The following is a 72,089-nucleotide window of genomic DNA, read 5'->3' as shown; positions in this document are numbered from 1 at the left end:
CCAAATGCATGATGCCATGCAACCCAAATGGACCATGCCGGGTCGGGTCAAGTCTTACCAATTATAGTTATGGACTTAGACATTAATCCAACAGTCTCCCACTTGGATAAGTCTAAAACTATTATTGCGTATGACTTCAGGAACCGATCAGCAATCGTAGCTCTCAAAAGCTTCTGTCGAACTCTGACCTTGTCGATGAACTCTGACCTTTATCAATGACTTGTCCATTAGATAAGGGATCATATATTCCTCCATTCTAGATATCATATGGACTGAGACATGGATTATCAATCATTCTCTCTGTCCATTTGTTGTTTCCCGATTTCCGATTCATGATGACTGACTGATTGAACAAATCAAATCAGTCCTGGCTTGGCCAAGCACTCACATGTATCATCTTTAAATCATCGAGGGGCCCACAGATATCGCTTTTATCCCGAAGGTAAAAGGAATGGATAAACTTCGACTCATATGGCTTGTTCTACTACTTGTTGAATCATACACAAATGCACGTTTTATAACATCGAGTTACCAATGCGTTTTCGTGCAATCAATGTATAACCAACTCATAGTAACAACTCATATCTCTAGGTTTGAAGAATATAAGATATTATCGTCTCATGATCACTCGTGATAAAATCCATGAAGTGATTCAAATGAGCGCGGGTTGAATCCAATACTCAAAACTTATGAGCACTCATGAGTGTTGTAGCACCACTTTGTCCACCAACTTGGACCTCTACAAACCAACCCATGACAGTCTTGATTCATATCTACTTCCAACATATGACCGACTGTGGATGGTTTGAATAACTTAATCATTCAGGAAGAGCGACTTAGTTATTCTGGAAGTCAAAACATGCAAAGTGAAACACAAGAATAAATGAATCAAATATGGTATCAAACCCTATGAATATAAATAAACACTTTTATTTATCACCATACTGATTACTCATTATTCATTGTTTCGGTTTTATCAACTTTATACTTGAATTTAAAACAATAGTTGTCCCATGCTCCAAGCATGTACACTATGTTTTCTAAACACTAGTCATGCCATACAGCAAGTATGCATACTATGTTTGTCTATGATCTTTACTTTGTAAAATAGATCAATTAAACATCACTCCAATGATCCTCTTTTCACATTCCCAAATCCTTACTGCAAATGCAAGAATTCCAAATTCATGCCATTTACTGAAATCTGTTAGATTCTAAACTTATATGCATTGATCCTCTTAATGATTATGCACGAAGTCAGAAAGACTTGACAACAATCATTACAGAGCATTCCAAAGGAGATAAGCTCCTTGGAAACATCCTTCTTTCATTAAGTTTCCTAATCTTACACAGATTGAATAATTTCTAACTTTGAAACATTTCCATATTCCATTTTGACTATCACTTCTGAACAAGAGTTGCCTCCTTACATATTATGTCAATATGGTCCTTCCAGAATTAACATTATACTTCCAACTGTCCTTGAGCAACCAATCTTTGGTAAACCTTAGATTGTCCTCGACAATTGCTTAATCATTTTAGTCATATCCAATTCTAGACCTTTTCCCTTCATAATGTCCCAGGCATTTGGAAAATTTTAGAAAGGATGAATATAGCACATGTAATCGATCCTATATCCGAAGCATATGGGACACGATTCATGATGTCTCACATAAAGACTAAACCAGTCTTTTGCTATAATATTTCCATTTCAATTTGCCAAGTTCTCAAAATTCAGATTATGAAAAGGGATGCCGTAATCATAATCGAATTTTAGAACGCAAATAATGGACCCATATATAAAATTTCCTTATGTTGAGCCATTCCAACATGAAATTCATATATATATCCTTGATTAAATACGATTAAAATCTCAATCTAAGCTTTTAGAATTGAAATGAAGTATAATTTCCTCTCCCTTAATTATAGCAAAACAACTTTTTCAACCCCTGCAACCTCACAAATTGAAACTTTTGTTTCCTATAATTAACATTGCTAACTTGCAACCTTTGTCATAATTATCATGCTCCCACTAACATGATGATTATTAGCATAACACTTATGCTCCCACTAGCTTTGACATGTACTCAGAAATCAGTTGACTTTCTCACCAAAGTTCAGATTTCTGATACTAGATTGTTTTGATAAAACTTTATCAAAATCATACACCTCTCTTAGATAGCTCACATGTGTGTCTAAACAATTTTAGAACTATGAAAAGGGATGTCGTAATCATAGTCTCAATTGTTTAGACCTTTGCCACTTCTCACAAGTCCATGTTAGTGTGCCGGTAAACCACACACGCTCCACTAACGACTTTGAGAATGCAAATATCACAATTGCTATCTAGCTAAAATCTACTTAGTGAAAGTGTTTCCTCACCATCATTTTCATGAATCGGAGAGAAACCTTATGACACTTAGATTTAATAGTGTATGTGTTCTTATCCATGTGATTTTGTCAAAACCATAATCACAAGACAAGGTTAGTGACAAATCTAAACTCATATTGATTAAACTTGTGCAATCTTAAATTCTTGCCATTTGGCAGCTCAGGTGCCTGCCATTGCTTCCAAGTAGTTGTGCAACCAATTGAGAACTCTCAGAACTCCTATGCAAAGCCAACTTGAATAGGCACAAAAATTTCAACACGATAGGTTATAAACCTCAAGTCGTGTGCTAGTGAAAGACTTTAGGTTTTATTCTTGATTAAGTCTTGAAACTTTCAAGAGCTTTAAGACTCCCACTGTCCTCTTGACATATAAGACTCCCTTGTCAAATATTCAAGAGATAGTGCGGATTCTTTATCAAGACTAACACTTTACACAATTGGCCTAAGTTGGTCTCTGTTTTATCCAAAACATCACAACTTACCAATTTCAAATGTACAAGAGTAGATAACCTTTTACTCTTACATTTGACTAGTGTTAACAAACCCTCTTTAAGATATGTCACTCAAGTTACAATCTTGGAGTATGACTCTAAGAATTGTTTTGGAACGAAGTATGACTCGTCTTTTTGATTTAACCATTTCAATAATTCATGACTCCTCTTCTTAGTCATAAGAATGCACTAAGATGACTTTAGAGGACCAATTGTGATATGGTATCTTAATCATTAAGATGATCATAAACATGATACTAAAGTACTCTCCCATCTTTTCAGATTTGAGAAACTTTTATCTTTCTGCCATACTTTGATTCTTCTTATTCGTTCTGTCTCACATTGAAACTTCTCCAATGCTACAGACTTATACTTAAACTTATAAGTATAACCATATTTACTGAACTTAAGTAAATCATGACGAATAGTCTTCTTGATCTTTTGTGGTGGACTTGACCAGTGCACAAGAATGTGTACTCGATCCCTTAGTCCTTTTCTTATTCACATAAGGAATTAGTCTTAATTTTCCAAGCTGAAAGTTCTCATTCATCATACTATACAACTTGCATGATTCCAAGTTTCGGTCCAATTGAACCTTGGGTGATGAGAATCTTTCCTTATTTGGTAATATTAGACACTACCACAACCGAAAGAATCAAATCCATTTTTCCAATATTGCTATCAATGGAATCTTATAAGCAACAACTTTTCACAAATGCCATTGTAAGGATACTTAAAATAAATAAAATCAAAACCTTTTTCTTTTATTTTAAAACTTTGCGGAAAAACTTATCCTTACAATCCATATGAAAACCTTGTTGTTATCTATTCCTAAGCAATATAAATATCATAACTCTTAAGTAATAGCCCAAAATTCTGATCACCGAACCATGCGATTGAAATCCATCTTCGCGATCAGAATCAACATGTACTTAATAGAGTTAGACAATGGACTTTACCTGAAGTAGAGCCAAACTTATTGACTTTAACATCCTTAGGTAAATTTGGCAGCTTCGTAACCAATGCCCCTTCCTTTGGTAATAGTTACCTATGGACCCTTGATAATGGGACTATCTCAGACTTCGCCTCTCTCTTTACCATTGGGTCAACCGAGTTGACTATGGTCGATCCCTTTCCATTGGGAAGAGAGAGCTTTACTGGATATCCAATGTCATCATTGTCAATGTCCATAGCGTTTTAGGAAGTTGATCTTAGCAAATAGATAAGATCATTAAGGGTCTTGTCTTAGTCTGTTTCATAGGATTCACAAAAGAACTCACTATGTGACTTAGAAAGTAGTTGAGCCACCAACTTTCTCAAGACTTTGACACCCAACTCTCCCGGCTTGTCAATATGTGACTACATCTCCAAGATGTGATCACACCTAGACCTTGCCTTGCCAATAGGGCTTGAGTGACCTTAAACTTTTAGGAACTTGTGGGTTAGGGAGAATAATTGGAGGAGGTGAAAGAAGTATGATATCCATGGGACATCATCTTCTTTTAGGAAAGCTTGTTTCAAGAGATTTGGGAAGATCATAAATGTCTAGACCAGACATCTTTTTGGGAGATATTCAAGATAATTGATTTAAAGTCCTTAATATGACACCCAATATGAAATATTAAGGCTAGGACCCAACAAACTATTTTATAACTTAGAAGAGGGATGCCGTAATCCAAGCTATAAAATATTTGAAGGTAGGTGAATGACGATTCACCAATTTCCACCATGAAAAATGAAATAATTTATTAGGTTTTAATTGGATTTGAAAGTCCTAGATCTTTGAGATTCATTGAACTGTTCAAAGGCATGTTTCAATCTCGAGTGTGCCCTTCAGGTTTTGTGACTGGGATGCCGAGGATCACAAAACAAGGTGTGAATAACCATGCAAATATACTTGGTACCCTTAATATTTACCCCTTAATCAGTGTGCCGGTTAACCACACACGCTCCACCGATACTATGATAAATATTAAGTTACCCTTTGCCTACCTTGTTAAGTCCAGGTTAGTGTGCCGGTTAACCACACACGCTCCACTAACGACTTAAGCAAAGTGCAAAGTGTAATTTCATGGGTTAGCACCAAATTCACATTTTCCTAAGTAACTAAGATTGGGTATTAATAAGAGTTTAGTTACTTAGTATTTATCATTAATACTTTTAATGAAAGGAGAATTATTGTCCTTGTCCTACCCGTTCGGCTAACGACCCTCCACCAGTCAAGGAAGCGGTGGGTGAGAGTGGACACCCATTAAACTGTCATTTTATAGGCAGTAACCTTATACCCCCCTTATAGACCGGCTTCGTGAATGAGGCCTACTAACGGTAAGACTGACTTTACTCTTATATATATATATATAAATATTATTAACTTATAATATTATAAAGTATAAGGGTTGAATTTTAACTTTTAAAATTCTAAGGGCTAACTTGGAATTAAAGTATTCATAAGTGAAAACTTTTCAAATTCCAAAACTTGAGGGCAAGTTTTGAAACTATTCAAAACTAATTAATTCCATAACTTATGAGTTTAAAGTAGTTTTAATTAAAAAAAAAAAACTCTTCAAGTTCCATAACTTGAAGACAATTTATGGAAGACTTTAAACTAATTAATAAAAAAAATAACTTTTTTTTATTGTAACTTATGGAACTAATTAAGGTTACACTTTTTTTTTTAATTTAATGAAGAGACTCTTGAACCTCCATAACTTGAGGACAAGTTATGGAGTCATAAAACCATTTAATTAGAACTAGACTCTTCATTTTGTAACCTTTGCCAACTTTTATGAGTTTTATGATTCTTAAATGTGACTTTTCATATAACTTGAGGACAAGTTACAAAAACACACTTTGGAATCAACTCTTAGATTAAAATGGATTGAAAACAACTATTTCACACAACTTTTCTATTAATCTAAGAACCTCATAAGAACAAGATAATTCAAATCATCAATCTTCAAGAAATTAGCATGAACATACAAACTAATACAAATCTTGAAATTATGACAATTATCTTAGAAATTGGATTAGCATGAACATTACCACATCAAAAACAAGTTTATAAGTCCAAAAACATCTTAGGGTAATGTTCCTAGTCCAATTCCAGCCAAAACAATCGAATATACGCATCCAACTCGATTTTTCAGCTACTTTTGCAAGTATAACAAGAAAACAAGCCTAGGCTCTGATACCACTGTTGGGTTATGAGAATTCTAACACTCCTAAGTGTACATGCAACCCTAAATACCTTGGATCTATGTTTTCTCTATTATACATACAATTATGAACATCCAAGGTATTATCCTAATCTAGCATACAAAATAATAAATATAACAAGATAGAATACATACCTCTTTGATGTAGAATGTCTTCATGAAGCTTGAGTGCCTAGTGCCCCAAGTGTGACACCTCAAATGGTTCACACAACACCAAATACACTTGGAATAACTTGTGAGAAACTTGAACACTCCTTGAAATCGTCTAGCCCTCACACTCACACATTAGTGCACGATTTCTTGAGCCATGGGATTCTTTTATATGGTGGCTATTAGGGTTACACCATGTAACTCATAACTTTACCCATTCCTTATGCTCCATGGATTTTAACCTCCATGGAGTATCCATGGGTCACCCCATGGACTTAGTCCAACATAAGGAATCTTGGATCACAAGCCCACATATATAAGAATGAATGATTTACACAATCAACCCATATATTTAATTAGTCTCCTTTTGATCACTTAATTAATTCCAAATTAATTCTTGATCAATACTAATTAAATAACCTTATTAATATATTAGAACTTATAATATATTAACCAACCTTAAGTGTTATTTCTCTCATTATAGTCTATCCAAATGCATGATGCCATGCAACCCAAATGGACCATGCCGGGTCGGGTCAAGTCTTACCAATTATAGTTATGGACTTAGACATTAATCCAACAATAGCATCATGTATGAATGTAAAGATCGAAGCTTTACGTAATTATTGAGCCTTGGGATGATAGATCTATAGTTTAGAGTGATAGATCTGGTTGAAATCGTCTGAATGAGAAATCATATCAAAGGGACTCACCGAGTCCATGACCTGACTCGACGAGTCGGCAGGGTTTGTCCCGATGGATTGATTGTGCGATAACTCGGCGAGTTGGGGGTCAAATCGACGAGTTGAGCTGGACTTTTGAGACTTCTGAGGATACGAGGGGACTCGACGAGTCGCAGGAGTGCACTCGACGAGTCGGGTCAAACTTGGACTGTTGACTCGAGTTTGACTTCTGTTGACCATGGGGTTTTGGTCAACATTTGTGATGGAGACCTTGGAGGGGGTAAAATGGTCTTTTACCCACTTTAATGAGTTGGAAAGAGAAAGACCCGCCTTCGATTATCTGAGTTGTGAGAAGAGTAATAATAAGAGATATTCATCCTTTGTGTTAGGAGGAGACTAGTTCGAGATCCGAGCGCGAGGTTATTTGCTCACCTGCTAGCCGAGGTGAGTCTTCTCACTATACATTACCTAGAGTGGTATTTATGTGTAGACCGAAGGGTCTTGTGTGCTATGTGTATGTATGAGATTATGTGCATTGTGATATATGTATGCAATGTGTTGTATAGACCGGACCGGAGGGTCCAACGATATAGACCGGACCGAAGGGTCCAACGATACAGACCGGACCGAAGGGTCCAACGATACAGACCGGATCGAAGGGTCCAACAAGCTATGACCGGACCAGAGGGTCCAACGAGCTACGGGACTGGAGGTTCCCACTGAGACACATCGACCGGAGGGTCGTACTGTAGCCTCGAGTGGCGTATGTGTTGTATGTGGTATTTTGAGGAACTCACTAAGCATTTATGCTTACCGTGTTATGTGATATGTGTTTCAGGTATCAACGAGGGTCGCGGGAAGGCGCCGGCATGAATTGTACACACTGGTAGAAGATTCTGTGTTGAGATTCTGGGATATGTTTTATTGTGATGACATTGATACATGAGATTTTGAGAATATTATATGAGATTTATTATGTTTGAAAAATGAAAAATTGTTTTAAAATTTACGTCGTTACAAGTTGGTATCAGAGCCTTGGTTTGAGGGATTCAGATGCACCTTCGGGCGTATCTGAACTCAAACTGAGGATTTGAGGGAATTTTCATAAAAGAAACAATTTTTCTAAAAAGAGTAAAAGATTTTTGAGAAAATCAGAACGGAGCAGTGTGTACGATCAGCCAGCGCCCGAACGGTGATTTCCCAAAATACCCTTACATTATGTGTTATGAGATATTATGTGATATGCTATGCATGCTAGAGATAGGCTAGGTATTCATATTTTAGGACTAGAGTGGCCTGATTTGTGATGCCTTAGCCTAGGAGTTGCTGTTATATGTGATGTGCCTTCGAGTATGTGCTGAGTATGAGTATCCAGCAGGAATCCTTTTAGAGAGGGATCTGAGTAGAGGAGTAATCTAGGAGAGATACCTAGATGAGCATTTGAGGAGTCTACTGAGAGAGTAGTCAGATGCCCGCGTGGGGTAAAGTTGCTTGAGTTCGGTGATATCCTTTGAGTATAAGGAGAGTAAGTGGGTAATAACCTAGAGTGGTTTTACATGTTGGTAGAAATTATTCGATGCCTGAATGCTGCTTGCTTCGTGCTTTGTGGAACTCTTGATGATGGGAGTCACCTACTAAATGAATATGACGATATTCAGGAGGTAGATGGCTGGCATCATAAGGAGTTCTTCAGCAGCTGATGGCGGAGAAGTGTGAGAACCTAGGAAGAGCCTAGGAAAGGGTGACCCTAGTCAGATGAGTACGCTGACAAGAGTAGAGCATTTCGCAGAGGAGCGAACACACGTGACAGGATTGGTGATCGAGAAGGTTGAGCAGCTACTTAGGAACTCGGGGATGGTCCGTGCAGAAAGTATGGGTAGATGCGGCTGGTAGTATGGGCCCGTACTACTCAAAGCAGAGGACCCATACTCGATGCAGGGAACATTCCGGAGGATCTAAGTAGCAGATCGAGAGGTGAATTCATGGTTCGAGTACCATGATTTGTAGCAAAACGAGAGGTGATTTCGTGGTTCGAGTACCATGATTTGTAGCAGAACGAGAGGTGATTTCATGGTTCGAGTATCATGATTCGTAGCGGATTGAGAAGGGAGAACATGGTTCGAGTACCATGATTCGTAACGGGTTGAGAAGAGACAACGTGGTTCAGGTACCATGATTCATAGCAGATCAAGAGGTGGCCACATGGTTCGAGTACCCTGACTCGTGGCGGTTAGTGCTTCTGGTTTACCGGTTATTCTGTGGTGATTGTCTAGACTGAGATCAGATGTGAAATAGTATGGGGCCAGAGGGCCATGATGAACGAGTTTTAGTAGAGCATCCCTTGAAAGGGGAATCGAGTTAGCTCCGAGGGATTTTTGGTGAGATGCCAGTTGGAGTCGCAAGACTCAGGGATGAGTAGGGATGGTGCGTTATTGGAGAATACGGTATGGGCTGAGCGACCGGACGATAGTGGAGATGTCATTTTCTGTGACCTGAGCGCTGCTATTTCTGTTCCAGTGGGAAACAGGAGAGATATTGAGATTTTCGGTTTCCGAGGTTGGGGGTGAGCCCTGTGGGGTAGTTTTGGTTACGATCTTTCATCAGAGTATCTGGGCAGTATGTCTGCCGCGAGGTAACGATATAGCATGAGTAGGTTGTTAGTGGGGACTGAGATGGTCAAAGACCAGGATACACCCTATTTGAGCATACTAGGGCATGTGTTAGCTGCAGCAACGGACGGTCAAGAGGAGTATATCGGAGCGGTGGCTCTTATTGTCTATGATGGGTATCGAGTGTGGAAATGAGGTCTCTGCTCTTATGATAATTCACGTGACGTCAGTTGAGGAGTCGAGGATGAGGAGCATGTTAGTTCATTATTTTCAGACTGAGGGTCAGTATTACTACTGGACAGTTGAGATGTCCGGTAGTGGGATGGTACGAGATTCTGAATGACTAGAGGCAGTCATGATGAGAAGTTTCTGAGGATTTCATCTGAGATTCGGGGTAGTTGGAGTTGTTTGATCTCCATCGGGGAGATCATCAAGCATTGTGTATCACCTTCCAAGGGTAGGTGCGATGTTACTGGTAAAAACAGTCTGTGGGATAGATTGTTGGTGAACCATTTGGTGATGGTTCGAACCCTGAGTGGGGGAGAACCGGGTACCTTTGACGAGATTAGAGGTTGTTCGAGAGTGGTTGGAGAACTGGATATAGAGACCTGCGGTGCGGATTCCTGAGACTAGGGTGATTGGTGGTCAAGGCGAAGTGCAGAGCGAGATAGTGTATGTGGTATGTGTTAAGGAAAGGATGAGTGTCTCCACGGCAGGTGGCTGTCGATCGAAGACCGTGTGTGGCATGAAGATTAGTGGTGAATCCTGAAGGAACGCATTGTTGTATCTGTGTATGATGCGGTAAGTAGGAGATCAGTGGTTGAGACTGGACATCATGAGGTTCTGTGATGGTGTACCGAGGTATCCGAGTATGATGTTCTAAATTTCGGAGTATTTTGAGACTTGAGTTATGGGATGACGAGTGGTGTATCAGGTGTCTATGGTTCCAGTGGGAGCCCTTTCAGCTAGTTGACATCAAACGGGATTATTCGAGAATGTGGATTGCAGCAGGGAAAGGTGTTTTGTTATGGCAGATGTCGTCAGAAATAGCAATGCATAATTTGGGTAAGTATGTACACCTATGGTTGGTCCGCAGGGCATGAGTTAATGATCGCAGTGTGGCGTCGACCTGAGGATGAGATTGTGAAGTGGTAAGAGCAAGGGTGGTGATGCTACGGGGAGCCGTAGTACTCATTATTCAATGAGAGGTTGTGGTGATGCTACGGGGAGCCGTAGTACTCACTATTCAGTGAGAGGTTGTGGTGATGCTACGGGGAGCTGTAGTACTCATTATTCAGTGAGAGGTTGTGGTGATGCTGTGGGGAGCCGTAGTACTCACTATTCAGTGAGAGGTTGTGGTGATGCTGCGGGGAGCCGTAGTACTCACTATTCAGTGAGAGGTTGTGGTGATGCTGCGGGGAGCCGTAGTACTCACTATTCAGTGAGAGGTTGTGGTGATGCTGCGGGGAGCCGTAGTACTCACTATTCAGTGAGAGGTTGTTGTGATGTTGCGGGGAGCCGTAGTACTCACTATTCAGTGATAGGTTGTTGTGATACTGCGGGGAGCCGTAGTACCCACTAGTCAGCAAGAGAATGTTGCGACGAAGTACTCTCTGATTAGAGCGTGAGACAGAGGAGTTTTGGGCTTGGGTAGCCCTAATATTTGAGTTTTGTGGGAGCCTGGTGGTCGAATTAGGGGTGAGACTGGGATCTCCATAATTTTCAGGAGTTGTTATATTCTGAATTGAGTAATGGTTGTCGCAACCAAAGGGAAGTGGATAAGTGAAGAACGTATGAGTTGCGGGTCATGAGTCATGAGTTGAGTGGTTCGTTGGGACGAGTGGTTCCAATTCTGTGCCGGATCAGACTCTCGAGTTGAGTTCGATTCTAGTAGTGTATCGAGTAGACAGAATGAGATTCCAGATTCAGAGATGCATTTCATTTGGAAGGGGGTATTGTTCCATATGGTGTCTTGGACCGGAGTGGGTCAATTCGTTGGTATGAGAAAACCGTGAAACGCATGGAACTAATGAGTAGTGGACGACAGAGATCGAGAGTGAGTCGAATTCAGTATTCGCTTGAGGTACAGCGAACTCCGTGACTGGTGTGTGTCACACTGGGCCGAGATAGTTGTTGTGGAAAGGAATTAGACGAGACGTTTTGGGACATGAAAGGGGTAACCTTTAGAGGTTCAGCTGCTGGGTCGGGTGAGGACCCGGTGCTCAGTTTTGAGAGGGGAGCTGAGGTTTATGTTTGTTAGATGTCGGAGGACGCTTCAGAACAAGCATGATCATTATCTGTGTTTGAGGTCAGGGTGTTGAGGATTCGTTGTTCAGATGGATTTGATTGCAGTACAGTGGATGAGTCCCTGGTGTGATGTGATCCTTCCATTCCTTGGTATATGATCTGGGTTGTTTATCATGTCTGGGACGAGTGATCGATAGCCAGTTTTGGGCATGCACTTGTTTTTATTGGTCCCCACCAGAGAATCAGAGGTGCAGTGAGCTATCGAGGTTTATTATTCGAGGAGCGAATAACGAGGTGACACCTGAAGAGAGCGGTCTGGCTGTGTATCGAGATACTAGAGTTTCCAGACTCTTGAGAGTTAGGAGGAGTAGCGTAGTAGCAGTAAGTCTGTCCTTTTCCAGGGAGGAGTTCCTGTTGGATTCAGGTGCCCAGAGAGAAAGATAGCTGTGTGGTATGAGATCCTTTGGATGGTGCTGTTCGATTATTGGATTAGATCTATATGTTGTTGAGAAGCGATTTCGAGGGCGAAATCTAATTCAAGTGTGGGAGAATTGTAACATCCGGATTTTCAGGGACATTATTGTGTATGTTAATCTTGAGATTTAAGGAGGGACTCGACGAGTTGAGGGATCAACTCGCCGAGTCGAGTCGAGATTGCCGCGTGGATTTAATGAATGGACTCGACGAGTCAGAGGAGGGACTCGTCGAGTAGGTGTTGGGCAGAGAAACCCTAATTTCCCGGGTTTGGGACCTATTTAAAGGCATTTATAGCCTCAATTGCGGCTACCTTCCCCTGAGAGCAAACCCTATTTGCTATTGTAGCTAGAGAGTGAGAGAGAAGCTCATATTGTGGTTCTTGGTGCATTTCTATGGAGAAGGATGAAGAGCTTCTTGATGGGGAACAAAGGAAGGCAGTGGATCTGTGGTATTGAGTGTTTCAGCTGCTAAGAGAAGGTACAAAGTTCTCATCTTGTTCATTCCTTGTACTAGATCTCATTTTGGGAGTTTTAGGGCTTTGCTTCCATTCTTTTGAATCTATGAGTCGAATGAGACCTGGTTGTGGTTGGAAACCTCAGATCTGGACCTCCTAAGGTCCTTAGAGTCTAGATGTCTCAGCTTTAGTGGTTCAAATGAGGGTTGATGAGCAAAAACCTTCATGAAGAGCATGTATTGGCGTTTTGAAGCAATAGCATCATGTATGAACGTAAAGATCGAAGCTTTACGTAATTATTGAGCCTTGGGATGATAGATCTATAGTTTAGAGTGATAGATCTGGTTGAAATCGTCTCAATGAGAAATCAGATCAAAGGGACTCGCCGAGTCCATGACCTGACTCGATGAGTCGGCAGGGTTTGTCCCGATGGATTGATTGTGCGATAACTCGGCGAGTTGGGGGTCAACTCGACGAGTTGAGCTGGACTTTTGAGACTTCTGAGGATACGAGGGGACTCGACGAGTCGCAGGAGTGCACTCGACGAGTCGGGTCAAACTTGGACTGTTGACTCGAGTTTGACTTCTGTTGACCATGGGGTTTTGGTCAACATTTGTGATGGAGACCTTGGAGGGGGTAAAATGGTCTTTTACCTACTTTAATGAGTTAGAAAGAGAAAGACCCGCCTTCGATTATCTGAGTTGTGAGAAGAGTAATAATAAGAGATATTCATCCTTTGTGTTAGGAGGAGACTAGTTCGAGATCCGAGCGCGAGGTTATTTGCTCACCTGCTAGCCGAGGTGAGTCTTCTCACTATACATTACCTAGAGTGGTATCTATGTGTAGACCGAAGGGTCTTGTGTGCTATGTGTATGTATGAGATTATGTGCATTGTGATATATGTATGCAATGTGTTGTATAGACCGGACTGGAGGGTCCAACGATATAGATCGGACCGAAGGGTCCAACGATATAGACCGGACCGAAGGGTCCAACGATACAGACCGGACCGAAGGGTCCAACGATACAGACCGGACCGAAGGGTCCAACGAGCTATGACCGAACCAGAGGGTCCAACGAGCTACGGGACTGGAGGTTCCCGCTGAGACACATCGACCGGAGGGTCGTACTGTAGCCTCGAGTGGCGTATGTGTTGTATGTGGTATTTTGAGGAACTCACTGAGCATTTATGCTTACCGTGTTATGTGATATGTGTTTCAGGTATCAGCGAGGGTCGCGGGAAGGCGCCGGCATGAATTGTACACACTGGCAGAAGATTCTGTGTTGAGATTCTGGGATATGTTTTATTGTGATGACATTGATACATGAGATTTTGAGAATATTATATGAGATTTATTATGTTTGAAAAATGAAAAATTGTTTTAAAATTTACGTCGTTACAATTGGTTTGTGTTTGGGTACTCTTCTTTGGTTTGTTATTTGACTGGTTTTCTGTTGCATCCCTTTTCTTTTTAGTTGCGGGTCTCCCATGCATTTTTCTATGAATAGGAGGTAAGGTTGGTGTGTATAAAGATGTTGGCCACAACTTACTTCCATTCATAGGTGCTAACATATGCTTGTATGCTTTCATGTACTTAATGCTACTAAACATTTTATCAACATAAGACTACATATCCCTATTCATAAAACCAATTGTTGCAACATAACAAACACAACCAAGTCCATTGAGTTACCATAGCCTGCATGATCAAGTTTTCCTTTCAAGATCTACCACCTCTTACTTCAAACTGATTTAACCCACTAGGTAATACTTGGTAATATCTCTGGAATTTCTTAACCTCATTCATTAACTCTCTAATTGTTGGTAAGATTTGATTGCCCCATCCTTTGCCCTTGGCTTTCATGTTGAACACTTTATCCATAATATACAACCTCAAATCCTCCAACATGGTGATAATTGTCTTCTTCCTAGCATCAACAATCACAACATTGAAACTTTCATACATTCCATGCTCTACAGCATCACAACATCTTCCAGTTTCATAGTAGGCTCTTGACCATGTTTTGGGATCTTTGTCCATCAGATACTTATGAGCACTTGGGTCTAGATCTTCAAGTTCTTTCATAGCAATCTTAAAATCTACCTCAGTTGTTGCTTTACAAGCCTTCCAGAATATGGTTTCATATTGGGCACCACTATACCTTTTTCTCAAGTTTTGGCTAATATGCTTAGCACACTGCCTTTGCTCTACATATAGAAGGAATTTTTTGACAGCCTCGATCAGACCCTGTTAAAAATTGTAAATTATGTCAAAATAATTATGCAACTATAATGGGAAATGAAGGATAAAGAAGTAAATTACCTTGTGTTGATCAGATATGACACTGTATCCATATCCTAAATTAAGTTTTAAGTCATCAATGAGTAGATCCAAAAACCACTTCCAGTTTTCCTTATTCTCCACACACACTACTGCCTGTAACGACCCAAATTTTACAAAGAAAATTTTCATTTTTAATTATTCAACCATTTTTCATAAAACATAAAGATTCCAATAATTGTTTTCAAAACCACCAACATTACAACATTATTATTTTCAAAACATCAGAGTGTCCCCCAAACCAGATCGGAAAAGAGAGATAGAGTGCACGCCGCATCATCACGCCTTGCCTTTACCCTTGGGCTCCGATGTACCTGAAACAAATCCACAAACGGTAAGCTGAAAGCTTAGTGAGTCCCCCAGAGCATACCCCACACAAACCACATATCACATTAGCTATAAAGCTACCTCTACCACTTATCACATGTCAATTAGCCATGAAGCTATCTCTACCGTTAGCCACAAAGGCTATCTCTATCATCAGCCATAAAGGCTGTCTCTACCATTAGCCATAAGGCCATCTCTACCATTAGCCATAAGGCTATCTCTACCGTTAGCCACGAAGTCTATCTCTACCACATATCATGCACACATACATATCATACCTCTACATAACAAGTAAACCAACTATCACAAAATGGGCCGGCCTTGGTGCTTTAGACCCATTAGTATGGTGAGAAAACTCACCTTACAAAGCTGAATCGGCAACTGAATTCAGGTATGCCCTATGATGCTCTTCCCAACTGCCTATAATCAATGAGTAAATAACTCAGCATAATCCCATAAATACCCCCAGGGTCAACCCTGGTCAAAATCAAAGTCTATAGTCAAGGTCAACAGTCCATATTGACCTTGACTCGCCGAGTACAATCATTCACTCGTCGGGTTCCCTGCTTAACTCATCGACTCGCCGAGTCACCCGAGGGACTCGTCGAGTTCCTTGATGTTTACGGCCGTAAACCACCAACTGTACACCCTTGACCGTAAACCCTTGGCCGTAAACCCTTAGCCATAAACCCTTGGTCGTAAACCCTTGGCCGTAAACCCTTGGCCGTAAACGAGGAAACCCTCTCGACTCGCCGAGTCTCTTGCACGACTCGCCGAGTCCCTATTAGTCCATTATGTTTACGTCCTCTTCCAGTGGGACTCAAGGTCCCAAACTTCATATCTATACTCTACTAGTGTGGATAACACGTAAAGTTGCAAACTTTACGTGCATGCAAAGCCTCACATGGCCATAATCACCAAAACTAACCTTAAAACAAGGTTTTCATGCATGGAAAGGAAATGGGCTTAATAAAAGGTGCAACTTTATGATGTTTGGGACCAAAGAAGGTCCAGATCTGGAACCATATCCTTGTGATAGGTCCAGATCCAAGGTTGCTTAAATTTACTCAAAGTTGGTCACAATTCTCAAACAGAATCTAGGCTCAAGGTAACAGATTCATACCTCAATTCAATGCCTACGACGAAATAGGTGCTTGATCTAACACTTCTCTCTTGATACTTCCTCTTCAAACTTGGAATCCTCCCCAAAATCTCAAGGATAAGCTCCCAATTGATCTTACTTCACACACAAGAGGGCGTGCGGCCGTAAACGTTCTTCTATGGTGCTAAGGGAGGCTACTGGTGTTGGATTAGGTGTCTAAGCCCATAACTATAATTGGTATGTACTTGAATTGATAGCAGCACAGTCCTTTTGGGTTGCCCTCAACCTAGCAACTGGACAAGGAAATTATGAAAGGAGAGATATTAATTTATAAGATTAATAAATTAATATATATATAAATGATTTATTAATATGTTAAAAGATTAATATATTAATTAGAAATCATTATGTTTAATTAATTGTTAGCCAGAAATTAATCAGAATTGATTTTGGGGTTAAAAGAATTAATTATAAGGTGCAGGGACTAGTTTGCAATTATCTAATAGTTGAGTGGAAGGCTCTAGAACCCCCTTGGAAGAGGGTGGACGAAATCTTTAGGGGAAACCCTAATAATTTCGTCCATAGGGGCTTGGATAAGGCCCTTGGGTTTGCTTAGGCCCTAAGCAAAGGATAACTAGGGTTTCCCTTAAACCCTAGATCCCTCAACTATTTAAGGAGCCTCCTGGCTCACATTTTGTGTACTCTTTCTTTTGAAGAAACCCTAAGGCCGAGATTTTGCATACTCCCTCTCCTCTCTCTCTTCTACTTTCCTTCTTGCTAGTTTGGGTGTGATTCCATTAGAGGCATTACACTTGTGGTGCTAAAGCTTCCAAGAAGATCAAGATCAAGATCAAGGGAATATCAATTGTTTGCTATATCAATTGAAAGGTATGTAAACCCTAAACCCTAGTTTGTTAATTTCGAAATTAGCCTCTCTCCTCTAGGGTTCTTGTTTTGCAATTCTAAGTTGTATGTTCAATAGTTAAAACATAGATCCAAAGTAGGTTGCATGTGAACTTAGGAATTGTTTTCTAGTTTATTTGTTGTACCTAAAACCCATCAGTGGTATCAGAGCCATTGTTGTTTTAAATTGAATTGCTACAATTGTTGAATTGCAAATTAGGGTTTATAGCTATTAAACCCTAAAGGCCAATCTTTCGATTTCTAGGGTTTTGGATCAAAGGTTTTTTTCGAAAACCCTAGCCTCCAAAGAACCCTAATCGAAATTAGGGTTAGAGTTTTGAAAACCCTAGCCTCCTCCCTTATGAATTTCGAAATATGCTAAGAGGATAACTAGGGTTTCTTGTTTTTTGATAATTGTTACTTAATTGGATTAATTGGATAATTATCCTTACCCTATTTTTCGAAATTAGAGGGATAAGGATTAGGATTAAATTAATTGATTAATTTAATTAGATAATCCTTACAAGATTTAATAATTTGATTAATAGTTAATTAATAGATAAATATTAAATCTAGTTAATTGGTTTATTTAAATTTGAAATTAATAGCTTAAATTTCGAAATTTATATAAACCCTTGAAGTTTTAAAATGTTTTAAAACACACCTTATATATATATTATAATTAAAAGTTTAATATTATATATGTATAAGAACATGGTCAGTCAAATCGCTAGTATGCCTCATTCACGAAGCTAATCTATAAGGGGGGTATAAGGAAACTGCCTATAAAATGGTAGTTGAATGGGTGTCCACTCTCACCCACCGCTTCCTTGATTAGTGGAGGGTCGTTAACAGAACGGATTTGATAGGACAACTACTTCTCATTAAAAGTATAATGATATTAAAAGTACTAGAACATTATTTTCAAAATCCCAACTCTAGTTACTTTAGAAAAAATGTGAAAAGTATGCTAATCCATGAAATTGCACATTATGCTTTATTGGTCGTTAGTGGAGCGTGTGTGGTTAACCAGCACACTAAAAGACACTAATAAAGAGTAGTAATGGGTATCTCATAATTGTCATTTTGATGGAGCGTGTGTGGTTTACCAGCACATCAATAGTTAATGATAAAGACAATGAGGTTACCAAGCACATTTGCATGGTTATTCACATCTTGTTTGTGATCCTCGGCATCCCAGTCACAAATAGAAGAGCATAATCTGAGATTAAAACATGCCATTGAATAGTTTCAATGTATCTCAAAAGAATTAGGAATTTCACTTCGTTTGTTTCGTCTAATGGTGGAATTGGTGAATCGTCATTCACCTACCTTTATGAAATTTGCACTTGGATCTCGGCATCCCATTTCTAAGTTGTGAATCTTCATAGTTGGATCCTAACCTTGATATTATATCTTTGGGTTATTCTATTAAGGTATCTTGAAATCTAACTAAAACTTTCTTTCTTTTCAGATGTCTACTCCTGGAAACACTTCTGCTTCATCCTCCTCCAACCAGAACTTCTCTTTGCTCAATATCTGCTCCAAAGTCGTTATGGATAGCTCAAACTATAACGATTGGATGCGCAACATCAAGATGGCTCTTCGTTTCGAGAACAAAGAATATGTTCTTGAAAAGGAGCTCAAAGAGCTTGATGAGAATGAAGCTACTCCTGAAGATCTTGCTGCCTACAAGAAACATTACGATGATGCTACCAAAGTGGCATGCATCATGGTGGCAACTATGTCCCCAGAACTGCAGAGGTACTATGAGGACTACTGGACTTTCGAGATGAACAAGGACCTTATGGAAAAGTACCATAAGCGAGCTCGTCAAGAAAAGTTCGAAGTAGTCAAGTCACTCATGGCTTGCAAGATGAAAGATGGGGAGTCGGTTGTGTCACATGTGCAAAGAATGCAACGCTACATAGAGCGTTTGGTCAAGCTCAATATTCACTTTGATGAGGAATTGGCCATTGACATGGTCTTGAACTCACTTCCTGAATGTTATGGTCAGTTTATTCTAACTTACCATTTGAACAATACTGAGCAGACCTTGGCCCAATTGCACAACTTGTTGCAGACAGCTGAGGCAGGGATGAAGGGTAAAAGTATACCCTCCACACCTACGAGTGCCCCTGTTTTGGCTATTGGACAGGGAAAGGGGAAAAAGAGGAAAGGTCCTCCCAAGCAAAACTGGAAGAGCAAGGCTCAAGCTGGGACATCTAGTAATGGCCCAAAGGCTAAGCCCAATGGTTCCACTCCCCATGTTTCTGATCCAAAAAAGGCAGTTTGCTTTTACTGCAACCAAAAGGGGCATTGGAAGAGATCTTGCCCACAATATCTGCAAGATATCAAGGATGGCAAAGTGAAGCCATCTTCGGCAGGTATTTACACTATTTATGCTAATAACTCATTATCTTCTCGTTCATGGGTCCTTGATACAGGATGTGGTTTTCATATCTGTTCTGATTTGCAGGGTCTAAAGGAAAGTGAGGAGATAGAGCGAGGAAGGATAAACCTGATCATGGGAAACAGAAAGTCTTCACCAGTAACCAAGATCGGAGTTTATCAGCTTCTGCTTAGTAATGATGTTAGATTAGATTTAATAAATTGTTGCTATTCGTCTGAGATGACGAGAAACATTATTTCATTTCATGCATTGTTCAGACAAGGTTTTACATATTCTTTTAATGATTTGAATGGTTCAATTTCTGTTTATAAGAATGGTGTTTTTATGTTTGAAGCTTTGCCTTGTAATGGTGTGTATGAAACAGTGACTTGTGTTGATAGCCTAGGAAATAGTGTACTTAATATTGACTTGTCTAATAGTGTAGACAAGGCATGCTTGTGGCATTGTCGTCTTGGACACATTAACAAGAAACGCATAGCCCAACTCCAAAAGGATGGAGTGTTGGAATCATTTGACCTAAAGTCAGATGATATGTGTGAATCTTGTCTTTTGGGAAAGATGACAAAATCACCATTCACAGGGTCTTGTGAAAGAGGTGAAGGTCTGTTGGATCTCATACACACAGATGTGTGTGGGCCCTTCAGATCAACTACAAGAGATGCTAATCGATTCTATGTGACTTTCACTGACGATTATAGCAGATATGGATATATCTACTTGATCAAGCATAAGTCAGAAACTTTTGAAAAGTTCAAAGAGTTTAAGCATGAAGTCGAAAATCAATTGGGCAGAAAGATAAAGATACTTAGATCCGATAGAGGCGGGGAGTATCTTAGTATCGAGTTTAACGACTATCTGAAAGAATGTGGGATAGTCTCACAATTAACTCCTCCTAGGACACCACAGTTAAATGGTGTAGCTGAGAGGCGTAATCGAACCTTGTTAGACATGGTTCGTTCTATGATGAGTCGGGCTTCGCTTCCTATTCACTTCTGGGGGTATGCCTTAGAGACAGCCGCCCACATCCTCAATCTTGTCCCTACAAAAAAGGTTGCCAAAACACCTCACGAAATGTGGACAGGGAAAGTTCCCTCGTTAGCACACATTAAAGTCTGGGGTTGTGAAGCTTTCGTAAGACGAGAGACTCACGACAAGCTAGCAGCTAGAAGTGAGAAATGTGTTTTCATTGGTTACCCAAAGCAGTCTTTTGGATAGTTGTTCTACAGGCCTAGTGAAAACGTGGTCTTTGTAGCACGAAGAGGAGTCTTTCTTGAAAGAGAGCTCATATTCAAAGTGGACAGTGGGAGCACTATTGACCTTGAAGAAATTCAAGATTCAGCCAATGAAGGAACCTTAGATGACACTAGCACTCAACCAGAGGAAACAATTCCTGTTGAACCAATTGATAACTCATTACCTCTTAGAAGATCCACTAGGGTGAGTGTGCCACCTGAGTTGTATGGTTTTCATATTACTTCAGATGGTGACACATTCATAAGTGACAGAACACTGGTAAACTTAGATGAACCAGTCACTTATAAGGAAGCAATGGCAGGCCCAGAGGCTTCCAAGTGGAAAGAGGCAATGGACAGCGAGATTAAGTCCATGTATGACAACCAAGTTTGGAATTTGGTTGATAGTGCACCAGGTCGCAAGACAGTTGGGTGCAAATAGATCTTCAAGAAGAAGACAGACATGGATTGGAATGTGCATACATTCAAGGCTCGACTGGTTGCAAAAGGTTTTACTCAAACCCCAGGGGTTGACTATGATGAGACTTTTTCGCCAGTGGCTAAGATTAAATCTATTAGGATATTGCTCGCCATAGCTGCCTTTCATGACTATGAAATCTGGCAGATGGATGTCAAAACTGCTTTCCTTAATGGGAAGTTGGCTGAAGATGTTTACATGAGTCAGCCAGAGGGTTTTGTTGATGCAAAGTTCCCCAATAGAGTGTGCAAGCTTGAGAAATCCATTTATGGATTGAAACAAGCATCTCGCAGTTGGAATCTTTGCTTCCATGAGAAAGTCAAAGAGTTTGGTTTCTCTAGAAGTGAAGATGAGTTCTGTGTGTATATCAAGGCTAGTGGGAGTATAGTAACTTTTCTGGTGTTGTATGTCGATGACATATTACTCATTGGTAACGACGTTCCAACCTTGAAAGAAGTTAAGTCTTGGCTTGGAAAGTGTTTTGCCATGAAAGACCTTGGAGAAGCTGCCTATATTCTTGGGATTAGAATATTGAGAGATAGAAAGAAGAGACTAATTGGACTTAGTCAGAGCACATACTTGGATAAGGTACTAAAGAGGTTTAGTATGGAAAATTCCAAGAAGGGAGAGCTACCTATCCAGAGCAATACCAAATTGAGTAAGACTCAATGCCCGAGTACAGATGTTGAAATAGATGACATGAGTCGTGTACCTTATGCTTCCGCTGTCGGATCGATCATGTACGCTACGACATGTACTCGCCCTGATGTGGCATTTGCTTTGAGCATGGTCAGTCGCTATCAGGGAAACCCAGGTAGAGCTCATTGGATAGCAGTTAAGAATATACTCAAGTATTTGCGAAGGACAAAGGACTGGGTTCTTGTGCTTGGTGGCAGTGATACTTTGAGAGTAGATGGTTACAGTGATGCCAGCTTTCAGACGGATAGAGATAACTTCCGTTCTCAGTCGGGTTGGGTATTTTTACTGAATGGAGGAGCAGTTACTTGGAAGAGTTCCAAGCAAAATACGGTGGCTGATTCTACTTGTGAATCAGAGTACATTGCAGCAAGTGAAGCGTCGAAAGAAGCAGCTTGGTTGAGGAACTTCATCGGGGATCTCGGAGTTGTTCCAACCATCCAGGAGCCTATGGAACTGTTCTGCGATAATGAAGGAGCGGTTGCCTTGACAAAGGAACCGAGAGATCATGGTAAGACCAGACATATCGACAGAAAGTACCATTTCATTAGACATAGAGTTGAAGAAGGCCATCTTATAGTAAAGAGGGTGTCATCTGAAGATAACCCAGCAGATCCCCTCACAAAGGGTCTGAGTAGGGCTAAGCATATTCAGCATGCTCGGAGCATAGGACTGAAAGATGATATTAGTTTTAGTAGTTAGATTAGTTTTTGAAACTTGTAACAAAGTAAATGTAATTGACTTTTGGTGATTAAATAATAAAGTATTATTTATAAGTTTGGCTACTACCTTTTGTCGATTGTTTATTATTGTGTTTCATTTTTGCATGTTTTACTTCCTGAATAATGAGACTATTCAAACTCCACAGTCGCTCGTACTCTTGGAAGTAAGTAGTGAATTAAGACTGTCATGAATTGGATTGCAGATTGTCTAAGGATAGATATGGCAATAGAATTGCTGCAACGTTCATGAGTACTCAGAAATTGAGATTTGAGTATTGGATAAACCCTCGCTCAGAGTATTACTTCATGGAATTCATCACGAGTAATACTGAGACGATAATATCTTATAATCTTGAAACGAAGATATATGAGTTGTAATTTACAAGTCGGTTGTGCATTGGTGATACGAAAACACATCAGTAACTTGGTGTTATAAAACGTATTGTCATGCATAATTTGATGAGTAAAAGATACAAGCATATGAGTCAACGTTTATTCGTTCCTTTTGCCCTAACAGGAAAAGCGATATCTGTGGGCCCCTCGATGATTTGGTGTTGACTTATGTGCTGGGCCCAGCCAGGACTAAATTGATGTGTTCGATTAGAAGTCCTTCATCATCACAAATCAGGAATCGGGAAACATAGATTCTGGACAAACAGATTGATTACATTCCATGTCTTTTGTCTGGGGATATCAAGCAGAACGAAGGGTTATATGATCACTTATCTTAGGACACGTAACTGACTGGGTCAGAGTTCGGCAGCAGCTTTTTGGAAGCTACAATTTGCTGGTCAAATTTAGAAGGCATACTAGCAATTATAGTTACAGACTTATCCAAGTGGGAGACTGTTGGATTAGGTGTCTAAGCCCATAACTATAATTGGTATGTACTTGAATTGATAGCAGCACAGTCCTTTTGGGTTGCCCTCAACCTAGCAACTGGACAAGGAAATTATGAAAGGAGAGATATTAATTTATAAGATTAATAAATTAATATATATATAAATGATTTATTAATATGTTAAAAGATTAATATATTAATTAGAAATCATTATGTTTAATTAATTGTTAGCCAGAAATTAATCAGAATTGATTTTGGGGTTAAAAGAATTAATTATAAGGTGCAGGGACTAGTTTGCAATTATCTAATAGTTGAGTGGAAGGCTCTAGAACCCCCTTGGAAGAGGGTGGACGAAATCTTTAGGGGAAACCCTAATAATTTCGTCCATAGGGGCTTGGATAAGGCCCTTGGGTTTGCTTAGGCCCTAAGCAAAGGATAACTAGGGTTTCCCTTAAACCCTAGATCCCTCAACTATTTAAGGAGCCTCCTGGCTCACATTTTGTGTACTCTTTCTTTTGAAGAAACCCTAAGGCCGAGATTTTGCATACTCCCTCTCCTCTCTCTCTTCTACTTTCCTTCTTGCTAGTTTGGGTGTGATTCCATTAGAGGCATTACACTTGTGGTGCTAAAGCTTCCAAGAAGATCAAGATCAAGATCAAGGGAATATCAATTGTTTGCTATATCAATTGAAAGGTATGTAAACCCTAAACCCTAGTTTGTTAATTTCGAAATTAGCCTCTCTCCTCTAGGGTTCTTGTTTTGCAATTCTAAGTTGTATGTTCAATAGTTAAAACATAGATCCAAAGTAGGTTGCATGTGAACTTAGGAATTGTTTTCTAGTTTATTTGTTGTACCTAAAACCCATCAACTGGGGCGGATAATGACGTTTATATAGGGGGCAAACCTAAAAATTAGGGTTTTCTTTAAACAGCTCGGACTCGCCGAGTCGGTCCCGTTCCGCGTTTCATGATCTCACGACCCTACTCGACGAGTTGACCTCCCAACTCGCCAAGTCCATGCTTAAATCCTTTCCAATTCAAACCAGGTGTTACAAGTCTCCCCCACTTGAACTAGACTTCGTCCTCGAAGTCTGCCTACGACGAAATCCCCCGCCTGAAACTCAAGATCTGATCGCCGTCGGTCGGCATAGCTTTTCTGACGGCTCTGTGCGACCCGCAACCGGTCGCGCACCTGTTGAATCAATCTGTTGGTCTTGAGCACTACCTCAGTGCTCCCCATGACCCGGTGCCCAACCTCATCCCAACAAACCGGGGTCCTACACCTCCGACCATATAACATCTCAAACGGAGCTCGATCGATACTGGCATGATAACTGTTATTGTACGAAAATTCTGCCAGTGGGAGATACGATCCCAACTCCCTCCAAAATCCAACACGCATGCCCGCAACATATCCTCCAGTGTCTGGATCGTTCTCTTACTCTGACCGTCGGTCTGGGGGTGGTACGTCGTGCTAAAATGTAGTTGACTGCCCAGCTCCTCGTGGAATTTCTTCCAGAACCTGGATGTGAACCGAACATCACGATCAGAGACTACCGACACAGGAACCCCATGTCTAGCCACTACCTCACACACCTAAATATCCGCCAACTTCTCTGCGGATATACTTTCTGATATCGGAATAAAATGGGTACTCTTCGTCAGTCTATCCACAATCACCCATATGGCATCCACACCCCTTGTCGTCCTTGGCAACTTCGTAATGAAGTCCATCGTGATCTCCTCCCACTTCCACATGGGAATGGGTAGCGCCTGGACCTTACCATGAGGCCGCTGATGCTCGGCCTTGACCTTCCTACAAGTCAAGAACCGCTCTACAAACCAAGCAATTTCCCGCTTCATGCATGGTCACGAATAACTCAGCCTCAAGTCCCTATACATTTTCGTAGCTCCTGGATGTATAGAGAACTTGGACTTATGCGCTTCCTCTAATATCTTCTGTCTCACTCCCCCGGTCACCGGTACCCACACCCGGCCACACTGCGTCAAGAGGCCACGACTATCCTTAACAAACAGAGGATATTGTCCTCGAATCCTCTCTACCTTCCAATTATCTTTCTTCACTCCCTCAACCTGAGCCTCTTTGATCATCTCCAACAATGGAGAGATCACCGTCATCCTCAAACACACACTCCCCATCGGGGAACCTGCCGTTTTACGGCTCAAGGCATCGGCCACTACGTTGGCCTTCCCTGGGTGGTATAGAATCTCGCAATCATAGTCTTTTAGCACGTCCAACCACCTTCTTTGTCGCATGTTGAGGTTCTGTTGGTCCATCAAATTCTTCAGACTCTTATGGTCGGTCTAAATGGTACACCGCACTCCATGCAAGTAATGCCTCCAAATCTTGACGGCAAACACCACTGCCCCCAGTTCCAGATGGTGAGTAGGGTAATTTGCCTCATGCGGCTTCAACTGCCGCGAGGCATATGCTATCACGTGTCCTCTCTGCATCAGTACCGCACCTAACCCTGAAATCAATGCGTCACAGTACACCACCAGATCATCTAATCCCTCTGGTAGAACAAGGATCGGAGCCTCGCGCAATCTCCGCCTCAAGGTCTCGAAGGCCAACTGTTGATCCGTACCCCACCGAAACGTCACATTCTTCTTGGTCAGACGGGTCAATGGCACCGCAATCTTGGAGAAGTCCTGGATAAATCTCCGATAATAACCCGCTAAACCCAAGAAGCTACGAATCTCTGATGCATTCTTCGGTACTTCCCTCCGCATCACAGCCTCAACCTTGGCTGGATCAACCGAAATACCCTCCTGGTTGATGATATGCCCCAAGAATTGTACCTCTCGCAGCCAAAAATCACACTTGGAGAACTTGGCATACAGCTTCTCCGCCCTTAGGGTTTCCAGCACCTCCCTTAAGTGTTGTTCGTGCTGCTCCTTGGTCTTAGAATAGACCAGAATATCATCAATGAAAACGATCACCGACCGATCCGGCATCGGTCTACACACCCTATTCATAAGGTCCATAAATGCTGACGGGGCATTGGTAAGTCCAAACGGCATCACTACAAACTCATAATGCCCATACCGAGTCCTGAAAGCCGTCTTCGGTATATCCTCATCCCGAATCCTCATCTGATGGTATCCCGACCGAAGATCAATCTTGGAAAACCAAGACGCACCCTGCAGCTGATCGAACAAATCATCGATCATTGGCAACGGATAACGGTTCTTTACCGTTAGTTTGTTCAACTCCCTATAATCGATGCACATTCTATGCGATCCATCCTTCTTTTTCACGAAAAGAATCGGTGCTCCCCACGGGGAACTGCTCGGACGAACGAACCCTCGGTCTAGCAGCTCCTGAAGCTGCGTAGAGAGTTCTTGCATCTCCGGTGGTGCCAACCGGTATGGCACCTTTGCTATCGGAGCGGCACCCGGCACCAAATCGATGCGAAACTCCACCTGCCTCTCCGGAGGCACCCCTGGTAACTCTTCGGGGAAAACATCTCGAAAGTCCTGAACAACTGGCATACTGCCTACATCCTTCGTGATCTCTACCCTTGTATCTGAGATATATGCCAGAAATCCCGAACAACCCTGCTGCAGGAACCTCCTATCCCTTGCAGACAAACAGAGGGTCGGCCCCTGCGATGCCCTATCACCATGTATTACCAGTTCTCCCCCACTTAGGGTTCAAACCCTCACCAACGGGTGCTCACAGTCAATCATGGCCCCGTTGGCCCGCAACCAATCCATTCCGATAATCACTTTCAGCCCTTGCAATGGTATCGGGGCTAGGTCAACACAGAATCTCTCACCAAGCACATTCAGGACACAGTCCCGATACACCCTCGCAACACTAATTGTGCAGTCATCTGCAATCTCCACCTCGAGCGGGGAATCTAAAGTTCCCGGCACTTCCCGGAACTTCTTGCTAAGCGCAAGAGATACAAACGGTCGAGTAGCACCCGAATCAAATAAGACGTGAGCAGACATACCATTGACCAAAAAGGTCCCTATACAAGCATATAATACACATAAGCGAAACAGGTCCATAGAGTAGAGAAGAATAAATATGTACCAGCCACAACGTCTGGCGCTGCCCGTGCCTCCTCGGTAGTCAGCTGAAATTCCTGGCTCTTTACCGTTGGACCATCCGCCTTAACAGGGCGGCCATCGGTAATTCTCATTGTGGCGGGCGCAGACGCCACCACCGCTCCTCCTCCTCCCTGCAACTTCGGACAGTTGACCCACTTATGGCCGGTCTGGTTGCAGTGAAAACAGATTAAGCCCTTCACGGGGCAATCCCTGCTCATATGGCCCTGCTGGCCACATGCATAACATCCCGAGCCTGCGATACGACAAGCTCCACTGTGTACCCGGCTACACTTGGCACATCGGCCCCGACCCTGTTGACCCTTGCTGGGAGTGTCTGACGTCTTAGGCTTCTTAGCATGTCCTACTGTTGCCTGAGTTTGCTCAGGCTTCCGCTTCGTGCGGGATTCCAGCTCTATTTCCCGTTCCCGGGCCTTCTCCACCATTTCATTCAGGGTCTTACACCCCGTAAAGCTTACAAACTCCCGAATATCGTCCCTCAGCATGGAATGATATCGGGTCCGCCTCATTTCCTCATCGGTAGCGTATTGCGGAATCAACAAAGCTCATTCCCAAAACTTGGCGGTGATTTCCGCCACAGTCTTTGGTGGTCTGATGCAAATCATGAAACTCTCGCACTAATCGTTGCACCTCAATGGGTGGCGCAAACTCCAGATCAAATCGCCGAACAAACTCGGCCCACGTCATCTCAGCTGTCACACCCCGAAACCGATGGCGGAAACGTTCCGAGGCGGAGGACGTCATGTGTAGCATCACAACCAATGAATAATAGCAATCATAGAAACTCAACCAGTACAGTGAATACTAAAATAAAAATGTTTACATCAGTTTGAAACTTTGTTTGAATTACATTCAATAGCTTTGTATAGTATAAACTTAAAACTCTTATTGCTCCAGTTCCTCGAAAATCCAGCAAGTACCTGTCTACTGATTTCCTGAGAATACAAGCAGTTTGAAAGAGTATCAGCATAAAGCTGGTGAGTTCATAAGTGGTGGTTTGTAGTGAAAATCGTTGATGAGTTCGGAAAATATTTATATAGTTCCAAGAAAATCCGATATTTTCTTTAGTGAGAAAGTGGTGTTTTCAATTCTGTACAAAACAATGAATGTTTGTCACTGAAAACTGTAGTGATATGCGAAATTATTACTTCATGTGACTAACTAATGCTAATCATGATGTAATAGTATTTCGTGTGTGAAACCATTGTATGCTCGTTTCTGTTTGAAAACCCTGAAAGTTCTCCAGTTGTAGTGTGTATTAGTTCTATTTAATGTAAATAAAACTGTTGAAGAGTGTTAAGTTGTAAACTAAAGGTGATTTATACATATTGTGAGTCGTATAACCATGCTTGATATGACTAGAGACCTTTCCAACGTTCTTCAGGCGTCGAGTTAAATGACATTTGTACATCTCAGGCGTGCCCGCCCAACTGTAGCTAGCAGTCCAGATGTGGGATTGTCAGTCCCGAATAGATCTATTCACAAATCTCACGCTCTCCCTCCAGGAGACTCTGGTTATACTATGGTAGGATTTATCCCTGTACACCTAAGGGTACAGTAGTGAAGTAGCGCCTCACAGTATCGTACAATCTAGTTTACATGTAGTGTAGTAGCGTTCTACCGTAGTGAAAATCCGTATGTATACCGTATATAGTGATAATTACAGTTATGAATACCATGATAAAGTAATGATGTAAACTGTAAACGGTTTCTGTCTTAGTGCATATGTTTAGTAGTGAAAGTTTCTATACTTGATATGTTTTAGAAAAATCCCAAACTATACCGATTATAGTTTGCATGTAAAACGTTGCGAATAGCGTGTCCGGAAAAACTATGCAATTCTAGTGAAAACGTCCCTTATGCTCAACACAGTACAAAAGGGTTAAAGTATGAGATTTGCATGAGTTTTTGAAAACATTTATGTTTAGCTTGTATTCCCCCCCCCCCCTGAAAACATTAAAAATGCGGAAAAAGTAGGGGTATGAACTCACCGTTCTTGGGTGAAAGCGCTGACTGAAATGAAGATCCTCGAGTTGTTGCACGTGACACTTAATGGAATCCTATTATCAAATAAATACATATATGTATCTAAATTAGCGATTTCGTTAGATAAAGTGTTAGAAGAACACTTGTATTCGGTTGAGGAATGTTACCGGGACTCGATCGAATCGATGAAAGTGGGTTTTCAGCCAAATGCCCCACTTAAAAGGTGTTTACGGCCGTGAACAAGAGTTTACGGTCGACTGGTAGTTTACAGTTTCTGAAGGCTTGGTGAGTTTACGGCCGTAAACTGAAGAACAAGGTTTACGGTCTTTGAAGGCTTGGACCGTAAACTCAAGAACAGGGTTTACGGTCTTTGACGATGGACCGTAAACTCAAGAACAACGGTGATGTTTTCGAAGTGATAAGTGCTCCAGTCGTTCCGAAGTGACTCCAAACGGTGTTTCTCGATGTTTCCCGAAGTTTGAAGGTGTTTTTAGGTGTTTATGGTCAAGGTTCTTAGAGAGAGAAGGAGATAGTTTTTGGCCAGAAGTGTTCAAATGAAGGTGTAGGTCTCGTATTTATAGGGGTTTTGAGGTCGGTGGTGGGGTCCACTCTTTACTGGTCGTAAACGGGTTTACGGTCGTAACCTTACTTCGGCCGGAATTGTTTGGTTTTCGGGATATTCGGGTTTCCACGCGGCTTTTGGTTCCAACTCGTAAATAATTTAATTTTATATAACTAGATTATTTTCTAAACCAAGAAGTTTGACGGAAAAGTTAATGAATTCGAAATTTTATTATCGGAAATCACGTAACGGAAACGGACAAAGTTTTGGGTTGTCACATCAGCCACCCCGGCTGGTCCCACCTGTCTAGTAACCTCGCCCCACCAATCCCGGGCTCTGTCTCTCAGTATGCAAGAAGCAAACCCAACATTTGCCACATTTGTGACATCCCCATTTTCGCGGCCAGAAAAGACCGATTTTGTTTATGCTTTATAAAAATCAGAGTACCCTTTTTAATAAAAATGTTGCGGAATTTGTTCCCAGAAAAAAAACATGATAAATACGTTATCAAAGAATTTCCGAAGAAATGTATTTTTATTCATTTTAAAAAATTGGGATGTCATCGTCAATACAGAAACATAAGCATAAACAAAACTTACATTCATTATCACTAGTGATTTATATCTCCTTAATCTCTCAGTGTAATGTAACTTCATATCGACACCTATGATTCAAATAAACTGAGTGGGTCAGGTTGAGAAACCTGGTGAGTACATAGGGTTTTCAACCCACAATAATATAATTATTATGTTTAAACATCAAACAATCAACCCAATTACCCATCCCCATTATCTTCTTTACTCTTAAGGATCTAACCTAAGAATCAGCTATTCCTCGTTCATTCATTCCTAAGGATCATCCTAAGGAATCGGCACGAAGTCCATCGTTGCCACGGTTTACACAACGGGCACTAAGTCTGCATAGTCGTCAGGGTTAAGGCACCAAGTCTGCATGGTCGCCATGGTTTAGGCACCAAGTCTGCATGATCGCCACGGTTTAGGCACCAAGTCTGCATGGTCGCCAAGGTTTAGGCACCAAGTCTGCATGGTCGCCAGGGTTTAGGCACCAAGTCCGCATGATCGCCAAGGTTTAGGCACCAAGTCCGCATGATCGCCAGGGTTTAGAGTACACCGGGTGAACACATCGTTCACAACACCTACAGGTTGCGAGCCTGCTAGTGTTCCACTGGACTGTGTAGAATAGTCCATGGTTGTCATCCACACTCTGCTAGATGACGGGGCCACACTTGGGTAAAAGGCTTCTCTCATTGTTCACCTCTCACCCTTATCTCATGGTCTATATCACCTCTTATCTCAACATTCAATTCATATTTCATCTACCCATGTTTTACCCAACATATTTTGTATATATAAAATACATATACAATTTAAATCATTTAAAACATGTATAAAATATTTCATTCAGCATAGACAACAAGTATTCGGACAATATGCACACATAGCACGTAATTTATATAAAATACTTCATATCTATGTGTAAGATGAAAGTAACTATGCACTCACCTGATAAGGTGGTGACTCGGTACTCGGACAGCACTTCGTTTACTTCAAACACATCCTTTGACAGAACCTAGTATCATTACCACTAGAGTTTAGTCTAATATTCGCCGAGACTAATTAATAGTCTAGCTATTATTACTATTATATAAGCGTTAAACAATACTCTTCACCTACTATGTACAGACAGGGGCCATACATAAAACACCAGAGGGCATGACCATTTTGGCATATAGCACTTCTGAAATCCAACAACCCTATGCGGCCCTTTAAAACCAATTCCCCGTACCGCGAGTAGTTAAAAAGATATTATAACGGCACTTATATAACCCATAATAATAGCCCAAATACTCATTATAAGGTCCTAATAACATTACCATATTTAAACATAAGCTATACTTAAGGTAGGGTAAGCATATCTCACTTACCAGGGGTTTGGCTAGGAGCCAGGCTCTGCAGGGGCAGAACTTCTGAGCCGAAAGCTCTTCTTCTCGAAGCCTTCCAGCGCTCCGGGACTCGCCTCTAACACCAAGGAGGTGCTAGGGAAGGGGGAAGAGGGTTTGGGGGTAATGGGAGAGAAAGAGTATGAAAGGTGTGAGTTTTGGGGGTGATTTACGCCTCTATTTATAGGCTTTCTGGGCCGATTCACGTCGTGAGAAAGGGTGCTCACGTCGTGAGCCTTGCGTAGGCTCCAAGGCGAAGTCTGGTGCTGACACGTGGCGTCGGGCGCAGGTAAAACAGTCAATCTTTAAAAATTCATAACTTTCGCATACGAACTCCGTTTTTGACATTATTTATTACCACGCGTAGGTAAAGACAATATCTACAACTTTCCTTTTGACTCCATCGGCTAATTCTCGACCAATTTTAAATTTAATAGTATGAGAAGATTACACTGTTAAATGTCCACGTAAAATTCGTAACTTCTTCATACAGACTCCGTTTTCGTCTGTCTTTTTATCGTTGAGTTCCTATTAATGAGATCTTCAACTGTCATTTAGGTCGCGTTGGCCAAAAACCGCTCGATCTCAAATTCGAGTTTCGAGCTGTGCACTGCTAAGCCAAATCTTAGAAAAATCATAACTTCCTCATACGAAGTCAGATTTGGGCGTTCTTTTTATGCACGCTCTCGGTTTAACGTATACTACAACTTTTGTTTAGACCAATAAGTCTAAAAAGTCCTCTGTCATAAATTCACTATTTACGTCGCGTAGTGTCGTGCCGGTTTCGCCGTAAAACTTCGACGGGCCATAACTTCTTCGTTATAACTCGGATTTCGGCGTTCTTTATATGTACGGAACCCTTGTAACATATACTACCACTTGGTTAAGATTATTCCTTCTAAATAATCTTCCATCAAAAGTCATTTTTGATGCTTATTGTCTTTAAATTGACTAGCCCGGATCTACGGGCGTTACAACATCCGAGCAAGAACTCGTACGCTGGGCGTTTTCGATATCCGCCACCCAGCGTCGGCTGACAATGGGGTCCCTGACCCCGAAAAACTCTGGCGCCCCACACGCCTTGAACTCCCGGAACGAGGGAGTTCGGGCCCCCAACTGGCCCGCAACAATCTCAATCCTAAATGATCTGAGTCTCTCCTCCATGATCTCCATTATGCCCTCCTTGACCGTCCAAAAAATGACTGGGGTAACGTCAAGGATGCCCCTGGTAACCTCGGCTGCAATAAGCTCGCACAGCCTCTCATCTATGCCGTTTGTAGTGTCACCCGATCCATTCCTGGATCTAGATCCTGATCCTGATCCTCCCGTCCCGAAACGTGTCACTACCATGCTGAACTGGAATGTCATAAATCATAACGATCAGGATTTCCATAAAACGGATCTCTCCACACCGGTCCTCCTTGAAGTCGTCAGATCTAACATTGGCTCGGGTACAGATCCTGTGCTTCCAGTAGTACGGGCCCAATACTACCTTCCACACCTACCTGTACCTTTCCCCAAGACTCGACATGATAACTTCAATTCGCCCCAAATAAACCATATACTACCAACCACCACATAACCCAAATCCTAGACTGTTATAAGATTTCTCTACCCGCATCAAACAAACCAATCATAACATGTTGCCTTTATGCATGCAAATTATACACAGAAGAGGATCAAATAGACTTTCGAATAAAAGATTCTACCCTAGGACCACAACCAGACAAGGAACAGGAAATAAGGCCAAATCGATCATTCTAAGGCTATAAGCTCTGAACCGTATATAATTTTAAAAGCATACACATAGCAAATTCCATATGATCATCCAAGTTCAAATATCAGAATAGCATGACTAGCATATTGGGGATCTACTTACTTGGCTCGGCTGATCACGCGCGTTGCACTCTCATCTTTTCCTTCTTTCAAAAGCTTTTTATGTCATTTTTGAAAACAATTTACCATTTCCTTAGTTTGAGTCCTGACACACCCGAGGGTATGCCTGAATCCCTCAAACTAAGGCTCTGATACCAAGTTGTAACAACCCAAATTTTACAAAGAAATTTTTCATTTTTAATTAGTCAACCATTTTTCATAAAACATAAAGATTCCAATAATTGTTTTCAAAATCACCAACATTACAACATTATTATTTTCAAAACATCAGAGTGTCCTCCAAACCTGATCGGAAAAGAGAGATAGAGTGCACGCCGCATCATCACGCCTCGCCTTTACCCTTGGGCTCCGAAGTACCTGAAACAAATCCACAAACGGTATGCTGAAAGCTTAGTGAGTCCCCCGGAGCATACCCCACACAAACCACATATCACATTAGCTATAAAGCTACCTCTACCACTTATCACATGTCAATTAGCCATGAAGCTATCTCTACTGTTAGCCACAGAGGCTATCTCTACCATCAGCCATAAAGGCTGTCTCTACCATTAGCCATAAGGCCATCTCTACCATTAGTCATAAGGCTATCTCTACCGTTAGCCACGAAGGCTATCTCTACCACATATCATGAACACATACATATCACACCTCTACATAACAAGTAAACCAACTATCACAAAATGGGCCGGCCTTGGTGCCTTAGACCCATTGGTATGGTGAGAAAACTCACCTCACAAAGCTGAATCGGCAACTGAATTCAGGTATGCCCTATGCTGCTCTTCCCAACTGCCTATAATCAATGAGTAAATAAGTCAACATAATCCCATAAATACCCCTAGGGTCAACCCTAGTCAAAGTTAAAGTCTATAGTCAAGGTCAACAGTCCATATTGACCTTGACTCGCCAAGTACAATCATTCACTCGTCGGGTTCCCTGCTTAACTCATCGACTCGCCGAGTCACCCGAGGGACTCGTCGAGTTCCTTGATGTTTACGACCGTAAACCACCAACCGTACACCCTTGACCGTAAACCCTTGGCCGTAAACCCTTGGCCGTGAACGAGGAAACCCTCTCGACTCGCCGAGTCTCTTGCACGACTCGTCGAGTCCCTATTAGTCCCTTATGTTTACGGCCTCTTCCAGTGGGACTCAAGGTCCCAAACTTCAGATCTATACTCTACTAGTGTGGATAACACGTAAAGTTGCAAACTTTACGTGCATGCAAAGCCTCACATGGCCATAATCACCAAAACTAACCTTCAAACAAGGTTTTCATGCATGGAGAGGAAATGGGCTTAATAAAAGGTGCAACTTTATGATGTTTGGGACCTAAGAAGGTCCAGATCTGGAACCATATCCTTGTGATAGGTCCAGATCCAAGGTTGCTTCTATTTCCTCAAAGTTGGTCACAATTCTCAAACAGAATCTAGGCTCAAGGTAATAGATTCATACCTCAATTCAATGCCTAAGACGAAATAGATGCTTGATCTAACACTTCTCCCTTAATACTTCCTCTTCAAACTTGAAATCCTCCCCAAAATCTCAAGGATAAGCTCCCAATTGATCTTACTTCACACACAAGAGGGTGTGCGGCCGTAAACGTTCTTCTATGGTGCTAAGGGAGGCTACTGGGGTGGATAATGACGTTTATATAGGGGGCAAACCTAAAATTTAGGGTTTTCTTTAAACAGCTTGGACTCGCCGAGTCGGTCCCATTCCGCGTTTCATGATCTCACGACCCTACTCGACGAGTTGACCTCCCAACTCGCCGAGTCCATGCTTAAATCCTTTCCAATTCAAACCAAGTGTTACAAGTCTCCCCCACTTGAACTAGACTTCGTCCTCGAAGTCTGCTGACTCAAACAAAAATGGGTAATGATCTCGCATCTCTTCTTCCGGTTCCCAAGTCCATTCGGAGCCCTTCCGATGTTGCCATTGCACTTTCACCAGTCTTACTTACTTATTCCGAAGAGCCTTCGTCTTCCTATCCAAGATGGCAACGGGCTTCTCGATGTAGTTTAAGCTCTCATCCACCTGGATATCACCCAACGAGACAACCGCAGCCTCGTCTGTGACACACTTCCGAAGTTGCGACACATGGAACGTGTTGTGAATCTGGCTAAAATCCTCTGGCAGATCCAAGCGATATGCCACTTTGCCCACCCGGTTCATGATCCTGAACGAGCCTATATACCGAGTCCCCAGTTTGCCCCTCTTCCGAAACCTGATGATCCCTTTCCAGGGCAACACCTTCAGCAACACGAAATACCCCGCCTGAAACTCAAGATCTGATCGCCGTAAGTCGGCATAGCTTTTCTTACGGCTATGCGCGACCCGCAACCGGTCGCGCATCTGCTGAATCAATTCGGTGGTCTTGAGCACTACATCAGTGCTCCCCATGACCCGGTGCCCAACCTCATCCCAAGAAACCGGGGTCCTACACCTCCGACCATATAACATCTCAAACGGAGCTCGATCGATACTGGCATGATAACTGTTATTGTACGAAAATTCTGCCAGTGGGAGATACGTATCCCAACTCCCTCCAAAATCCAACACGCATGCCCGACAGCATATCCTCCAGTGTCTGGATCGTTCTCTCACTCTGACCGTCGGTCTGGGGGTGGTACGCCGTGCTAAAATGTAGCTGAGTGCCCAACTCCTTGTGGAATTTCTTCCAGAACCTGGATGTGAACCGAACATCACGATCAGAGACTACCGACACAGGAACCCCATGTCTAGCCACTACCTCACGCACGTAAATATCCGCCAACTTCTCTACGGATATACTTTCTGATATCATAATAAAATGGGCACTGTTCGTCAGTCTATCCACAATCACCCATATGGCATCTACACCCCTCGCCGTCCTTGGTAACTTCGCAATGAAGTCCATCGTGATCTCCTCCCACTTCCACATGGGAATGGGTAGCGGCTGGACCTTACCATGAGGCCGCTGATGCTCGGCCTTGACCTTCCTGCAAGTCAAGCACCGCTCTACAAACCAAGCACTTTCCCGCTTCACCCTTACAACACTTAACCAATAATTTTTTTCTATCATTTTTCTCAAAGCAAAGTTGGTACCCATTGGCAACAATATAGTTGCATAACATAGATTTTAATTGAGTTGGATCTTTGAATCTCATATCAAGTATAGGGTACTGTTTTTTCCATGGAGTTGCCTCATTAAAAATCGAATGTTGTTGAGTTACATTTTCCTCCTATTAACCCCATCATCATTAATGTTGTTATCATTTCCCTCTTCCTCTTCAACACATAATTTAATCAGAAACTCATCACCCTATTTTCTGTTCATAGTGACTATATCCTCATTAAATTCCACCTCCACATCTTTAAGGTTATCAATTTCGTTTTCATTTTCACCACCATCAATGCATGAATCGTCACCATCTTCTTCTTCTTCTTTTATCTCAAAGCCAAACCAATCCTCTATTCCTTGACCATCATGGTCCACGTATAGGGAAATAAAACCATCGGTTCCAAAAGCATCAAAAATGAAAGTAGCATAATCTTCATCGTTACGAATAGCAGTTATCCCAGATAATAAGGGATTACCTAGCTCACATTAGTATAGCTTTTTGATACTTTCTTGCATGAACCGTTCGAGAAACGTGGCACACTCAGAGTATGTCGTTCCAGAAAAATAATGGTGAGTTTCACGGCCATTTTTTCCATCATTGTATAAAAATATACGGGGGACTGCTTGTTATTTTATCACAAAGTGTTATATATCTTTGCGTTATAAATAATATTTTCACATGATATATTTTATATTGCTACTCTGCTCACTCAAAATATTAAATATTATACTCTATCGTTACCTTGCCAAAATCATAGGATTAATAGTACGCCCCGCAGATACTCTGCCTAATTTTAAGCAAATATATTATGCCTAGCCGTTATACTGTCCGATATACTATGAAAAGATTATACCTAGATATTATGCTGACCGATTTCCTACGATAACGTAGTACCTAGAAGTATTGCTGGTCAAATTTAAGGATATGCACCGTACTTAGCTGTTACTCTGCTCTAATATCCTATAAATATCAAGAACCTAATAATTATTATATGGATATGGTATTATATATATATATATATATATATATATATATATATATATATATATATATACGTATCAGAATAATTATGAAATAAAACTATATCAAAACGAAATGTAAGGATAGGCAATATACTTAACTGTACCATAACTTATCAAAGATATAAAAGCAAAGATAATTATTAAATATATAGGATTAACTATATATATATATATATATATATATATATATATATATATATATATATATATATATATATATATATATATATATATATATGAATAATTATGTAAAGAAATTATATCAAATGAAATTATATACGTCGTCATTCCTCGCGAATATTGGTTAGACATTATGTCACATTTCCGCAAGTTTGGCTTGTTAAAGATATCTATCTAATAAAATTAAATAGTAAATTAGTTAATAAAGCAAAACGGTTATGTAGATTAAGTCTGGATGATATTCCCAACTTAATCAGGAATAGAGGGTGGAAGGTACTCCGGGGGATTCTGGGTGAAAAGGAATGGAGGAAATGAGTTGAAATTCACCATCTTATAGTGCGCGTCGCGCATGTTGTCTATGCACACCGCACGCTTGGTCAGGGTTGGTGATGTGGCATCTTCTGAGTGGTGACATGTGTCGAAATCATGTGGTATGTCAGAGGCGCGCACGCCTGCGCGCAATTTTTTTTATAAATCTTTAAAAATTGGTATCTTCCTCATACGAGCTCCGTTTTTGTCGTTCTTTATATCCACGTGTAGCTATCGACGAGATCTACAACTTTCATTTAGGTGCGGCTAATTTAGACTTTATTTTTAAAGTTATATTTTTACAGGCTTAGACTGTTAATGTCCATATAAAAATCGTAACTCTCTCATTCGGTACCCATTCTCGAATGTCTTTATATCGACATGTTCATATTTACAAGATATTGAATTCTCATTTAGATTGTTTTTCCTAAAAAATTGACCAATTTGAATTTCGATTTATGTGTCGCGTTATTGCGCCGAAACTTCAAAAAATCATAACTTCATCTCACGAAGTCAGATTTGGACGTTCTTTATATCCACGTTCTCGGTTTTTACGACTACTACAACTTTCGTTTAGATCACTTGGCCTAATAAGTAATCTATCAAAAAATCACTTTTTACGATACTGAGAGTCGTGTTGGTTTAATCGCGAAACTTCGAAGATGCATAGCCTTTTCATACTTAGTCGGATTTCGGAATTATTTATATGTACGGAATCCTTGTTACATACACTATAACTTTGGTTAAGATTATTTACTCAAAATATTCTTCTATCAAAATGTGGTTTTTATAGCCTATTATATATTAATTGTTTTGCTCGGATCTACGGGTGTTATATATAATTGTACTACGTATTTTTTTATTTCAATTAATGAAATTTTAAGTTTTTATTTAAATTAAATTGTTAAAAAGAATATAGTGTGACAAGTCATGGTAACTACTATTTGTATGTAAAAACATAAACTTGATGCTTATATGACAGAAAAAATAGTATAATAAAGATTACATCATACCTTCCGACCTAAAAAAATAATATAATTTATAAAACTAAATACGAAATAGTTACTACGTTTTATCCGCTAGAGAACCTTTGTGTTTATTATTTTTTGGGATATATACAGTAAAGTCCCAATATTTTCATCGATTTGACAAGAAAGTCCTAAACTTTATTTTTTTGACAGTAAAGTCCAAATTACCGGCAGTTTTTGTCACTTTTACCATTTTTTCCCGGTTAGCCGGTAATTAGGACTTTTTTGTCAAAAAAATAAACTTTAGGACTTTCTTGTCAAATCGTCAATTAGGACTTTATTGTCGAAAAAATAAAGTTTAGGACTTTCTTGTCAAATCGTTGAAAATATTAGGACTTTAGTGTATATCTCATTTTTTTGTTAGAAATTTAATGGTATGATACTCTTTAAGCATAAGAGTTATTAAAACCTTCTCTAGTCAGCTAGATTCTATTGAAATCTTTAACATTTGCTTCTTGTTAAATCGTTTTTTTAATCTCAACAAACCAACATTGAAAAAAATGGAGATAATCAAGAAAGAAAAAAAGAATCAGGGTTGTGTTGGCTTTTTGCAGTCCCAAAAATAGAGAAATAAGAAACCGAAAAAAACGAAATTGCCCTGGCTTTATACAAACATAAACAACACATGCCTAGTCAAAACTCAAAAGGGTGTGAATGTGGAGAAGGGAAAGAAGAGCAATTTCGTTTTTTTCGGTTTCTTATTTCTCCATTTTTGGGACAGCAAAAAGCCAAACAACCCTGGTTCTTTCTTTCTTTCTTTCTTGATTATCTCAATTTTTTTCAATGTCGGTTTGTTGAGATTAAAAAAACGATTTAACAAGAAGCAAACGTTAAGGATTTCAATATGATCTAGCTGATTAGAGAAGGTTTCAATAACTCTTATGTTTAAAGAGTATCATACCATTAAATTTCTAACAAAAAAAATTATATATATATACTAAAGTCCAAATATTTTTAACGATTTGACAAGAAAGTCCTAAACTTTATTTTTTTGACAGTAAAGTCCTAATTGACGATTTGACAAGAAAGTCCTAAACTTTATTTTTTTTGACAAAAAAGTCTTAATTACCGGCTAACCGGGAAAAAATGGTAAAAATGTCAAAAACTGCCGGTAATTTGGACTTTACTGTCAAAAAAATAAAGTTTATGACTTTCTTGTCAAATCGATGAAAATATTAGGACTTTACTGTATATATCCCATTATTTTTTTCATAAAAATGTTCAATTTTATATATATATATATATATATATATATATATATATATATATATATATATATATATATATATATATATATATATATATAGAACGATAAGTTAAAAGGTCATTAAAGAAAATTAAAGAAAATTGAACATTGCTTTTTCTACCAAATCACATATTAAATATATTTTAAATTTGGAAATCAGTATATAATATCGAATAATACTGCTATCAAATAAAATATTTATATAAGATAGGTGGTGGAAAGTAATGATGGGATGTCTTTCTATTACGTAAAGTTATAGTAAATTAGATAATCGATTATTCAAATGTTTGGTAAAATGATTGTTTAGAAAACAATTAAATAAAATAATTAAGAGCAATATAATTAGTAAAATAAGTAAAAATAAAATAAAAACTAATTATTCTGTTGAATACAAACGTAATTATTTGATTAACAAAAACAAACCTTATTTACATAAACTATAAACATTATAAATAATTGTTATAATTACATTATAATAATCATTTTAAAAATACACATTCCATGTGTACGCAAAAATAATTGTAGCCCACTAAAATGAACGAAAACTAATTTAGTTAAATCCCTTCTACAACGTGCTCATCATAACGGTAACGTAATAATATTCTTCAAATTTTCAAAAACACTCCTGCTTTTATGTGTTATTCACACTTTTTACCCATCAACAACGTGCTCTTCATAAACGAAAACGTACATATGTTTTCATAAGCGCAATTCGCAAAACACCCCACTTTAGTGACTTAGATATTTATATCAATTTATTTTTTTTAATCTATTTTTTTTTAATTTTTTAATTAAGTTTGTTAATCAACGTATAAATAATAATATGGTTTTGGTCACCAATATATTTGTATACCATGTATATCTCCTATGTGTGTCTAAATATCTTCTAACTCTAATAGTATGTATATATCTAGTTGATAGAGTTAAAATTGGTAGGTTAATAGTATGAATATATCTTGTTGATAGAATTAAAAAATTTTCTGCGAAAATCATGATTAGAATGATCATCTTTCTAATTTTTATGTAAATTTTAGAAAATAATTTGTAAAATTAGCGTAATTTAGTTTTTTCTCATCTTTTATTATAAATATCGTTATCATTAATAGTTTAATACCATATATATCTTTAATTGATAGGATGTGGAATTAATAGAAAGTCGTTCTTGTACTAATATATGCGTAATCATATACATATTGGGGGCATGAATGAAAGGGAGAATAATTCCACCAAACTATTTTATCTCTCTACACATCCAAGGCTGTGATATTCTCTTGTTGGACACGTGTATGGTGATGGAGATTAAGGCGCTGTTTGTTTTTTCTGAGGCAATATGTCTGCAATCTGCGGACCACATCTGTAGACCTCTGCAGTAGAAGATGTGGACCAAACGTCTGCAGTCTGAAAAAAGAAGGTTGTTTGTTTTTTAACATCTGCGGGCTACTAAAATAAACTGAAATCTAAATAAACTGATTTTTTTTAAACTTCAAAGTAATTTTTTAATATTTTTATGACTTCGTTATAAATAATTAATAAATCTAGATCAAATTTTATGTATTATTGTATAAAAAATAAAAATAAAAATGGTATGAATTAACGTATATATTTGATAAAACCAACAACTTTGGTTGCAAAGTTATAACTAAACATTATAATTAGTGATCAAAGAATTTGATACATAAATTGATGGAAATAAACTTCGATTTTTTCAATTAAATCCATTAAAAACGTACCATAAATATTTTCTCGAGAAATTGACGATACTGTATTAAATAATGTTTTACAAAATTTGACAAAAAAATATAAGAATATATATTATGATTTTTTTTATATTTATATAAACAACTTCAATGACTATTCTTGTAATAAATATTTATTTATAAATTTGTCAAAAATATCTTGTTTGTATTGTCGAACGTTTTTTTTAAGTTTTATAATTTTTTTTTTCAAATTGTTTATCATTAATGAAGTTGAAAAAAATATAAATTAAAAAAACTTAAAAAAATAAAGATATATGTGTTTTTTTAGGCTAGAATATGTCTGAAGATGTTAGAAGACTCTGATCCACATCTGCGCCAAGAAGACGGCGCGCAGACATTTTTAGGTCTGCAGTCTTCAAAAAAAACAAACAGTCTGCGAAGGCTAATGTCTGCACGGCGCAGACAGAAGAGGCCACGCAGATCTGCAGACAAAAAACAAACACCACCCTAATTGTTTCAAGCGGAATATGACGGAAAATTAACGGCCACGATTACGTCTTTATGAGTTGTCAAAAATAAAATTAAAAATTAAAAATAGTCTGGAACCGACTCAAAACCCTGTTTATATAAACCCTCGTACGCTGTTCCACTCGTATCATCTTCTAACTTTCTCTCTCTAGAATTTTCTGAAGCTTTTAAGAGAGAGAAACAAAACAACAATGGCATCTTCAAGCATGGTTGTGGTACTACTATTCGCATTGATTGCAGGATCTGCTCTTGCTCAGTCGCCGACCTCCGCACCAACCGTCTCCCCAACTGCCGCTCCCACCGCTACACCTCCTACTTCGGTTGTTGTGCCTCCTTCCACTGCTCCTACTTCTTCACCAACTGAATCTCCGTTGGCTTCTCCACCTGCTCCTCCCACTGCCGTCACTCCTAGCGGAGCTCCCGGCGCTTCTCCTCCTTCCATCGCTTCTACTCCTACCGACTCACCTACCTCATCGCCTAACGCCGCTAGCTTGAACAGAGTCGCCTCCGTTGGATCTGGTTTTGTAGCTGTCTTAGCTGCTGCTTTGGTCCTGTAGAGATCTGCTTTCGATCGAGATTTTTCGTCAGTATGTGGTGATTCGTTTTGGTCGTTCGTGATTCTTCATATTTTTTTTTTACTTTTATTTCATTGTTATTATTTATTATTTAGTTGTTGATTTTAGCTTTTCTATGATTATTGTATGTTGGACGATGATGATCGATACTGGTTTTTTTATAATTTTTATGAACATTTTATGTATCATATCATATCTCGCTCTGTTACATTTATGAATTCTTTTTGTACTTATTATTATCTTCATTCGTTGTTATTCGATTATCTTCACTGTTCATAAGAATTGCTTAAGGTACAAGTGGTTAATGCATGTGTTTTTGATGAGAGACTCTGAATGTCGAATCAGGAGGTGGAGATTGTCGTTTTTCTTGAAACGGAGTGTCGTTTTGTTGGAATTGATGAGGTGTAAACAGGAAGCCATGTGCATAGCATCGTATCGCATCTTTAGTGTTTTGATAGGCTTTTGGGGCATGTGACTCTACATCATGTCTGTTCTTTGGTTGATAGGAATATGGTCTATTTTCTGTTGGAGATTGGGGCCCAATGACATATAATTTTTATTTTTATTTGAGATTGTTGAATTTTTTTGTCTTTGCTAAGTATGAATGGCAAAGTTAATTTGGTTAAAATTGTAAGTATGAATGGCAAAGTTAATTTGTTAAAATTGTATAATATTAGCCAAAAAACTACCCAATGATCTCCGTATCACTGAAAATTGATAAGGAAAAAAAAAAGTGAGTGTATAAAATTTTTTTAATAAAAAATTTTAGTAAGAGAGAAAAAGCTCTTGTAGTTGCATTATTATTTAGGGATTTTGAGGGATAATGTATAATAGTATTTTGGAATGATTATTATTTACTCTTAAATTGTAAGTTATCTCTTATATTAGAGGAAATCTAAAATGTTTTTTTATTTTTATTTTTTTATTTAGGCTATCTGATAAAAATAAACATAATTTCAAAACAACGGTAACTAAATACCATTTATCAGCAAAGAATGGTTTATGAATTCGTAATCTTTTTACATAATAAACGGAATCATATATATCAAGACCTTTTAAAAATAACCATATGATTTTGGCACTCTTTTCATTTTCATCCTCTCTCATGTTTCTCTCTTTATCTTTCAATATCTTTTTACATAGTTGTTGGTGTTTTGGGATAAAGTTAGAAATATAGATTTTGTTTTTAGTTTTGTGATTTAACTCTTTGTTGAAACCCCGAGTCCGAGTGTACTTTTTAACTATTGATAACTTTCTTTTCCTTTTATCCAGAATCTTCTTTCTTTCATTCTGATTTAACCCGAATAACTTTTTGGTTTGTGCTGAACCCATTTCTATGAATAAAACAGCAAATTTATTGATTAAAAAACAAGTCGTAAGGTAAAAAGTAAGCATCTATCTCACCGATATCTTTTCCATATAAAGTATATGTTAATAATTCCAAAAAACAAGTTGTTATATTTTAAATAAAATCACCAAAGTAATGATGAATTTCAAAATATATGAATGCATGGCGTGTAATAAACTGTAAAACATTTACATTTTATTATTGGGTTAAACGCATTACACAAATACTTACTTAAATCAATTTATACTTTAGGTGATATGCATTTTTTTTCTTTTGGGTTTTTGTCATAAAGACCCAATTAACTTCTACATTAGTTTTTAAAAGATAAATTATGTTTTTTTGGCCTTTATGGACCCCCAAACTCGAAAATTTCCTGTATTTTATACCAGTTACGTTAAAATTTACCCACAATTTCCGGTTATCCATTAATTTACTGCATAGGTGGACAATGTTGTCCACGTAGATACATAGTTGGCTGCATAGGTGGACAATGTTGTCCACGTAGATACATAGTTGGCAGGTGACGGATCAGCTTCATTAATAAGCTATTAAGAGTGGCCTAAATGAAGACAATATATTTAAGATCATTTCCGCTTTATAACATATATTTTTCCGGTCACGAACCCTTAAGAATCGATTATCTTCTCATTCGATGGTATACTCATCTGGATCATCCTCTGAGAACCGAACTGTTCTCGCTACTAGGAATCGTGACAAGAACCTGTGCGCTTGTCGTCATCCAAAGATAAGTGTAGAAAGGATGTCGATGTCAGATAAGAATCCAGATCGTATATTTCGCAAATGCGTTGACTCTCTGGTAACCATCATCTTCTTTAAATGTGTTGTCGACATTGTGGAATTAGGGTTTATCAAACAATGGAGATAATGTTGAGTTTAGGGTTTACTGTTCTCGATTAAGTCGATAGTGGAACGAGCTTGTGGTGTGTGTGACTGAATATTTTGTTGGTATGTTTGGCAGTTGAGAAATGTAAATACTTCAGGTGGATCGATGATGAGCTGACACCACACTACAAGAATGCCTTTAACAATCTGAAGTATGAGTTGCAACTAATGAAAGACAACAGTTACGCTGCAAGACTAGAGAGAAGGGTAGCTTTGCTGGAGAACCTGAATGTTGAAGCCACTGCTACTAAAGAAATTGTTGATGGTGAGTTATCCATGGCTGTTGAAGAAAACAAACAATTAAGGGGTGAGTTGAAGTTCGTGAGGATGAAGTTCAGGATTGGTATGATGTTTTGTGTGCTTCTTGCTACTGTGTTGCTGATGCAGAAAGCAAAGGTGGTGGGATAAAGATGCTTGGGGCTAAATAGTTGGGGGTAGTTTATGGTTTTTGGTGGTATAGATGCTCTCCCTTTTTGTAAACTTGGGGTTGGGGATATGAAGATCTTCTGTGGTTTTTTGTGGGTAGAATATAGGTTAGTATTTGTATGGATGTAAATGCCCTTGTCTAGTAAATGCCCCTGTAATTTAAGCTATTTTTGTATGCCCCATGTACTTTTGTATCTAATGGAAACAAGCATCTTTCTGTTACTATACTTTTGTTCCACTGAATTGTCTTGTTAAGTGCAATTGAATACTGATAAAAGGCAATAGTTATTGTGGACCAAAACAATTGAATATAATGCATATCACATGGGTACAACAGGCAAGTGAACATAGATTATGGACCAATACAAGTAAAAGACATTGGGTATTGTATTCAAATGAGGACCACACATATAAAAAGGAACATCACATGGGATCGACATCCGGATTGAAAGTGATTGAGTTTTGGGAGGAGTGTATATTTGTGGACCAACATAAGAATTGAATACTGATAAAATAGTACCATCACATGTGATATTAGAACAATAAGTCATAAAGACAAATTACATAGGGTTCAAAAGACACAAATGTTGCATCCATGTGAAGTTAACAAAAGGTTCAAAAGACACAAATGTTCCCCATGCAGCAACAACATAAACTAGTACATAACATAAAGGTTCAAAACACGACACATGTCTAAAGAGACAAATCCTAATCTATATCCACTGCATTTGTTGTTGAGCTGCCTTCACCATTTTTCCCATACACTGCTTTTGCAAGTTTGGTTTTCAAAATTCTCTCAGAAGGCTTTCTTGTTCTAACAGCAACCCCTACGTCCCTTGCTTTAACCTATAAATAAGAAAATTACCATATTACCCTTCCATTCAAAATACTTGAAACGGTATTAGGGGTATACTTGGAAAGTTTCAAAATACCTTTTTCTTTCGAACACCATGCACTCCACCACCTTCACCACCATGCACACCTCCTGCACAACCATTCACTGATCCATGCACACCTCCTGCACCACTATTTACTGATCCTTGCACTCCTCCTACACCACCATTCACTGATCTTTCACCTACAGATTCTTATAGAAGATAACGTGTCAATAATTTAGATTTACAAATTTGCTTTGCTCAAATAACAACATCATTTCAATATACCTGTGTAGTCTTTGTTATCTTTTCTCTTTTCACTCCGAGCTTAACTGGCTTATTTGTTGTGGGGCAAGTCACCTTGTTGTGGTCAGGCATATGACAAGCACTGCACACAATGGGTTTACCCTTATTTGATACCTTATGCTTCCCCATTTTCTCTGTCACATCTCTCTTCCTTTTTGTTGCAGGTCTTGCAGGCATCCTTCTTCTTTGGGAAGGTAAGAGTGGGGTGAATGATGCCTCTGGGCACATGTTACTACCATTCATAGGCAAGATATTATTCAAGTATGTTTTATTGTAATTTGATCTACAAAAGATAGGATCCACATAGGTGTCCACATCCATATTCAGAAATAAGATTGTAACAACTGAATGGGCACACCCATATCTATTTAGTTTCCATAACCTACAAGAACATGTCCTATTGTCAAGATCCACATCATAAGCTTGTCCTTCATTTCTTGTCTCAAACTTGTTTAGTCCACTTGGGAGCACTTGCCAGTGCCTGGCTTCAATCTTTAAACCATCCAATAACTGCCTTATTGCAGAACTTACATCCTTTGTCCATTTCTTGTGTTTCAAGTTAAACATCCTCTCCATGATATATAACCTTAACTCCTCCAACATAGTGATTATTGGTTTCCTTATGGCGTCCACAATTACTGCATTAAAGCTCTCAGAAAGACCATTCTCCACTGCAACACATGCCCTACCTACCTCATAAAATGCTCTTGACCAGGTATTTGGTTCCTTTTCCATCAAGTAGTTATGGGCTTCCGGACTTAATCTTTCAATTTCTTTCATGAATACATTGAAAGATTGTGGTGTTGTTGTATTGCAAGCCTTCCAAAAAAGGTTCTCAAAAATAGCCCTTACAAACCTTTTCTTAAAATTTGCAACAATGTGCCTTGCATATTGTCGATGCTCAACATAAGGAAGCACCTCCTTAACTGCCTCCATAAGACCCTTGTGTTGGTCAGACATTAAGGTGAACCCAGTGCCCATACCTAGTTCAAGATCATCTCTCAGCAACTCCAAAAACAACATGCAGTTTTCCTTATTCTCAACACACACTATTGCCCATGTAACTGGCAATATGTGGTTGTTAGCATCTCTACCCATAGCACACAATTACTACCCATTGCATACATCCTTAAGGAAACATCCATCTATCCTTAACACCTTTCTACAACCTTCTAACCAACCAGCTTTCACTTTAACAAAACATACATAGAACTTACTGAAGTAATTCAAACCATCAGGCATGCATTAGACATCCATTTTGATTGTTGAACCTGGATTGCTTCTTTTAATTTCCTCCCCATAAGACCATAATTTTGCATAATGCTCAGTAAGGGTCCCCTCAATAAGATTCATGACATGTACCTTTGCTCTTCTGCATTGACTTAAACTAACTTGTATTCCAAACTTCCTGATGACCTCCAATCTCAATTGTCTAATTGTTAACTTTTGTCTATTCAAAATTTCCTTATTATAATGTTCTCCTATCCAAGAGTATGTGACAATTGATCATACTTTGTAGTTTCTATCACAATTATGCTGAATCTTCAATGACTTGATTTGAAATGACACCTCCTGCCTCATCCATGTAGCCCATAACCTGAATGGGCAAGCTCCTTTGCAACACACCACCAACAACCTTTTACTGTCATTATTCTTGAAGCATATTTGGTATCCATTTGCCACAACATAGTTACATAACATATTTTTCAGCTGCTTTGGACTTTCAAATTTCATCCCAAGAACAGGTACTTGGCTTTTCCATTGCAAATCAGGGTTGAAAATGGAATGGATCTCAACATCTTCTTCTTCAACTTCATTGTCACCAGTATCACCTTTTGGAGGACATAACTTACTAAGAAACTCATCCCCACTTGTCTTGTTCAAAGGTATTTTGTCAATGTCAATTACTTCATCTTCAAGACCTATATTGGGATGGGTTTCATCAGGGACAGTGTTTCCTTCATTTCTAGGTACACCATCATCTTTAAGGCCACTTACATTATCTTCACTAACAACCAGATTCATGTCATCATCCCACCATTCCTCCAACCCACTCCCATTATGATCAACATAAACTGAAATTTCCCCGTATTCATACTCGGTATCTATAAACTGGGCAAAATCCAAATCATCTACAATGGGGCGGATCCCTCTAGATAAAGGGATGTTAGGTAAGCAGTAGTAGAGGTTTTGAAAATCTTCCCCAATAGCTCTATCAAGAAAAGTAAAAAAAAGTCCCTTACATCCATACCTGCCCAATCAACATCAGTGAAGAGGAAGTAATTCCCACCAACATATCCAGAAGGATGTCGAACAAATACACCATTGTAGTGTAGATGAACTCTCAGATATACAACTTCGTTATCGTTCTCAGCCATGCAGCAGTGAAATAATATTCAAAGAGCAGAATACCTTCGACAGCAGCATTATAATCTCAATAGTGGCTAAGATGGTTAAAAACCCTAGTTCAAATCTTCATTCCTCTTCTTATAAGACGTACGACTAAGGAAAATGAATTAAATTTTTTTACCCGTTTTTACACTTTGGAATAACACACTTGGCACAATTAATAAATGACCACCTAAGTCAACGACCACGTCACCTATTTTACCGGCTAAATAAATTCGGAAATGAATAAGGGTATGAGAGATATGTAATTTTTTGAGACAAAAACCCTTTTTTTACCGTCTTTCTAGTTTTCCTTAATTTGAGAAACTATATTTCTTACCTATCTATATCTATATCTCTCTCTCTCTCTCTATATATATATATATATATATATATATATATATATATATATATATATATATATATATATATATACTATTATATAAAGCATATTGTGTGTTTCTTGAAATTTAAGAGGTACAAAACCCAATACATTATATACAATCATATTATGCTTATTGTTTACTACACATATAATTTATAATATTTCCTTTAATTGACTCTAAAAAAACCGAACGTATACATTTCATTAATTGTAAAAATTAAACAAAAATAACATTTCTCCCATTTCTCTGTAACCTCACATTTTCTTTCAATCCAGTACCCTTAAACCCTAATCCGAGAGGTGTCGTCCCTTCCCTCTTCCTCATTTCTCCCACACTAGCATCGCATCCGAACTCCGTCTCAACAATCTCTCTTCAAGGAACACTAATTTTTCGTCAACGAACCACCACCAGAATTGTGAACGACCATCGACTACTACCCTGCTCGAACTTTTTTTATTGGAACGGCCACCGCTGCCTCGCAACCTACCGTGTCAATGCCTGTTTGTTCTTCAGATTGATCACGTAAGCATGCCCTTCTCCTCTCTGTAATTGGAACTTCGATTTTATGATTATGGCTTTTCCTCTCTGATAGTTTAAGAACTAATATACTCATTAATTAAATCTGTTTTTGAATTTTTGATACTGACAATATGGCATTTATTCTCGCATTGTAGCTATTTGATAAAATGCTAGGAGAACTATGAAAACGCCAAACAGATTCTTAAGGAATTTTGAGACCTAATGTGCTGAATTGCATATGAAAATTCATAAAAGTGTTGAGCCTAGGTATATACCTAAGGAGGCCATCCATGAAGACTTTAGGTCTTTAAATAGGGTGCAACACCCTAAAATTAGGGTTTCCTTCCCTGCCGCCAACACGCCGTGTTGAGACACCACAACACGTTGTGTTGATCTTAATGAGAACCACACTTTTCCTCAACGATACACGCCGTGTTGGTGCCTCCAACATGCTGTGTCCAGTCCTCAAAATGGGATTAATTCCTTACAAATGCTCCTCAAGATTTTGGGTGTTACAACTCTCCCCCACTTGAATTAGATTTCGTTCTCGAAATCATTCCTTACCATCCCAGGCACCCAGACAGCCTGAAGAATGCAACCACAGCCCCGTACACACACACAGCATTCCCATGACTACTGAACCCAACCATAGCATAACTCTCCAAACCCGATGATGAATGAATCATTAATCCCTTGCAAAAAACCATTTTTACCTTACCTGAAACCTGAATTCTGAAGTCTCAATTTGGTGTGACTCACTGACTGACCACCCATACTGAATCACAACCATGCCAAAACCTCATTGAATTCAAGACCAAACAAAACGCTCCCAACCCTTGATTATCTTGATGCCTCCATAAGGACAAAATCACCAACCATATACCGTTGTAGAAAACTTATGCTTGACAGAAGATTCAGATAATCCTTCGAGTAAATGACTCATCCCTGCAACGGTTAGACTCAGACGAGAGCTGCGCAACAGAGTCAAATCATTTACTCTGAGATTATCCAATCCAAGCTGCAAATGTCATACCATATTTTCTGATTAACAAGCGACTCCACATACGAATCCCAAATCACTAATACCACCTTGACTTACCTCGATGCCCCCTAGCTGCTTTCCAAAAGCAACCGAGACCTCCCTCGTCCTAGTTTTCCTGCCACTAACTGAAACACCGGTTTCCCTCCTGGCCACTTAGTCAAAAGACGCACACAATCGCCCCATGCGACTTCCGATTTGAAAGCCTCATCTGCCAATAATTGCTCAAGCTATCTTGCCACTTATGGTTCCAATCGATCATAATAACTCGACAAACCTAACACCACCAAAACCAATGCTAAAAGTGAGTGCTATAAGACCAACTGTAGTCTTATATCACAACTGACCCCCAACGACCTACCACTTCCTGGTTCCGTCCATGTTGTGGTCTTCCCGCAGCCTTACGAACTGACCCACCCTGGTCTAATCCATCCGAAGGAATCCATGACCAATCATATAAAGAAATCCATCTGAAGATCCGAAACCCCATGCTTGCTTGACCCCACACAAATAGAACCAAATTAAAACACAAGATCCTGATCTACCAACAAAATTGAAACCATACTTTACCCTTGAACCCTTATCCCTATTCTTATCCCACTCGATAGAAATCTTGCACAAAACACTTGCGATTCCCAACTCGAGATCTCACTCAAAAACCAACCCGATACTCAACTCATAACCCGAAATCCACATATCTGCACTTGCATTTCACTCGAAAACTTCCGATTCACAGCAACCCCTCGCTAATCTGGGGTATAGAGATTCCCAAACCATCTCTAAGACTACTAGTCTCCGTAACGACCTAAAAATCAAGGGTAAAATCTTCGTTTTTAATATATGATACTACGTTTTATAACATCAAGTTACTTATGCGTTTACGTAACACCAATACATAACCAATTTGTAAATTACAACTAACATATCTCTATTTGAAGAATAGTAGATATTATCGTCTAAGGAATTACTTGTGACTAGATCCATGAAGTAATATCTAAGAGTTGGTATATCCAATACTCTAAATCCCTATTTTCAAAGTACTCATGAATATTGTGGCAATTCTAATTGCAATGTCTTAACCTCAATCGACAATCTACAATCAATTTGTGACAGTCTTAATTAACTACTTACTTCCTAATGTATGAACGACTGTGGGGTTCAAATAATTCAAATTACTCAGGAAGTATAAACATGCAAAAAGAAACAAAATAATAAATAATTGAATAAGGCAGTATGATACTCATAAATAATTCTCAATTATTCATTCACCAATTCAATTACATTTATTTTGTTATATGTTTCTAAATATCACCTAACTACTAAAATTAATGTCATCTCTTAGGCCAATGCTCCTAGCATGCTGGTAATGTTTGACTATGTTCAAAGCTTTTGTGAAAGGATTTGCAACATTATCTTCCGATGATACTTTCTTCATCAGAAGATGTCCTTCTTCTACTCGATGTCAAATATAATGGTACTTTCTGTCGATATGTTTGGATTTGCCATGATCACTTGGTTCTTTTGTTGAAGCAACCGCGCCTGCATAATCACATAACAGCTCCATCGGTTCCTGAATAGCTGGAACGACTCCAAGATCTCCAATAAAGTTCTTTAGCCAAGCTACTTCCTTCGATGCTTCACTCGCTGCAATGTACTCTGACTTACATGTGGAATCAACCACTGTGTTGTAACGCTTGATATTCTCCAAGGTATTATTTTTATATATGTTGGATTAATTAATTGAATTGGTTTGGGCTTGGACCCATTGGGTCCTTATGATTGGGCTGAGGAGTGCCATACGCGGGGCGCACCATTCTAAGTACGCGCAGCGTACTCATGAGATATGGACGCGGCTGCCATGAGTGTACGCGCAGCGTACGCATGCAGCCCCCAAAATCCTAAAATTAGGGATGATCCCTATATAAATTACATTATGCCTTAAAGCCCAACCATCCTCTTATCCTTAAGCTACTCCCACGAAACCCTAATACATATTTTGTGTGTTCTTGATCTTGGAAGGCCTTTGGAGAGCATTTTGGTATTTGGATCCATTCTCCAAGGAAGTGAAGAGAAAAGCAAGGTGGTGGTTCAGAGGAGAAGTTATAGATCTGGGATTGTTGCTTCATTTCAGACCTTTTCAAGGTATAAAGTCTTGAACTTGATCATTGAGTTCTTAGATCTTTTATGTTGAGTTTTTGGACCATTTTGGTCCTAATAATGGAGCTTTATGGTCCTAAATCCGTTTCTAGGCTTAGGGTTGCCACCGTTGGTGCTATTTGAGTCCCTAAGACAAAAAGTTGCCATCTTGAAGGTCTTCATGGGTTCATTCAAGAGTTATGCCAATTTTCATGGAAGTAGATTGCTATACTTTGAGTTTGTGTTCATGTGGGTCATATAAAGTCACCAAGTCAGTGACTTTATGGATTAAGACGTTGAAGAGGACTTGGATCTGTGATTTTAGCCTTTGGAATAGAGTACTAAGTGTTTAATGGTATACGTGGCTTATCAGAGTAGTATGTTGGGCGTACAAGCCCGTACGCACAGCGTACAAGCCATGCAGCCTGTACGCTTAGCATATAGATGAGTACGCCCCGCGTACTCACTGGATTTGGGCTTTGCGTCTTTTGGGCCATTCCTTGGACTTTGTTATTTTGGGCTATAGTGGGCCATCAGAAATCAGTTATTTTGGGCTAAGAGTATGTTGGGCTTAAGAGAATACCCATTTGAGGAGTTGCTCCCCCATTTAATAAGAACACCCAGCCAGACTGCGAACAAAAGTTGTCTTGGTCTGTTTGAAAGCTGGCATCACTGTAACCAGTCACTCTAAATGTATCACTGCTGCTAAGAACTAGGAACATGCATTTTGTTTTTCGTAGATACTTAAGAATATTCTTCACTGCAATCCATTAGGCTCTGCCAGGATTTCTCTAAAATCTCCTAACCATACTCAAGGCATAAGACACATTAGTATGACTACATGTCATTGCATACTTGATCGATCCTAGACCCGAAACATATGGAACTCGACTCATGTCAACTATCTCTTCATCAATGCTAGGACTTTGAGTCTTAGGTGCTGTTTGTTTTTACGAAGTGAAAATGTCTGAAGTCTGCGGACCACCTCTGCAGCCTTCTTCAGCAGAAGAGGTGGACCAAAGTGCTGCAGACTGTAATGAGAAACATGTTTGTTTTTTTAACATCTGCAGACTGCTGCAGATATTAAAAAATTTAAAATAAAGTAATTTAATAAACTGAAGATAGTTTTTTAATACCAAAAATTTAATAATAGTAGTCTTAAAACATTGAAATAAAATTCAAACAACCAAATTAGTCTTATAATAACATTTTTAAATAAAATTCATAGAACCAAACTTTAATAATTTTCATTCCATATTTTGCATCAATTGTTCGACAATTTCATCTCGTAACTGGGTCATATATTCACGGTCCGCTGCAGTACCATATGTTGGAATCTCATCTTCATCATTATCAACGACTGCATTGTTATTCCGAACCGAGACATTTGGTTCATCATATCGTGCAAAAAACTCATCACATAGTCCCTCTCTTCTTATAAAATTATGAAGCGCAAAACATGCTAGGGTAATGTTTCGTTGTGTAACCAACGAGAATGGTGCCATCCTCTTCAATATAGGGAATCGTGCTTTCAAGACACCAAAAGCCCGCTCAATGACATTCCAAAGTTTTGTGTGTGCATGGTTAAATTTTTCTTTATTCGTTAATGCACGTCTTCGACGGAAATCTCCAAGCCAATACCTCACATTACGGTACGGTGCCATAAAACCTTGAATGTTTGCATAGGCGGCATCACAAAGATAATATTTAACTGTAAAAAAACAAAAAAACAAGTCATTTATTTTTCAAGCTAAGATAAAACTATTTAAATAAGCATAAATTTACCTGGTGGTGGAAGCGGGAATGGTGCATGTGGATTTGCTAATGCTTCTGATAAAATTCTAGAATCGTGTGCTATCCCATCCCAATCGGCCACAACAAACGTAAACATCATGTTGAAGTCACATATTGCCAATACGTTTTGGTAACAATCGCCTTTTCCCCTACTTCTATATAAATCCCGTTTGTTTGCAGGGACAACAACATGTATCAAAGTGCCATCAAGTACACCAACTGCTCCCTTGAACACCCGCCGTAGCCTCCTATTATGTCCCGGAATGTTTGGATTCGGATTAAAAGAAGTTGGCACTATAATGTCATGTGCGAAAAGCAACATTTTGTCCAACACTTCATGAAAAAACTTATGAATTGTTTGCTTTGAGTGTTGAAATCTCCGCTTGATAATCACATAACGTTGGTTATGACCGATCATCATCAAAAACATAGCCATCTTCTACTCAACCGACACATGTTTGCTATCCTTTAACGCGTAGTTTACTCTAAAATGAGCACATAGCCGAACAAATGATTCACGGGACATGCGTAGCACTTCAAGACATTGTAGAGGATTACGGTGAAGTAACTCTAACGTAAATTCATGTCCCGTCATTTCCGAATCGTTGTCCCGCACTCGTTTGACACCCCTCTTCCAAAAGTAGCGGACGTACAAGTACATAAGAATTATGAGTAGTATCTTTTTGTCGTGATCCATTACAAACCTATTAATCAACAAAACATAACATAACATAAGATAAAAACATAACATAAATCTCAAGTACAAAAAAACATAAAATAAATTTCAAGTAGCAAATAACCAAAAAACATAACCATATAGTTCGAAAAACTAAAAATAACATTCAAGTAGCAAATAACCAAAAAACATAACCATATAGTTCCAAAACATGCAATTAAAACCTAAACAACTCAAACATATAAAGTTAACGAATAATCTTTCCATCCTTTAAAACTCCCAAACTTGTAGCTGTCATCTCAATCCATCCTCTTAATATTCGTGGATCATTAGGCAAATTTACCCACATCTCTCTCATATTCATGGTCCCTCCAAAAATGTGATACACAGCAAATCGTAGAGGGTCTATTGGGTCTAACTCGAGCAACTCAAGCTTCTCTAAACATTGGGGAATTGTTGGCCCTTGAGTCAAATGGAGTAGAGCTTTTTGCATCTCCAGTGCTAAATCATCAACAGTAATAGAAGCTTTAGGCGAGACAGAAGAAGGTGGATCAGGTGAGGCACTAGGAGCTCGAGGTCTAGGAGTTGAGGGTTTAGCCCTTTTGTTGGGGTTACCAGAAGGTGAATCAGCAGAAGGTGAAGCAGTAGAAGGTGGAGGCTGAGTAAAATGCTCACTAGTATGATTGGAAAAGAAATCATCCTCATCTATGTTAATGGAAGGGGCGTCCATAAGATGTAGTGGTGCGACATGGAAAGAAGATGATCCATGTCTCGATGGTGTTTGGGATGTGGCATAGCTGAGATTACCAGATGCACTGTTTCCATCAAAGAGTTCTGCACAAAGCTCTGGAAACAATAATGGGACAGTTTTCAAAGAAGCGGCTTTCGGATGTCCCTAAACGTAATCAATGTAACAAAAGTAATATAAGAATAAATGGCAACTATATAAACAAAATACATATAAATATGTGTGTGTATATATACCTTTTTAAAGTCCTCCCACTCCTCATTTGTTAAGTTAAAAGTATTTGTTTGTGGATTGTAAAGGTTTCCAGTTTTGTTTTTTAAGTATAACCATCCTGTGTATTTGGCTTTAAGGTTATCATAGGCGTTTTTTAATTGTCGTTGATTCAAATCCATGCCATACTTTTCCTTAATGGTTGTTCCTAACTTGTGCCATGATTGTTTGTGCAAACTCAAACCTTTTCTACCCACGGTTTGTACTTCTTCAATACAAGTGAGCAATAAGCATTTTGTTTGCTCATTGGTCCATGTATGTTTATCTCCCATTGCTAATAACAAAAAAAATATAGAATACATACTTTAGCAACAAAGATTAATCATATTTCAACATAATCAACAAATACGTTTAGCATATTGAACAATTTAAGCACAAACTTGCAAATAAGCATAAACTTGATCTCCATTCAAGAAATACAAGTGATAACAATTCAACAAATAAGTTAAAAAAAACCATTTGGGCTAATGATTTCAGCATATAAACTAGCATATGAGTTTATGATTTCAGCATATAAGTATATGATTTCAGCAAGGATTATGATTTTACCCAACATTCATAACAGTTCAACACAAAAATTCATGAACCTAAACATAAATCATGGCTCTAATTAAAGAACAAAACACAAACTCCTAGAATTATAACAAAGCACTAAAGCTGAATTTTAACTCAATTTATGGCTCTAATATCTCTAACTGCTAGAATTATAACAAAACACAAACTTCTCTCTTATAGATCATGGTGGATCTGTTGAAAAACAGCCAATTATGCCCTTATGAAACCATTAAAATCATGAGATTATCATCTTTTTCTTCAATCTTATTTCACAGTTTCAGAAAAATGAATAATTCAAAGTTTCAAAGTTATTTCACAGTTTCAAAGCTTATTTCACAGCTTCTCTCTTCAATCTTATTTCACAGCTTCAATTTTATTTCACAGTTTCAAAGCTTATTTCTCAGCTTCTTCATATTTAGGTACTCAATTAAGAAATCAGGAAAAAAAACTAACCTGTTGATGTGATGTTGAAGACGATGGCAGATGGAGGATGGGACAGCGAAATCGGCGAGCAGCAGCAGCAACCGGCGAGCAGCAGCAGCAGCGAGCGGCGAGCGGCGACCGGCAGCGGTGAGCGGCGCTGGGATTTCTTCCGGTCTTCAACAGCGTCGACGCCAGGAGAGAACGAAGGAGGACGTTGCGGCTATGCTTTTGTCCGTGTCTTTTTTTTTGTTATTAGGTTTAGAAGTGGTGAGAAGAGGCAAGCCCAATGCTGTGTGGGGAAGAGGACGGGAAGAGGTTTTTGAGCCCGAAGCCTTCTAAAAATCAAACTGCTGCAAACTTAAAAGTGTTGCGCGTGTGCTGCACCGCGCAGTATTAAGAGGTTAGAAGAGGATTTAAAAAAAAACAAACACAACCTTACTCAACTTGATGGTACTATGAATAGGCAATTCTCCTTTCTTTGAATTATCCATACTTAAATGATTTAGTATTTTATCCAAATAGGTACTTTGGCTAAGACCAATAAGATGATTCTTTCTATCAGGATTAATCCTTATTCCCAGAATATAGGTTGGTTCCCCTAGATCCTTCATAGCGAAACACTTTCCAAGCCAAGACTTAACTTCCTGCAAAGTTGGAATGTTGTTTCCTATAAGGAGTATGTTATCAACATACAACACTAGGAAAGTTACTATACTCCTACTAGCTTTGACATATACATAGGACTCATCTTTTTTTTTCTGGAGAACCTAAACTCTTTGACTTTCTCATGGAAGCAAAGATTCTGGCTGCAAGATGCTTGTTTCAATCCATAAATGCATTTCTTAAGCTTATACACTCTATCATGAAACTTGGCATGTATAAAACCTTCTGGAGGACTCATGTAGACGTCCTCATATAACTTCCCATTAAGGAACACGGTTTTAACATCCATCTGCCAAATTTCATAATCATGAAATGCAGTTATAGCAAGCATAATCCTGATAGAATTTATCTTAGCTACTAGTGAAAAGGTCTCATCATATTCAATCTCGTAGGTTTGAGTAAAGCCCTTTGCAACCAGCCTAGCTTTGAAAGTGTGTATTTTCCCATCCATGCTGGTCTTCTTCTTGAAGATCCATTTGCACCCAACTATCTTTCGACCAGGTACATGATCAACCAAGTTCCACACTTGATTATCATACATGGACATAATCTCACTCTCCATTGCCTCTTTCCATCTAGCAGCCTCAGGGCCTACCATTGCTTTCTTGTAGTTAGTTGGCTCATCTAAATTTACCAATGTACGATCACTGATAAACATATCACCGTCTGACGTAATATGGAAACCATAGAACACAGGTGGCATGCTAACCCTACTGGATCGACGAAGAGGTAATGAGTTGTCAACTGGTTCAACTGGAATTTCTTCCTCAAGTTGAGTGCTAGTGTTGTTAGAGGTTCCTTTATTGGATGACTCTTAAATTTCTTCAATATCAATAGCACTCCCACTGTCCTGTTTGAATATGATTTATCTCTCTCTCACGCGAAAAACTACTCTTCTAGCTAAAAAAACCATGTTCTTACTAGGTTTATAGAACAAGTAACCAAAGGAATTTTGTGGGTAGCCAATGAAATAACACTTCTCGGCTCTAGGTTCAAGTTTGTCATGGGTCTCTGATCTTACGAGTGACTCACAACCCCAGACCTTGATATGTGCGAGCGAGGGAGATTTCCATGTCTGTATTTCATGAGGTGTTTTGGAAACCTTCTTTGTTGGAACAAGATTCAAGATATGGGCGGCTGTCTCTAAGGAATACCCCCATAAATGAATAGGAAGAGAAACTTGACTCATCATGGAATTAACCATATCTAGTAAGGTTCGATTACGCCTATCATGCACACCATTAAGTTGTGTTATGGTGGGAATCAATTGTGAAACAATTCCATATTCCTTAAGATAGTCGTGGAACTCAACACTAATATACTCACCACATCTGTCAGATCTAAGCATCTTTATCTTCCTACCCAATTGATTCTCGACTTTGTGCTTAAAATCTTTGAACTTTCAAAGGTTTTTGATTTATGTTTGTTCAAGCAGATATAACCATATCTGCTATAATCATCTGTAAATGTCATGTAATATCGATTAACATCTTTTGTGGTGGATCTGAATGGGCCACATACATCTGTATGGATGAGGTCCAATAACCCTTCACCTCTTTCACATGATCCAGTGAAAGGTGATTTTGTCATCTTGCCCAAAGACAAGATTTGCATTCATTATTTGTCCTAAGATCAAATGATCCCAGCACTCCATCCTTTTGGATTTGGGCAATGCGTTTCTTGTTTATGTGCCCAAGACGACAATGCCACAAACATGCTTTGTCCACACTGTCACAACCCGAAAAATTTATTCTTATAAAGTCAACTTTGGTCAAACTTATTTCTTCCATTATCTTAAATTAGATGGATTATTGGTTTATAAGTTTTGAAGCCTTGTCACTAAGTGATTTATAGTTTGGAAGGGAAAAGCCTTAGGAATCGAGAACCCTCGCATGGACCACAAAACCCTCGCAGCCATGAGCCTCCGGAGCCGTGAACATCCGAGCCATGAACTTCAGACCGTGAACCCTCAGTTCACGACCGTGAACCCTCAGTTCACGACCGTGAACTCCTCGGCCGCAAACTACCCCTTATATATATGAGATGGATTCATTTTTCATTCATTTCTCTTCTTTTGGCCGTGATCCTCCCATTCTATCTCAAGTATCATCCTCAAGAAACACTCTTTTCTTCTCTTAAACACCCCTTTTCTTTTGCATCTTCTTGGAATACAACAAAGGGCCTTCAAACACTTGCCAATCGACAAGATCTTCAAGTGTTCTTCACATCTTTGGGCCGTGAACCACTCATAGGGTCGTGAACCCTTCAACTTGGGTTGTGAACACTCATGTGTTCTTGGGCCGTGAACTCCATTTCAGCCTTCCAACTTGCTTCTAACACTCCTTTGGTGAGTTATTATTGCATCCTAGGTTGTTTCCCAATCGCCTTTGTAGTTAGATTCACTAATTTCATGCATATATGTATCATTATATGTCACTTAGGACTCGTTTGTGCTTTGGGACTTCACTCGTGGAACTTATAATTCTATATCGAATCTTCAATTGAATTACCCACATAAGGTGAGTTTATACCCCTATAATCTACCTTTTAAATGATTTTAGGGGGGGGGGGGGAATACAAGTATAACACAAGAAATATTGTGTGAAAAATATAAATTGCTTAATATGTCTTTCTTACCTTTACAAATGTATTTAAAACTTGAAACTTGTTAAAACATGGAAAACAAGCTTATAAGCTATAAGTTAGTTTATGAAACAAAGGAAATATTTTTGCAAACTTATCTATTATTTATCAAAAAGGATTTTCGCATTTATTACTTATAAAGTCGTTAATCTAACTTGTGAGACACGTCTTCGAGTACTCATATAAGTACCAGCAGAAGTCTACCCTTATGACCAGAGTCTCCTGAGGGAGAGCGTGAGTTTGTGTATAGATCTATACGAGATTGACAATCCCGCACCTCGCTGTTAGCTACAGCCGGACCGACAGGTCTGCGGGTGACAAATGTCATATATTTTTCGATGCCTACAAAACGTCGTGTTTAACCGGTCCAATTAGTATGGTCATAAAACTCACAAATAGATAAAAACGATATATTTACGTAGTAATATACTTTTCATGATCAGTCTCAAGGGATATTAACTATGTGCTTACTTAGTATGTACCACAAGGTTAGATAAAACTGAAGTCCGGTAGACAGTGGAATGTGTGATTTCTGCCTCATTTCCTGTTCCTTGTTTGGTTGTGGAAACAATAACATTCATTACCGAAAACACCATTCTTTTAAGGTAAACAGTTTCCGATAGAACTTTATGAAAACAATAACATTCATTACCGAAAACAATATTTCACAATAGAGTAGTGAAACTAGAAGCTCGTTTATAAAAGGTTTAATACTTATTAAACTAGTATAACATAAAGGACCTCAAATGGTTAACTCTATAATACCTTAGTTTATACATCAGAGTTATATATAATTAATATCTGATAGGCAGTAGAATGTGGGACTTCCGCCTCATTTCCTGTTCCTTGTTTGGTTGTGGGCTTAGGGCAGATTCACACATTTAACTGTCCGTTCAATATTAGGTTATATATAACTAGTATAAACTAAGTGATTATGGAAGGAACTATTGTGGTTATCATTTTAGTAAAGAAAATATATGATTTTCTTAAAGAATATTTTCATCAAATGTCAAAGAACTATTATGTCACACCCCCAAACCAGAACGGTGGAAACGTTCAGGGGCGGAGGACGTCATGTACAGTATCACAACAATGCATAATAGTAAACAAGCAACAACATCATCCATTGCATTAATAATATAATTTTAATACAAGTGTGTTCTGTAGTTTATAAGACACCAAAAATTAATAATCAAAATAAAGACGAGTCTTGAAAGCTCCGTCTTCTCAAAACCTGGTCATCGGTACCTATCTACTGGTGACCTGAGAATACAAGTTATTTTGAAAGCGTAGATCAGCATTAAAGCTGGTGAGTTCATAAGTAATTTAGTGTCGTTGTTTGTATAAGTTTGAAGAAAGTGCTTGTAAATGTTAGATGTAAAAGTTTGTAAGTGTTTGATGTAAATGTTTGTAAACTTCCTAGAAAATCTTATATTTTCTACTAAAGTAGTCTTCTACCAAGACTTAACCGTTTCTTTATGTTTGTTCTTTTGTAAAAGTGAGTATTTTCCCAAAGTATGACTATCATTACCAAAATATAGTTTTCATTACCGTTTATGTGAGAAGATCACAATGTGAATGAAATGGGAAAAATAAAGATGTACTGTAGTTTTAACTAGGTGTACGGCCACTTGGGTGTACGGCCAGGTGTGTACGGCCATGGAGTGTACGGCCGTACACTCCTTGAAGAAGTTGTCAAAAAGTGTGGTCCAGGGCTCTATCTTGCATCCTCTAAGTGTTTTTGATCTTGTGTTGGAGTATCACATGAGTTTGAGGCCAAATATGCCCTAAAAAAGGGGTGTACAGCCACATGAGGTGTGTACGACCGTACACTCCTTGAAGTTCTTGCTTTCGACCATTTTTAAGGTGAACATGTAGTAAGTAACAAGCATAGGAAGAGGTACTTACGATATAGAAACCTTTAGGGGTGTTTAAGGTCCAAGAACTTAGTAGGTGTTCTTGGTGTTCTTGGTGAAAATGAAGAACACTTGAAGATCTACCCAAAAAGAGTAATTTCATGGATAAAATCAAAGGTTCATACAATATCAAGAAGGATAAACACAAGGAAATTCAAGGAGTTCTTACATTTCTGATGATCCAGATGATGGAAGTTGAAGATAGTTGAGAGAGAAATCCGAGTTCTTGGCTTAGGAGTGTGAAAAGAGTTGAATGAAGGCTAAGTCTCACATATATATGTGAGAGTGTACGGCCAGGAGGGGGGTGTACGGCTGCACACCCATATGTACGGTCGTACACTCCTCATGAAGGAGTGTTTGGCCCGATTTTGCTACTATGAACTTTGAGAACTCACTTATATACCCTAACTTTGAAGGTACTAGGCTTAGAACACTCAAACGGACTCTAAACCATGCTAAAAGATAGCATAAACGAGTCTAACTTTGATTGAATTGAACGGTTGTACTAGATAGAAATTTCGGGTTGTCACATCATCCCCCCGTTAGAGAGAATTTCGTCCCGAAATTAGAGTTTAAACAATTAAGCTATTACAAATAACTAAGTAAAAAGATGAGGATATTTCAGTTTCATTTGATCCTCGCATTACCAAGTGAATTCAGGTCCTCGCTTGGCATTCCAGCGAACCTTCACTATGGGGATACGACTTTGCTTCGTTTGCTTGACCTCTCAGTCCATGATCTCTACTGGTTCTTCCACGAAGTTGAGGCTCTCGCTGATCTCGATCTCGTCGAGTGGGATTACAAGAGTCTCGTCGGACAGACACTTTTTCAAGTTCGAGACGTGGAAAGTAGAATGTACGTTACTGAGTTCGCGAGGTAGTTGAAATTTTTAAGCTACAGGGCCGATTCTAGCGAGAATCTTGAAAGGCCCTACGTATCTTGGATTTAGCTTTCCACGCTTTCCGAAGCGTATCCAGCCCTTCCAGGGTGAGACCTTCAATAGAACACGGTCGACCACCTGGAATTCCAAAGGTTTCCTTCCCTTGTCTGCGTAGCTTTTCTGTCGGTCTCTAGAGGCTTTCAATCGCTCACGAATTTGAACGATCTTCTCTATCGTTTCCCGAATGATTTCCGGACCCGTGAGAGTGCTGTCAAGAACTCGTCCTTTAGCTAACTGAGTGTCGCCCACCTCAGCCCAACATAGAGGGGATCTGCACTTAAGGCCATAGAGGGCTTCGAATGGAGCAGCCTTTATGCTCGTGTGATAACTATTGTTGTAGGAAAATTCGACAAGGGGTAAATGAGTATCCCATGCCTTCCCAAAGTCTATCACGCAGGCTCGCAACATATCTTCTAAAGTTTGAATAGTTCTCTCACTTTGCCCGTCAGTTTGCGGATGGTAGGCTGTACTCATGTCCAGCCTAGTTCCAAGGGAACTTTGTAGCGACTGCCAGAACCTCGAAGTGAATCTACTATCTCTATCAGAGATAATGTGTATGGGAACACCATGCAGTCGTACGATTTCCGTAATGTATGTTCTAGTTAGTTTCTCCATCTTGTCAGTCTCTTTGATAGGCAGGAAGTGTGCGGACTTTGTTAACCTGTCTACGATCACCCATATGGTATCGAGACCACCCGTTGTCTTGGGCAACTTGGTTATGAAGTCCATTGTGATCCGCTCCCACTTCCATTCGGGTATCTCCGGTTGCTGAAGTAAACCTGATGGTTTCTGGTATTCGACCTTGACCTTGGCGCAAGTAAGTCATTTACTCACGAAGGTAGCAATCTCTGCTTTCATGTTAGGCCACCAGTATAGCTTTTTAAGATCCAGATACATCTTATCTGAACCTGGGTGGATGGAATATTGAGTGTTGTGCACTTCGGTCATGACCAAGTTTCTGAAACCACCGTGTTTCGGTGTCCGGATCCGATCCATGAGATATAAGGCTCCGCCACCCTTAACTACTAAGTTCTTATCCATCCATCTCAGGGATTCAACCGCCACTTTTTTAGGCTTCAAGGCTTCTAGCTGAGCCTCCTTAATTTGTGTGGACAAGTGTGAATGGATAGTCATAGTCAATGATTTGACTCTACGACCAGAGTATTCTTTCCGACTTAGGGCATCAGCTACTACGTTGGCCTTGCCTGGATGATAACGAATTTCACATACGTAATCACTGAGTACATCGACCCACCGTCGTTGTCTCATGTTGAGCTCCTTCCAGTCAAATATGTGTTGTAGGCTTTTCTTTTCTGTAGAGATAGTGCTTTTTGTACCGTACAGGTAGTGTCTCCAGATGTTCAGAGCAAACACCACTGCTCCTAACTCAAGATCATGTGTAGTGTAGTTGACCTCGTGTGTCTTTAGCTGTCTTGAAGCATAGGCGATGACCTTACCTCGTTGCATCAGAACACAGCCAAGCCCTTGGTTGGATGCATCGCAATAAACCACGAAGTCTTCTATCCCTTCTGGGAGGGATAGTATCGGTGCGCTGTATAGGGCTCGTTTTAAAGTTTGAAACGCTTTCTCTTGCTTCTCTTCCCAGTCAAAGGTCACGCCCTTCTAGTTCAATGTTGTAAGGAGTTCCGTAATCCGAGAGAAGTTCTGAATGAACTTGCGATAGTAGCCAACGAGGCCTAGAAATTGACGGATTTCTGTAGGCGTCTTCGGTGCTGACCAGTTCTCAATGGCTTTGATTCTGGATGGGTCCACGTGAATTCCCTCTTCGCTGACCACGTGACCCAAGAATTCGACTCTTCAAATCCAAAATTCGCACTTCGAGAACTTCGCATAAAGCTTCTCTGATCGCAATGTTTCCAAGACCTGACGTAGATGTTGACTATGCTCTTCCTTACTACGAGAGTGATAAGTATGTCATCGATGAATACAATGACGAACTGATCCAAGTAAGGACGACACACCCTATTCAATAAGTCCATGAATATTGCGGACGCATTGGTCAATCCGAACGACATCACTACAAACTCGTAGTGTCCATAACGAGTTCGGAAGGCTGTCTTCGGGACATCCTCCCCTAGCACTAGTAACTGGTGATACCCGGATCTCAGATCTATCTTTGAAAAGTAATTCGCCCCTTGCAGTTGGTTGAACAAATCGTCTATGCGAGGCAGAGGGTATCGATTCTTGACGGTTAGTTTGTTCAGTTCTCTGTAGTCGATGCACATACGGAACAATCCGTCTTTCTTATTGACGAACAAGACCGGTGCTCCCCAGGGTGAGAAACTTGGTTTAATAAAGCCCTTGCTGAGCAGTTCGTTAAGTTGACCGGACAGCTCCTGGATCTCTGCTGGTGCTAGACGATAGGGAGATTTCGCTACTGGGGTAGCCCCTGGAACTAATCGATTCTGAACTCGACTTGACGTTGTGGAGGTAATCCTGGTAGTTCTTCTGGAAAGATGTCGGAAAAGTCGCGGACTACTGGGATGTTCTTTATGTCTTTCGTCTCTTGGCTCACATCGACAACATGAGCAAGGAATGCGCGACATTCCTTTCGCAAGTACTTCTGGGCTTGTATGCTCGAGATGATACGAAGGCTTGTGTCGGGTTTGTCGCCGTAGATAATTAGGATTTCGCTAGACGGCAGATTAAGGCGAACAGTCTTCTCGTAACACATGATGTCGGCACGATGACGACTCAACCAATCCATGCCGATAATGACGTTGAAACTTTTAATGGAGACCGGCATGAGATCGATTGGAAATGAATGGCTATCTAGAGTTAGTGTACATCCTATGTATATGCAGCTAGTACTCTCTGTCTTTCCGTTAGCCATTTCTATAGTGATCGGTTCTTTAAGTGCACATGATTTCTGTTTAAGCAAGTGAGCAAATTTCTTGTTCACGAAACTCCTCTCCGCTCCACTATCAAATAGTATGCATGCATATGAGTTATCGAGGAGAACTGTACCAGTGACCACTGTGGGGTTGGCAATTGCTTCCTCGTGGCCTATAGCCAAAACTCTTGCCACATCGCCGACATTCCCTGCCTTCGGGCAATTCCTTTTGTAGTGGCCCACCTCGCCACAACCGTAGCAAGCCTGGCCCACACCAGCGCCGGGGACTTGGGTGATTGGCTTTGCCGGAGCCTTGCAGTAACGGGAAGTGTGCCCTTTCCTGTTGCAGTTAGAGCACTGCATTTCCCGGCAGAGTCCGGTATGGTGGAAACTGCATTTGTTGCACTTCGACAAGTTTCCAGCATACTACTTCACTGGCGCAGCAGCAGTAGGTGCTATTGCAGCATGAACAACTACGACCTGCTGCTTTTTGGCAGCTTTCTGCGCAGCGTTCTTCTTCTTGTCATCCCAGAACTTCCGCTTGTTGTCAGCGGCTTTGGAGGGTTTTGAGATGGCTAGGGTTGTTGTTGTTGACGGGGTGCGGACTCCATGGTCAATGAGCCGTTGTGCCAACCGTTTGGCACTGTCGAAGGTAGTGGAGTTTGAAGCTAGGACATTCCCCTGAAATGGAGGCACCAGCCCCCAAATGTACCTTTCCTCCTTCTTCGCTTCAGAAGGGACCATTCCCGGACATAGCGCTACCAGATCCCTGAATCTGGCAGTGTAGGAGACTATGTCGGAGCCCTTCATGGTTAGGGTCCATAGTTCCTGCTCCAGTTTCTGGACTTCGCCCCTCGGGCAGTATTCCTTGATCATGAGCTCCTTAAGAGCTTCCCAGCCCATAGCATTTGCCACTATAAGAGTTAGTGACTTGACATGGCTATTCCACCATGTCAGGGCTCGGTCCGCGAAGGTGCAGGAGGCAAATTTTAATTTGCTCCCTTCCGGACAGGAAAAGATCTCAAAGATCGATTCCGTCTTCTCGAACCATTGCGAGAGGGCAATGATTCCGCCAGTCCCATTGAAGTTCCTGGGTTTGCAGCTGGTGAAGTCCTTGTACGAGCACTCCCTAGAGCGCACTGGAGCATCACCATGAGTGGAATGCACATTAGTTCCACTCCCACTAGTACCGGTAGTGGTGAATTGTGCTAAGGTTGCCGTAACAGCCGCATTTACCGCAGCTTTGATTGCTGCCGGATTGTATTGTGGAGGAGGTGGTGGTTGCGTTGGAGTTATCGGAGTAGTGCGTCTCGCTGATCGACGGGGAGGCATCTTGAAGCTATAAGTTTAAAAGAATGAATATATTGATAAGAATTCAATAGAGAGAATGATGAGAGTGACTCATGGACTAACGCTCCATAGCCCAACAATACAAGTGAAAGTATGATTGAATAGAGATCTAGTACTAGAAGGATGAAAACATTTGGATCATAATTTCCTTGAGATTAGATACCTGTCAATAATATTGGTATTACAGATGTAACAAGTTCGGGGAAAAATGACCTAGGAGTAGGTCTTACATCAAACCAGGATAGGAAAATTTTGACAACATAAAGACCTAATAGACTGAAAGTTCAAGGTCTTAAGATACACAGGAAATTACAGGGAAAAGTGCTACTTAGAGTCTAGATAAGAAGGCTATTCCTTTAACCAAAAGAAAGGATGAGCAGAGCATCTCCTACTGGCGACGGGAACCCCTTGGGCGAACCCTTAAGTCATCCAGCTGACGCTCCATATCAAGAAGGCGTCCTTCATACACTCGTTGGCGTACGCGGTGCTCTATGACTTCAGCCTGAGTCACAGCTAGTTCTTGTAGTAGAGACTCATTGTCTCTTTCAGCTCTCTCACGAGTATCTTCCAGACGACGAATGCGGACAATATTAACCCCCGCATTGGCATCAACTTCTGCGATTCGGTTGAAGGCTGTCCTACCCTGTATTTCATTACGAGCAACCCTGCGGACCAGAATAGGCAGGACTATGTCTGCTGAGCCTCCTTCGCTCACGTTGTAGAAACTTCTGTGTCCGTTGTATGGCATGGGTTGACCCTGTTCCCGACTCCATGTTTCCAAACTTTTCAGCCACAGAGGCATCGGGCCTTGAAAAGCCGAACAAGGGTTAGGATTTGGGCTTGGAGCTACCAGGGGTGGATCGTTGACTTCTGGCTCGGAGTCAGAATTCTCCGGGAAGTTCTCTACGAAGTCATCATCCAATGGGATTGCAGGTTCCTCTTCTGGTTCATCGTCGAACCATCCACCGTTACCTTGGTTGGGAAAGTACGGGTCTCGGGGGATATGGAATCCAACCATGTTATCTATGCGAGAATAGGGGTAAAAGAAATAATTAATAGACGTACTATTTAAGATAATTATAAGATGATCCTTACCGGTTGCTCCAACACTTGCGTAGTGCATACAAGTCATATGTAACCAAAATAGGATAGACCTTCGAATAAGTGATCCTAACTCTAAGTCCACAACCAAACAAGGAACAGGAAGTAAAGCAAAGATCACAGATTCTAAGTCTATGACACCTTATGTCACACCCCAAAACCTTATGTCGAACTGAGGAGGTGGTGGTGGTGGAGTGTTGTCGTTCCTTCTGATGGGTCTTGGTCGGGGAGGCATCTTGTTCTAGAAATCAATCAGGAAGAAGAGGATGGTAAGTCCTCGAGATATATAAAACAAGATATATCTCATCCTGATAATAAAAGTATACTACCGAGCGATAAGCATAGAACGGTTACTAACACAAGTAAGTTATCGCTTAAGGAAGAAGAGGTAGCAACGCTTAGAGTGAATCTGTATACTGAGTTTGGCTCTAGCTAAAATACTCCTATAGTATTTTATGTGAGATGATTTTGGTAAGTTTTAGGCCTGTTGTAACACCACAGTCACTCCCAAGCACATGTTGGTCATGTCTCGACTGAATATAGTTGATCAGGCTATATTCACCCTAGACATGATTACATAACTGCCCAGGTTTAACCGCAGCGTTCCAACATCCAAATACTTTTTGTTTTGTTCTACTAGCGACACGAATTTTGTTATGTATGCATGCTCGTATACTTTTTATAAAAATACTTTATATTTTGAAAGTATACTTTTAGCGTAGAGCACTTAGGCCCCTTAGTGTTTATAGTTGTATACCACGTAAGGTTCGGTATACTAGTTCGCTATAAACAAGGGCTTTGATACCAATCTGTCACACCCCAAAACCGGAATGGCGGAAACGTTCTGGGGTGGAGGACGTCATGTGTAGCATCACAACCAATGAATAATAGCAGTCATAGCAACTCAACCATTACAGTGAATAAAAATGTTTACATCAGTTTGAAACTTTGTCTGAAACTTTGTTTGAATTACATCCAATAGCTATGTATAGTAAAAACATAAAACTCTTATTGCTCCAGTTCCTCAAAAATCCAGCAAGTACCTGTTTACTGATTTCCTGAGAATACAAGTAGTTTGAAAGGGTATCAGCATAAAGCTGGTGAGTTCATAAGCGGTGGTTTGTAATGAAAATCGTTGATGAGTTCGTAAAAGTGTTTTGCATTGTTTCAATAAAATCTGATATTTTCTTTAATGAAGATGTAGTGTTCTCAATTCTGTATGAAATCGTGAATGTTTGTTACTGAAAACTGTAGTGGTGCGTGAAAGTAATACTTCATGTGACTAGCAAATGCTAATCACGATGCATAAGTATTTCGTACGTGAAACCATTGTATGTTCAGTTCTATTTGTAAACTCTGAAAGTTTTCCAGTTGTAGTGTGTATTAGTTCTATTTAGTGTAAATAAAACTGTTGAAGGGTGTCAAGTAGTAAACTAAAGGTGATTTATATATATTGTGAGTTGTATAACCATGCTTGATATGACTAGAGACCTTTCCAACGTTCTTCAGGCGTCGAGTTAAATGACATTTGTACATCCCAGGCGTGCCCGCCTAACTGTGGCTAGCAGTTCAGATGTGGGATTGTCAGTCCCGAATAGATCTATTCACAAATCTCACGCTCTCCCTCCAGGAGACTCTGGTTATACTATGATAGGATTTATCCCTGTACACCTACGGGTACAGTAGTGAAGTAGCGCCTCACAGTATCGTACAATCTAGTTTACATGTAGTGTAGTAGCGTTCTACCATAGTGAAAATCCGTATGCAGTGATAATTACAGTTATGAATACCATGATAAAGTGGTGATGTAAACTGTAAACTGTTTCTGTCTTAGTGCATATGTTCAGTAGTCAAAGTTTTGTACTTGT

General features: G+C 39.6%; 4 protein-coding genes across 4 annotated transcripts; 1 reads left to right on the top strand and 3 right to left on the bottom strand.

Annotated features, from left to right (window-relative positions):
• The first annotated feature begins 43,503 nt into the window (after positions 1-43,503).
• LOC145132105 (uncharacterized) lies at positions 43,504-44,155 on the top strand. The gene has a single exon (XM_079066761.1). It carries the CDS (start codon positions 43,579-43,581, stop codon positions 43,942-43,944), a length of 366 nt encoding a protein of 121 aa, XP_078922887.1. The 5' UTR covers positions 43,504-43,578; the 3' UTR covers positions 43,945-44,155.
• Positions 44,156-47,347: 3,192 nt separating this feature from the next.
• Positions 47,348-48,918, bottom strand: LOC145110954 (uncharacterized). The gene is made up of 3 exons (XM_079047267.1): positions 47,922-48,918; positions 47,572-47,717; positions 47,348-47,485 (listed from the first exon to the last, which is right to left on the bottom strand). Exons 1-3 carry the CDS (start codon positions 48,916-48,918, stop codon positions 47,348-47,350), a joined length of 1,281 nt encoding a protein of 426 aa, XP_078903393.1.
• A 6,617-nt stretch (positions 48,919-55,535) lies between these two features.
• Positions 55,536-56,518, bottom strand: LOC145110947 (uncharacterized). The gene is made up of 2 exons (XM_079047262.1): positions 56,074-56,518; positions 55,536-55,999 (listed from the first exon to the last, which is right to left on the bottom strand). Exons 1-2 carry the CDS (start codon positions 56,516-56,518, stop codon positions 55,536-55,538), a joined length of 909 nt encoding a protein of 302 aa, XP_078903388.1.
• Positions 56,519-57,005: 487 nt separating this feature from the next.
• Positions 57,006-58,048, bottom strand: LOC145110936 (uncharacterized). Its single transcript, XM_079047253.1, has 2 exons — positions 57,743-58,048; positions 57,006-57,653 (listed from the first exon to the last, which is right to left on the bottom strand). Exons 1-2 carry the CDS (start codon positions 58,046-58,048, stop codon positions 57,006-57,008), a joined length of 954 nt encoding a protein of 317 aa, XP_078903379.1.
• Positions 58,049-72,089: the final 14,041 nt, after the last annotated feature.

The sequence above is a fragment of the Lactuca virosa genome, chromosome 1 (assembly GCF_052849685.1).
Source record: "Lactuca virosa cultivar CGN04683 chromosome 1, Lactuca_virosa_CGN04683_v6, whole genome shotgun sequence".
Classification (NCBI taxonomy): domain Eukaryota; kingdom Viridiplantae; phylum Streptophyta; class Magnoliopsida; order Asterales; family Asteraceae; genus Lactuca; species Lactuca virosa.
This window is presented reverse-complemented; position numbering and strand designations above follow the sequence as displayed.

Coding starts and splice junctions, on each gene's coding strand:
- LOC145132105 (XM_079066761.1), top strand. CDS start 43,579: ATGGCATCTTCAAGCATGGTTGTGGTACTACTATTCGCATTGATTGCA.
- LOC145110954 (XM_079047267.1), bottom strand. CDS start 48,918: ATGGGTAGAGATGCTAACAACCACATATTGCCAGTTACATGGGCAATA. Junction 47,718..47,921: donor GCATAAGGTATCAAATAAGG/GTAAACCCATTG, acceptor AAGAATCTGTAG/GTGAAAGATCAGTGAATGGT. Junction 47,486..47,571: donor ATGGTGTTCGAAAGAAAAAG/GTATTTTGAAAC, acceptor TCTTATTTATAG/GTTAAAGCAAGGGACGTAGG.
- LOC145110947 (XM_079047262.1), bottom strand. CDS start 56,518: ATGGCTATGTTTTTGATGATGATCGGTCATAACCAACGTTATGTGATT. Junction 56,000..56,073: donor ATTCCCGCTTCCACCACCAG/GTAAATTTATGC, acceptor GTTTTTTTACAG/TTAAATATTATCTTTGTGAT.
- LOC145110936 (XM_079047253.1), bottom strand. CDS start 58,048: ATGGGAGATAAACATACATGGACCAATGAGCAAACAAAATGCTTATTG. Junction 57,654..57,742: donor AGTGGGAGGACTTTAAAAAG/GTATATATACAC, acceptor GATTACGTTTAG/GGACATCCGAAAGCCGCTTC.